The sequence below is a fragment of the Eutrigla gurnardus genome (genome assembly GCF_963514095.1).
Source record: "Eutrigla gurnardus genome assembly, chromosome: 15".
Lineage (NCBI taxonomy): Eukaryota > Metazoa > Chordata > Actinopteri > Perciformes > Triglidae > Eutrigla > Eutrigla gurnardus.
The window spans coordinates 8,903,731-8,964,678 of record NC_139938.1 but is presented as its reverse complement, the minus strand read 5'-3'; the positions used below and the strand labels follow the sequence as shown (position 1 = coordinate 8,964,678).

Genomic DNA, 60,948 nt, shown 5'->3' with positions numbered 1-60,948 from the left:
CTTGTGCTGTTTGGATGATTCTTTCTCGTTAATCAGTTAACTGTTGCTCCCTGCTGTCCTCTCTACAGATGGTGTCTGACTTTTCTCCTCGGTGTTTTCACAGACAACCAGGCGGTTAGAGATCTCTCACCGCCCCGCAGCGCCGCGACACCAAACTGCTCATCAACGAGAACAGCACGGGGCCAGAAACCCGCAGAATAAACACCGCACGTTACACGCGCCTTTCCTTCATTCGGGTTCATCAGAGCGGCTGGAAGCCCGTTCAGGACGCGCAGCATTTATATGCCACGTTCATATGATATAAAGTAACATATGCTGTATTGTAAATACCAACAAAGAAATGTTCTATCTGGAAAAATACTGAAATATCATGCTTTTAAGTTAAAAAAAAACCCCACCTGTAACACACTTTAAAATATATTCTACTAAAGTTAACGTTCTATAAATGTATTATAGGATAATACACTTTAAGTGAAAGTTAAGTTAAGTTACAAAAGTATATTTATGTCAATTTTAATGTAAATATATTTTTTGAAAATGTGTTCAGAATAATTACTGTAACACAGAATTAATTAATTATTGAAAAAAATAAAAAAGTATAATTGAGCATACTATAAACAAAATAAGAATATATTATTGTTATATAGACACTCAGTAAATGTTTGATGAGTCATAACATCAACAAAGCACAATTTAATTTCATTAAGCAAACGTATACACACACGACCATGTATTTAAGTGTACTAGGCCTATACTAATTCCATTTTAGCACATCATAAAACTAAATACACTTCAAATTGTGATTTTCCAAAATCCCAATTCAACAAATACACTTAGTACAAAATTAGTTGTTTGAAAATAGCAAACTTCAAGTGAACTAATCATGAACACACTTGAAGTATTTTGGTAAAATGTGCTGCAAGCACACTTAAGTTATATTTGACGTACTTAGTATATTTATTTTTCACCAGGGTGGACTAAGATGTAAAACCTCACCCTGCTGAAGAAGACTGCAGCCATTAACAGCTGGTGTGAGGGCCCCCTTCTGCTGGTCCTTCACTGGGGATAAACAAAGCTCAGGGGCCACGCGATGCCCCACTGAGAGCGCAAAAGGCACAAATGGGTCTGATGATGGTCCCAGTAACTGGTTTAAGATAACTGCTGTCTGCTAATGAAGAGGTCTCTGTGTGGACACACATATGCTACAATAGATTTAATATGGGAATTAGGCTCCTAATTACAACTCTATTAAATACATATACTCAAAAAAATAAATATGAAATAAACCGTGAAATCAATAAGGGAGACAATAAATGTGTAAATAAATGTAAATGTACTAACACAATATAATTCAATTAATTAATTAAATTTTATCTGATTAATAAATATTTTTTTCAAAGGACTTTTATATAATATAATATAAATAATATATCTAGAAACAAAATTGTGTCTTTTGATAGAAGGAAACCTCTAAAAAAACTAGTTTACAAGAAGTTGGTGAAGAAATCTTTTTCAGACAAGCTTTGGTAGCAGCATCACAAACTGTTGTTGTACTTGGAGGAGTTCCTTAAAATTCTAACCTTATAATTCGCAAAAACGGGAAAAAATGGCCTAAAATGGCCCAAAATGGCTGATATACTGTAGCTCTCCCGAGTGGTTCATATTAATAAAACTTTCAGGACATGTTCCAGGGAGATATGTCAACATATCCTCCAAGTTTCATGATGATTAGGTAAAAGGTTATGGAGTTATGTGTATTGATTTCTAGAGTCCCGCCCCTTTTGATGTTCATTGGCTAATAACTTCTGAATGCAACGATATTTCACAAAGCCTTTGATATTTATTGATCAGCTTGGTCTAGTGATGATCCACAGAAATTTTGGTGAGAATCAGATCTACGGTTTAGGAGAAGTTATCAAAAACATATTTTTCACAAAATTCAAAATTTCGTGAGGCTTTAGTAGTCCCAATTGCAATTTTGTAGAGCACACTCACCTGCACATGTGTTCCAAATTTCATGTCAATTGGAGTTACTGTGTGCGGGGCGTGGCCTTAAAGGTGCTAGGTGGCGCTAGTGAGCAAGTTTTTTGTGGCCGATTACGAGACCTCTAAAATGTCACAATTTTCGCTAGTCTCCATGTGCACACCAATTCTTTTTAGCTAATTTTAAAGTGAAGGTCCAACAGGAGAGAAGAAACAACAGCATTTCAATAGGGCTTCGCAGCCCAACGTTGTATGAACCTTCTATGAACCTGTCTGGTACTTTATTTTTGTATTCAGTCACAGGTCATGACCACTCCATCCGAACCAAATTGGACAGCAGCAGCAGCTCTTTTCACAAAAGTCTGCCCATCCATCCAGATGCTAGTGAGGCCTGGAAAAACAAGGATTCGCACACTTGTTTACACCTCCTCATCTGTGTGAGACTGTGTGTCAACCCCCACTGTTTTCACATTAGCTCCCAGAGCCAGGAATGCTGCTAATTAGTGACCAACTGCTCTTTTGTCTTTTCAGCAATATGAGCCTTTATCTTAGTTAAATACAGAGATCACAGTTCATGTATGAACGAAAGAGAGGGCCAGGGTCAAGATATTCTAAGTGAGGGCACCAAAGAAACCCAGAAGTTTTTCTTATTATATTCAAATTGATTTAAGTTAAAATTCAGTTTTCAGAAATATAAAATTGGCAGAGTTGAACGAACTGCATTACATAAAAAAAAGGCTGTAATACATTGCTACAAAAGCTGGAGGCAAAACTGTAATGTAAATAAATAAAAATGTGGAAGTTGAATTTGATTAATCCATTGGACAATAACTACATGGAATACACCTTTAGAAAGGAGTATTGCGGTGGAACAAACCTGTAATACTGTATGTCGAAAGTGATATTTGAGAGGTCCATCATTAACACCAAGTCCATCCATAGTTTACTGTTAACAAACAGTAAGATTTAGGAGTTTTTATCTTGGAAATAATCCTCATCCTGAGTTTCCTCTTATGAAGGAGTTACCTTATGAAACACTTGTTTCATCCATAGTTTACTTTTAACATGCATTGAGAGTACGGAGCTTTTATTTTGAAAAAAAAAACCCTCATCTGCTTCCTTTTAAGAAACAGAAGAAACAAATCTAATGGTAAACATTTCTGTTTGACTGGGCTTTTTAAGATAGGGAAACAGGTTTGATGTTGTTTTACAGTTCTCATCCCCTGTCTTAATTTATTAATCTTATGGACTTCTTGACTGTATTACCATTATTTTAGCTTCCTTCCATCACTGGTCTGGAGGAGCCTCCGTCCCCAAAGACAGATTATAATGGATATTACACACACACACACACACACACACACACACACACACACACACACACACACACACACACACACACACACACACACACGCACACACACGCACACACACACACACAACATTGCCTAACTTCATGGACGAAACTGAAAACACACTGTGAAAGGGTTAAAGTTCTAAGACGAAACACAGACTCCCGGACTGGACAAGGTAGCCCCGCCCTAAAGCACACCCTACTTTGAGGTCTATTTGACTCTAAATGGGACCATCATTTAGAAAATGGCAATTTTCTCATAGACGTCCATGTAGCCAGAAGAGAGAATGCAAGTTTAAGGCACTTTAGTCTTGGCTTCACTTTTCAGAACCAGGGGTTACTGCCTGGTCAGTCCTGAGTGAGTTATGTTAGAGGAGAAATGAGAGATCTGGACGCCTCAGTACTTCTGCCATGTTTAAGTGTATCGTCTGCTGGAACAAAGTCTTGGCAGCAGAAAATAGTTGTCTTTCATCTCCTCTACAGTCCAGGTAGGCTGCACTTCCTCTGACCTGCTAATTATATTTGCTGTTCCTCTGTGTTGGTTCCACATCAGTGAAAATGCAGAAAATGGAATGCAGCCTTCACGCCAAACACATGCTGTGTATAGATAGGTAGGGAGGATGTGCTTCTAACTGTATAATCAGTCTGGCCAATACACTCACGTGCACCACCTATAACGTAACTGTATCTCAACAGGAAAATCTGGGTGAGGCTGTTTTCATTCATTCATTCAAAAAAAAAAAATCCCCAAATGTAACTGTAGCCTACAGGAAGCTCAGGAGTAGTACCAGCCAGGCAGCTGTCAACATTTCTTGCTAAATTATCTACTTCAGTGTACCGCTAGCAATAATGCCTGCCTGCCTGCTTGCCTGCCTGCCTACCAACCTACCTACCTACCTACCCTAACCCTAACAAAAAAAGCACACAAACTGTAATCATATGGGTTTATTCTTCTCATTCATGATCTTCTGTATTTTCAAAATATATATCCAAAGTAGTCTAAGTTTAAAAAGTTGTTTTTCTTAATAAAATACTGTAGACGGTAGTTTGATCAAGTTTAAAGTTTTTTCATATTGTCCTATAGTTGCAGTGAATGGGAAAATCTTCAAAACTTCTTCAACCTTCTCCAGTTTGAAATTCTACTTCTTATGCAGATTTGTATCCATGGACTTTTCATGTAATTTAAAGAGATTTTATGAAAACCTAGGTCAGATTATTTTATGTAGAAAAGCAATGGAGCTTGTAATCTCCCCCACTGTGGTTGAAGGCAGTTGAGGTTGCTCAGTTACTACTGAACTCTACCACTGAAGCTTTCCTGGACAACTCTTCCCACCCACTCTATAACATAGTGGGCATTGTGAGGAGTCATTTCAGTGACAGACTCATTTACCCAGAGGAACGCCACAAGAGGTCATTCCTGCTTGTTGCCATCAAACTATATAACTCCTCCTGCTAAACTGCGGCCACCCTGGTTCATTACTGGACTGTATAGTTAAGTACTTACCTACGAGCAATTATCCTGCCAACTATAACATGTCAACTGGACTGTATAACAATCTACTTACTTAGATGCAAAGAGACGACCAGTATAACTGGCAACTTTACTTATGTGCAATAATACAATAGGCTGCAGTATAACTGTCTGACAGTATACATGTCAAATTTAATTTGTGCACAATAATACAAATTTACAATTGTGAGCAAGTTTTATCAAGTGCAGTAACCTCCTCTGTCACATGTGCTATATCCCATTGGTCTATGCTGCTAAATTAATCTATGTTCTTTAATTAATCACAACTAAACCACATAGTGTTTATAACTTACATACGTTACATGATGTCATTATTTTAGACTGCATGCTTATTTTACTTTACTTATGTGTATAGGCCCGTTATCTAATGAGTTGTGTTGTGTTTCCTATGTGTACATGGGAAAACAGTGATCCACGCTAGTGCCATTATTAGGCGGTAGCACCAGTGGATTGCTACTAGGTGTCAGTGTTGCTACATGAGCAGTGTTTGCGACAGGACAGTCACAGGACAACATTTAACTCCGGTGGTTGGGACGATGCAAGCACGTTGAAATGTACACAGATGCATCAAATAACTCAGTTAACTAAGTTGCTATTTAATTCACAATTCCAGACTCTATGATTAAAATCTGCAAAGAGTCAGTGGAGTGTAAACTGGTGAGATACTGGTCATTTTGTTGGCTTTACAATGTGTTAGACAAAGAGACCATTGATAGCAGTAACATGCTCTGATCCAGGTCTCCGTTCAGTCATTCCGACAGCAGACCAGATCTTTTAATGGAGATACAGAAACATGATATACAATTTAAATTATGTGATTAGATGTAATACTTTAATGGACAACAGCACACAGTTGGTATGTAATCATAATGATCTCCTTGAGAGGGAAACATTTCTTTCAGTATCTTAGTAGAACAAATTTGATAGAGAGAAACATGTATTTATTTCAAATGTTTATTTCTTCAATCATTTCTTTATTATCAGAATTAGGGAATAATAATCAGAATCCTGATCCACATGGCATGCACGGGCTATAATTAGTGACTATAGTCATTGAGTCGCCCCCTGGTGGACAGGAGAGAGAACGACAGTTTAAAGCTCCTTACATTTGGCTTCACTCCTCAGAACCGAAGGTTGCCGTCTGACTCCAGACCGGCTGGTGGCGGTAATGCACCATAACGTTCTTTACTAGCCGCCATAATCCCCCTGAAGAAGAAGCAGGAGGCGGAGACCGCTGGCCCAGGATGCCGGCGTGTTGGCGGACGTCGGCATGGTCTCTGGTTGTCGTGGAGTTTCTATGCAGGAGCAAGGTGGCATCTCGTTCACTCCGTGGTCCCCTTCTCCGAACACCATTTAACCGCATAACGAACCCGTTTGCTCCCAGATTCGTCCAGGACTCCAGAAAAACCATCATGTCGTCCACTGCGATGTCCAAGAGGCTGGTTTGGGTGGACCTGGAGGCAAGTCATGGGGCTGAAGCCGGGTTGTGTCTGTGCAGTTGGGTTTTTAAGTTGGCTTATGACAGATGCAGACCGGAGGATGCCGCTGGTTCCCAGTGTAGCCTGTAACGTGAAGGACTAACATGTTAACGTTATATGTAACTGTAACTAAGGTTAACGGCAACGACGTGTTTGTGAATGAAGTCTGTAACTTTTTGGCTAACTACTTGTATGCTAACGCTACGTGACGATGTAAAACCGGCCGGATAAATTAGACAGCTTGACGTCAGAACACTGCATAAACGTAGTAACGAACCTTCCATCCATCGTCTACCGCTTATCCTGTATTCAGGGGCCCGGGGGGGGCTGGAGTCGATCCCAGCTGACATTGGGCGAAGGCAGGGTACACCCTGGACAGGACGCCAGTCTATAACAGGGCTGAAATTGATAGAGACAGGCAATTTAGAGTCATCAATGAACCTATCCCCATCCTGCATGTCTTTGGACTGTGGGAGGAAGCTGGAGAACCCGGAGAGAACCCACGCTTACACGGGGAGAACATGCAAACTGTAACAGTGCTATCCACACATACACCACCGTGCAGCCCCGTAGTAATGAACCACGTATCTTTAATTGACTGTAGCTGAGGCGACGTCACGTTAATGATAACAACTAGTCATGCGTACACACTCATACTGAAATATTATGAGAGACATGACAGATAGCGAGTGTATTGTTTCTAATGCTGTTTATACTGACATTTATTTCACAGTCAACCATCTAATGTTTCCATGCATGCAACACATGGTAGATGCATGCGTATTTACACAAATTTGTTTAACAATTATTCTGGGCGTCTACCTGTGACTCCTCCAATCTGTCTAAGAAGGAAATAAGAATCGACGTGCTGCTGCTGTGTTAGAGATCTATTTCTGTTTTTTTAGATGACAGGCCTGGACATCGAGAAGGACCGGATTATTGAAATGGCGTGCATCATCACAGACGCTGACCTGAACGTTTTGGCTGAGGTAATACAAACGTAAACGCAGTCCGACTGCTGCTTCTCTTTGACTGTCATGTTCATTCTAATTAAACCAGCTGTTCTCGGTCGGCAGGGGCCCAACTTGATAATTAACCAGCCAAACGAACTGCTGGACGGGATGTCAGAGTGGTGTAAAGAGCATCATGGGAAGGTAAGCGGTCTTTGTGGTCAAGGGCGTGGGAGAAAAACAGAGGATCACTGGCAACAAGCATTTTCTATCCGTCCATCCATCTTCTCTGCCAGTTTCTGTTTGAGGCACATGGGCTGGACTGTTGAATGCCATTTAAGACAATAATAAATTAACGAAATGTTTAGTGATGTGTAACTGTGTCTCAGTCAGGACTGACCCAGGCTGTACGGGACAGTAAAATCACCCTGGAACAAGCAGAGTATGAGTTCCTGTCCTTCGTCAGACAGCACACACCCCCTGGACAGTGTCCTCTTGCTGGTGAGTCACATGGTTTATCATTTATGAACAATTATTTTCCTAACAGATCACAGTTACAGAGATCAGACGAGGGATGGGATGTATTAAGATTTCATCGCAGCTCGAGATAAAAACAATAAGTTGATCGTGGTGAATTTTCATTCTCTGGATAATCGTGAATGTCGTCACACAGTGCTATAATGTAGACTGATCTGTCATGTGACTTGTCATGTGACTTGTCTTCCTGTAGGAAACTCTGTGCATGCTGACAAGAAGTTCCTGGACAAGTACATGCCTCAGTTTGTGTACCACCTTCACTATAGAATCGTTGATGTCAGCACCATTAAGGAGCTTTGCAGGTTCGTGTTTCTCTGGACTTTTCTTGTTCTCAAATCAAAGACTGTCTTGTGACCGTATAATACGCTAAATGTGTTTGATTTTCTTCTATAATTGCTTTCAGACGGTGGTTTCTGGAGGAATACAAAATGGCGCCTCAGAAGAAAGCGGCCCACAGGTAAAGAGTAAAAACACATCATGTAACTGAGGTTTACCGTTTGTAGTTTTGGCCGTTGTTGCTGTCGGTTATGAAGACGCTGTACTCACCGAAGTAACAGCTGAGATCTCTCAACATCAACAGATTATGTAAACCCATTCCTTTGTTGGTCATTTTGAAAGTGAACTTGACTCGCCAGATGGTTTGTGACAGAAACTGTAAAGGGAGGCACCTTAAAAAAATACTCTACTGATCCGAAATGGTAGTTGAAGCTTAGTTTTAAGATTCAGACGCATAATACATGGTTTTTGTCCTCCAGAGCCTTGGATGACATCCAGGAGAGCATCAAGGAGCTGCAGTACTACAGAGCCAATGTCTTCAAGACCTCAACGGACGACAAGAAGCACAAGATCGTAGAAAATGGAGGCAGCAACAACAGCTAGCACGTACGAGTGTCGTGTTGCTGCGTCCCTTATGTGATCATCTTCACTGGTTTTAGTTTCAGTTCTTTTGACCCTTCGTTTCAGTATCGTTCAGAAGTTAAATGTAGAGGTTTCATCAAAGGGAGCAAGATTCTTGTAACAGTTTAGTCAAAAGAAACTTATTTTTCTAAGTTTGAAAGAAAAAAAAGTGACCCTGCAGTTTTGTATTTATTTAACTTAAGTCTGGGATTTACTTTAATTTTCCTTTTGTTTTTAAAGTGAAACCAAATAAACTCTGATCCCTGAGGAAACCGTCGCCTTTATCAACACCACACATACCACATGGAACAGAGCAGCCAATCAAATGCTCACACATGGAAAATGTAACACTGAAGTGATCACAGACTGTAAATTACCATTGGTCGTAGTCACGGTAACACCTTCAGTTCCACCTGGGCTGTTTAAAAAGGACATGTTGAGGCAGCTGGGTTGTGGCTCGCCATCTTCACTGATCATTTTATCCTTTGGTTTATGTTCTCCACGCGCTGCGAGTGAGTATAGAAAGAAACTACATGGATAATCTACTACAAATGACATAAAGGAAGTCATTCCAATAAACAATACATATCCATCCCACGCTTTAACTCTCCTCACCTCTCACTGCTGTTCTCAGAGTTTTAATTCCCCTGATTCACCTCCTACGTGATCCGACTTCAACATCCATCCACTACATTTATTAGAAATAGTGTCACTGCTGCTTGGGACTGTTTTTTAGATTACACATTTATTCTACAGGTGGCTGTTGTGGCTAGACAGAGCGTGCACACGCACAAACACGTTTATAATACACACACAGTTAATAATACACATATACATACATGTACAGAAGGCTGATTTATTTAATTGTTATGCCTACCTAATAACAAATATTAAAGGTGTATTGTGCTTCAGTAGCACTCCTTATGCTGTTTTAGGAAGATCGTGTCCAAGATCAATATTTCCAAAGTCCTATTTAATATGTGCCATAATGTGAACTCATTCTGTCTAAAGTATATTTTTGAATGTTTGGTTTTCTCCTAACTGCTACTTATTTATATTTGAATGTGTTTGGCCTCTTGTTGCACTCTGCTGCTGTAATACTGTAAATGAGGGTGATCTGTCAGGGAGACTGGCCAACCTTCAACGCTGCTGCAGTGTTTGTCACCTTCCACTGTAAATCTTCAGCCTACAATATCAGGATGAGGCTGAATTCATTCAACTATAGGCCTGTGGAATTTATTAGAGCCCCAATTTCTCAGTCAAACGATTAAATCAGCTGACATCCTCGGAGAATATGATGGCTGATATGCGCAGATATAAAACAAGAATCTTTTAAGAATCTTGCATTGTAAGTGCTGCTAGAATGTTGTGTCATTACATAGTTTGGCCAGCAGAGAGAACATAAAATACAAAGGTGAATGATGAAATACACAAACGGCAAGATTAAATTAACAAGAAATTTAAAAATAAAATCTGCATATATATTTTATATGAATAAAATATAAATATCGGCCGCTATATCAATATTAGAGTTATTTTCTCCATAATAACAGAATCCGTCCCAAAATTCCCATATGGGGCGGGCTAATATAGTGTATAGTCATCTTGTCGATATACCAGGTCTGTGTATCATCATCAGAGTGAGTTCAGGGTCAGTAAACATATTTTAAGTAAACTTTAGTTTGACTTTTAAAAAAAAGATGTGGTCAAGTCAATTTGATGTAAACACCTCCAAATCACAACAGAAGATATCTCATGACACGTAGACATGTAGAGCAGCTCTAGACTGGACTCGTTCAGCAAGTCACACCTGCTAACTGGAACAATCTGGTAGAAAGTAGATCAACTTGCACTCCTTTAATGTCTTTATTTATTTCTCTGTATGTGCATGGTTGTGTGTGTGGTGTGTGTAGGCATCTGTGCAAGCTTGCATGCATACGTGTGTGTGTGTGTGTGTGTGTGTGTGTGTGTGTGTGTGTGTGTGCTTGTGCTTGTACAGTTTACAGCCAACTGAACAATGACATGGTTCAAATCAGGCTGGAACAAGAACAAGGAAAGAAACACAAGGAATCAAATCACAAGCACAACATCGAGAGTGTGAGATTCATGTCGTCAGATATAAAGTGGGGGAGGGTTGACCTTTGACATCCCAATACAAATTACACATCAATTTGATTCAGTCAGTCAACTGTGTGGGATGATTCTAGCCAGCCAGAGGGAATCCATTAAGACCCAAGTTAAAATGTCATCACAGCGATGCCTGTGGCTTCATATTCCCCCAGATTTAAAAATACCCGGTGTTTGACAATGTATGAGATTACTTCTTAACATGGGAAAAGCTATTTAAACTTTAAGTTCTACACGGTGAAGTGACATAGAAGTAAAAAACAGAATACAGCAACATTATAGGACTGATTTAAGTACATACACCCAGAGTTTGATCATGTATATTTTGTATATAATAGTCATAAGTTAATAAATACACAGACTCTCACAATGTGACTATTTAACCCCAGACCACCCCTCCACCTTCAGGAATCCCACCCCCACCCTTCCCTTTCAGTTCATGACGGTGTAGTTTGATTGACATGCAGGACCACGGGACAGCGCGCACTCTATGACTTCACATCCTGCTTCTTTTTCTGGAATTTCCTGAACTGCGACTGGATGGCGACGGCGGCCTTCTCCGTCTCCGGGTTGTCCATGTCGATGTCGAAGTCCTCGGGGAGGTTGTTCTTGTTCTTCTCATCTGTGAAACGGGGGGAGACGGTGGCACAATTGTTGTGTGTCAGAAGGTTTAATTCATCTCCAGGAGTGAGATCCATCAACCTGTTCATACTTGAACTCCATCCATCCATTAGGTATCTCTAGATGGTCTTTTGGTCCAAGAGAAAGGGCTTTGAGGATGAAGACTGACTGTTCAGATCCCTGCCTCTGCTAAAGGTATAACAAAGAGAAAGAGCTTTTCTATGGGAACCATCCAGGACTGTGTTCCACCTAATGACTAACGTGGGGCTACTTCTAAATCATATTTTGTAATGAGAATTCGTCCGTCTATACTTCTTCCTTAATTTCGATCCTTGTCAAGGTCTCTGTTCTAACATCACCTCAATTATTGAGAAAGAGTTTATTAAAAAAATAATAAAACATGCAGTAAAAATAGGTTGTACGGGCAGTTTTTCACATCAGATGTAAATGTCATTCGATAAAAGGACAGCACAGAAGCCCACATATCAACAAAGAAGGCTGCCTGCTGGTCTTTTATGACAGAAGACAGACTCTTCAAATCATCATCATTTATAAATAGCAACAGACTCAAACTTCTTTGTTAATATTCATACTGTGAATCTCATCCTGTGTGGAGAGTGAAGCGTGCCTTATTGAAATGAGAGGAAAGAGAAAAGCTGCTATTTTAACCATCCACTACATCATTATCATATACAGCACATGCCACATCCTCGGTGCTGAAGTGCTGAACTAGTGAGTTTACGAGTGAAGGGGCTCAGTCTGGTTTATTCGAGCCACCTGGTTACCATGCAGTTCACTGCTCCATGCATGACCTGCTGTGCAACGTGTGCGGCGTAGCATAAAAATGTCCAAATGGCCTACTTACGTTTGGATGGAAGCTTTTGTTGACCTTGAGGTCCTTGGATGACAAAACAACAAATTCATATTTCATGATTGGAGAAGCCACACAACCTCTATCTGTTCTTCTCGCACAAATGTTCCTTCCCTAAAACTACACCGGCTGCCCTTTGCACCACGTCTCTGTAATGTATTGTGCTGCTGCATGAATGGATGAAATTGCCACGATGAATCATGGAGTTATTTCCATAAAAGGTTTTGAAAGGTCACGTTCAAATTGGAGACTACCTCAGGGAATATGGACAATGATTGATGACGGCCCGCTCTAAAGAATAGTGAGCAACCAAACCACGAAAAGGTGACCTGCAAAGTCAAGCAACGGCTGTGAAAACTGAAGCACAGGTTAGACTCCAATCTATTAATAAACAATGGAAAAGGAAGGCATTTATTTCCTCAAACGGTGAGCGTCTATAGGTAAAGGGTAAATTATTGATCTTCATACAGACATGATGCCCTTTCAGTCCGTCCCAGCAGGTCATGACAACGAACCAGTTGACATAAAAAAAAGCATCTTACTATTAATAGACTCGTGAAGTGATATTAAGAGAATCTTCATAATATCTGTGATGAATATTGTTTCTGGCACTTCTATTCTCTTTCTCTTAGTAATGAATTAAAATACATATATGCACAAAAACTCCATAGAAAAACAGATAATGTCCTGAAAGAAAATTAACAATACCTTTTCCGTTTATTCTGATTCTGGTGTGAAGCTGTGAAGCAAAGTTAGCTCCATAATTCAAGGTCAAATTCACAGCTCAGTGTCAAAGTCATCTTAGTAGCTAACTGTATTGGTAGCAACGGTAGCAACACCGTGGTAGCGGCCTGTAGCCCCGCCCTAATGGATCACCTGCTTTATGGTCTATTTCACTCTGAATGGACCATAATTTACTAAATGAACATCATGCTGGATTGAAGAAGACTTGAAACTAGAGATTTAGACCATAACCTTCTTTGCGCAATCAGAGGAGTCACCCCCTGATGGCCAGTAGAGAGAATGCAACATACTTTAGATTGAAGCAATAAAACTTGGATAGGTTTCATAAGAAACATCATGGTTTGGCTGAAAGTTCTGCACAAAAGTACTTGCTAATGTGTGTTATTTGTGATATGTCAAGAGCAAACGTAATCCATGAAAAATGACATTTCCCTCGAAACGTAATTCACTGGGCAGTTTGTTTTACAAGAACATCATTTTTATGTGACCAGGATGTATGAATTATATTTTTTATTTGATAAAATCGACTATGCAAAATGACATTGTAAAGTTTTTAAATAATGAGTACAATTTTGAAGAACAGTATTTGTAAAAGAAGAAATCCAGGGCAGTGTTACTGCCATTGGCTGCCATCTTGAGAGGAAACCAAAAGAAATGACAATAGCTATACGGATCCATGGCAGCCTCTGCTAAATGTCTTGCCAAGTGACCTAATCCATAAGAGGAAGGACTGGAGGAATGCTGACATTTATGTGGATTCGCCTGTACACAATAGTAATTGAGATGCGTTTAACATCTTTCGTGACATTCATCGTTTCTCTTTCTTTTCCCCTCTCTCTTATTTTTTCAGGCCACTGATGCTTGATTTTGTGATAATGTGTTGAAAATTGTCCAAATGAATATGATATAAATGCCAGAAATGATTTGTTTTCGGTAGCTTTCCAAACTGTACATTTATGAGAGTGAATAAGTCTTCGGGAACCTTCCTAAGTCAAATACAATGGGGGGGAAAGGAGAAAGTGTGAAAGTGTGGAAATTAATGCAATTCACGCCTCTATCAAATTCAATTAACTGCCTAAAATCCCTCCCAATCCCGGCCTTTCCCTGCAGACTGAGCCTGAGCTGCAGTGCACTTCATCATCCGAGAAGTTGGGACAGAAATCCATTTCAACACGGGGTTCTTACAGTGTTATCAGCGGCTCCAGAGAGAGAAGAGAGATGACACATGGTCTCCAGCTACCCAAGGCTGCTTTATGAGCTGAATGGGACTGTGAAGCCATTTAGCAGTGAATGGGCTGCTATTAACCTGCGGCATCCATTGTGTTGGGAGAAAGTTCACTTCAAGTAGAAGTGGAGGAGGCTGCATTTCAGTGATTTCTCTGTGGATTGTATCACATGCTGCCACAAAAGTAGATGTGGAGACAACAAAAAGCACTTAGAATATATACACTATCTTCTTGCATGGTTGAGAGACTGTATATAAGAGGTGGTCGTAGTCATTGTGACATCACCCGTTGGTTTGTGGAGTTCAGCATTTTGGCCGTCGCCATTTTGGATGTTGTTGGTCTCCATTATGAAAGTATTCCAACCGCTGAAGGAAGTGACCATATTTGGACTGTGGAGGAGCGACGGGTGGATCTGACGAACACATGCAACAGAACGGCACCCCGAGCAGCACTTAATTACTTACTGGATCTGGATTCATCTGGATTCTGGTGTGAAGCTGCTAACAAAGTTAGCTTCATAATTCAAGGTCAACTTTATAGCTAAGTGTTAAAAATATCTTCATTCATTAGAAACAGGTCTTTGTTCTTGAATACTCCCAATTTTTCCAGAAGTACATTTCTGTTCTTAACATCCTTCAAAGAACCACAAGGCTAGTTTTACCGTTCAGAACGCAAGGAACCTGAATTACATTATTATTCCAACAACACCATGGCCCAGTTTGAATTACTCGAAAAAGCTAGACAACTTGTTTCGTGGTAGAGAAGCAAAGAAAAAAAAGACACAGGATACAAAAATACATTCAAACAAATGTATTATCCTTTTTTATGGCATGAGACATTAGAGATTAGAGATTTATGATAATCTCATTTCACATTATTTGATTGTTTTTCACTAAAAATGATGTGTCTCATCAGTGTGTAAAAAAATCAAAGTGATTCCAGTATGTTTACGTGCCATTTTTTTTAGTTTAAGCATATTTTGATGGTTAATAGGATAAGATTGTTTTATAATACACAATTATTTTAGCCAGAATAATCGCACGTGAAATTTCGTATCACCCCTTGCTGAGTCCTGTCTGGTCATTGCATCTGACCAATCATTAGGTTGTACAGTTTATTGTATTCACACTTGTGGTTTGAGAGGTTTTGTATTTTATTGATGAAAATTGAAGATCTAGATGCTGTCTGAAAACAGAACATTAGTAACACTCCATATTTCTGTATACTTATTCCTGACTCGGCATGATGCTCATAAAATACCTTGGCCAACAGATGGTTTGCTGTTTCCAGTCGTTGCTCCAGATGCTTGTCTCTGCAAAGAAAACAAAGAAACAGCTTCTGTCAATATGGAGATACTTTTTCCTATTACATTTTATGTTTTATATTTTATTCCACAAAACGCTCATTTGCAGGAAGCTCAACATTTCTAAGATCAAAGACATTCTTATGTTCCCCACGGAGAGAGTATCGTGGGAAGTCATCCTCAACCTAAACCCAGTCAGCATGTTGTAGGCATCAACTGTATATAGGAAGTGGATGTAGTCATGGCAACGTGACCCATTGGTTTGTACACGGTTTTAAGGCCTTGAGTTCAGCCTTTTGGCCGTTGCCATCTTGGGATTTTTGCAACCAGTGAAGGAAGTGAGGTGATATTTGGACTGTGGAGGAGCGACTGGTGGATCTGACGAACAAAAGCGGCAGAGCAGCAACCTTACTGGATCTGGATCCATCTGGATTCTGGTGTGAAGCTGCTAACAAAGTTAGCTTCATAATTCAAGGTCAACTTTAAGTGTTGAAGTCATCTTAGCAGCTAACTACATTGGTAGAGTGAAAGCAACGTGTCAATCATAAGCTAGCCGCGCCCTAAAGCATCCCCTGCTTTATGATCTATTTTACTTTAAATTGCCCCCTGATGGCCAGTAGAGAGACTGCAAAGTCCACGCTCCCTCTGCCTGCTTTAAAGGAGTCATCACCTGGTTTTATACGTATCCAGCCCCCCTTGGATCGCTTTGGATCAATTCGTAAAACTTATTAGAAAAAAAAAAAAAAATTTTAATCAAACATTGAGCTTGTTCTGACCCTTTTTCGTACCGCGATTTTATCACGCGAGATTACGCGCGAGGTTTTGACTGGTCCGGATGTGCATTGTATAATATGTAATGAGGCGCGCGTTGATTCGCCGCAGGAAGGACAGAGCCGGGGGGGCTTGCCTGCATGCAGACTCCAAAACATAATGGCGGCGCTTCGGCGATTTCAGGTAGCGGACGGGGCGGGGTTGGGTGGTGAAAGAGGGGTGGGCTTATGCAAGTAGCCGCCACGGTGACGTCACCGAAGGCGCAGAATCAAAATCTCGTGCTTTAGGAATGCACACCCTTGTGTGCTATTCCTGTTCGGAAAAAGAGCAGAAGCGAAAAAACGGCGCCACTTTCAAACTCCAGCCTTTCAGGCAAGTTTCAACTGAGGTCAAACACAGATATGCATGTTTTAACAAGAGAAATTGCGATTTCCTGGTGATGACTCCTTTAACAGATGCAGAATGTTCTCCCGTCACCGATGCTGCTCTGCAACATCACAAGATGTACGACAGTTTCCCAATTCCTCACTTAACATCCAGTTTTTTCCCCCCAGATCAATTTGTTATCAATGCCAGAGCATACAGATGAGTGTGGGTGTGATTTGATTTAGAGTTTGTTGTATTTCACTAATTCATCTTCCTGGCAAAGACTCCATCTCGCCAAGCTCAACCTGAATTATTAATCCATTGAACTTCAAATGCCGAAGCAGTTTTGATGTATGTGACTCAAGTGGGAACAAAGCAAAAATCAATCTGGGATAAGAAGGCCTTCATCTTCCTCCTGTGTCCTTGTGTGCCATCACAAGAGCCAACGGAAGAGGAACTAGTTTGACCATCTGTTTCTCCGTTTACACACAGAACTCAAAGTGAGTCAAAGCCGCTGGGATTCCCACGCTGACTCCATCCACTTGATTGTGCTCTGGTACTTGGCGGTGCTACACCGTGATGGCATCATACATCACACCTCCACCCACCAGGACACACGCCAGCACCCAGGCGTCCGGGAGCAGGGGAACAATAACGTCTGAGTGATTGTCTCGGCGTAGTTGAAAGACTCGGCGCAATAATGAGAAATGAAGACAAATGTCCGAGGCTGAAATCAATATTCAGCTGCAACTTTTTGATGCTTTGTGCTGCGCATTTTTGTTTTTCACATCCTTTTTGTTTCTCCTGCTGTAGCTTTTAGCTTCAACTAGCAAATGGACCACGAGCAGGTACGCTCATCCCAGTTCAAAGACGTCTTTCATATTAGGACACATTTTTTGTAGATTTCTGAAGGAGGCTAAATCTCCACGATCACACAGTGGAAGTGCGTGTGCTATTTGTGTCTGGCGTTGCTGATAAAAGTATCCTATTTTTGTCTCTAACAGTCTCGCTATCAGCCAAGACAACAATAATGTGACCATATTCTTACGTAAACTGAGAAATGTAGTATTTTGCTGCTCTTCCTTTCTTCCCGAAACAGAACCTATCATCTTTACTATGACCCCCCCTCCCCCTCCCCTCTCTCTTTAGACTCTCCGTTTCTCTCTTTCTGCCTGGATACAGTCGGAGCTTACATAACAGCTCCAGTCCTAATGTGCAATGGGAAAACTCTCCCCACATTAGCACATTTTCCCTCCGCTATTGCCTCTTTCTGCACAGTCGCTCGTCTCAGTGGAGGTTCCACCACCAGCGCTGCTCTAATGTGCCTCATAAACATGGAGAGGAAACGGTAAGAAAGGTCTATTTACATAGAAATTCATATGAGGATTTTCAGAAACAAGCAAGTGAATTCCAAATGAGATGTTTGCCACGGCCCATCGAGGCCTCTGCTCAAGCTTGGCTGCTTGATTCCCATCACTATTGTCGCTCTGTTTGCCAGCAGCATTTTTAACGAAGGACTCAAAAGCTCAATAGTATTTTGGAACGGGAGAAGAGAAATTAGTAGTTGAGCAGGTGCAGCCGTGTTCTCCTGTAGGATATCACATGCTGATGATGTTTCTTCTTACCAAATACAGCCTCTCTGTTTGAGCTTCACCATATTTGAGGTATTCCCTCCCTGCCAGGAAGGTTTTTCTTCATACCTTCTTCAAAAAATAAGAATATCTCATAGGGGTGTGAATTTTTGGCTTCACAGCAATTCGATTCACGATACAGTAGTTGGTGATTCGATTCAAGGACGATTTTTTCTTTTTGTAACGATTCGATTCGATTCTGTAAACCACGATTCGATTCAGTAACTTGTAACCAAAATTCTATATCCATGAAATAAACATGCAATAATGTGAGTGAGACTATCTGTATTCTTCTGAAAGGTGAAAAATAACATATTTATTCTAGAAAAAATTAGTCCTGCATAATATTTTATGCTGAATACAAAAATGTAATTAAACATTGCTCAGTTATTTTAAAAATGTTTCAATAGACTACATGCTAGCAGGGGAGAGAGTGTCTTAAACATATTAAAACATTAATCATAAGTAAGAATCACGATTCATCCGATTAAATGCATTTATATCGATTATTGGTGAAGCCAAAACGATTCATTCTATTTATTTATTTTAGCAGATCGATTTAGTAGAATCTATAGGACTGACTATCGATTCATCGATTAATCGAATGAATCGTTACACCCCTAATATCTCACTGTAAGTGAATACACATTACACAGTGGCTCTATCTTTACCTTTAAGGCATGTTTTTGTATCTTATATAAGTTTTTAGATTAATTTAAGTTAAAAGCTTGACACTGTATGAAATGTGACCTTTCGAATATAACTTCAAAAATAAGTTTAAACATAACTTTAAGTTTAAGAAGTTTGGTGCATTATAAAATAATCAGCATAAACACAAGAACAGATTTAAATAGGTGGAATACTGTCTTTGAGCAAGACGGTTGCTATTTGTGTGAAATTGTCATAATTAGCATATCAATTCTTGAGTTGTGGCCAAAAACAGCTTGGACGAGCAGCACACTGAAGAATCAAAATCAGCATTGAAAGTCGTGGCCATATGGATGGTGATGCGTTCACTTACTGATGGTGTCTGTCTGTCCTGAGAGCTCTCTTTGTACTGAGAGTAAAAAATAGGGCCTGAGGCAAAAAATACATCATAAATATGTATTTAGACTATCATTTATTTAAACAGGGAGACCTTATGATTTATGATCTCTCATTTAACATTGTTTGATCTTTGATGTGGCTATAATAATAATAATAATAATAATAAAAAAAACAGTATGTAGTAGCCAGTATGTGCCATTTTAAGTGAGTTTTTAAGCATATTTTTAGTCATTTGGCCATGATAATGTGGTCATGCCACATCAGTCCTGTGGATTTTTAAGTGTCACAATACTGACATGCACACTCAAGTGAATATAGCAGTGATGTGGCTGCACTTTAGGAAACGATCAAACTACATGGCCAGTGACTACGATGATTCTAATCAGTAAAGTGTTTCTTAATTTACTTTAAATCAAAATCTATATACTATTAACCCCCAGTTCTTTTGTTGGAAGCCAAAGGATAAACCGGAGAACTCTTCAGTTCACAGATATAGTATTTATTCAGGTCACAGTTAAAGTATGGCAGCGCTGGGCTCGGAATGGCAGAGCTCCCACAGGATCTTGGTTGGACTCGCACGCAACCGAGTCTCACTGGTCAGTTATCTCTGATGTTAAAACATGTATGGGAGTTGTCCTTGTGGTGTGTATCTATTATAGCAAACCTAACTGACAGAGGGCCTTGAAGATTCAATGGGTTCCTGCTTATCAGGTTAATGTCACACTGTTAATGAACACAACCAGTGATGTATATGAGTTCAGTGAAAAAGTACAAATCTAAGGTGAACAAAGTAAATTATATAACAATATGTACATAAATACAAGTATCCAATCAAATGTGAAGTGAGGATCTCCTATCATACAAAACCACCCTTGACCATTAGCTTGTAGCAATCTTGTCGAATTTATTCATTTCAAATTGTCTTCCTCCTCCTGATGTGACGGGGTTGGTGGAGACCAGACTCTAAAGGACGGACTGCACTTGTTAGAAAACCATATTCCCAGAAAACACAAGAAGAGAAATCCATCTCGAAAAGTGTTCAGTGAAGAAGCTCAACATGCCAACGACTCAAACGGGCAGATTACTGTCAAAAAGCTTTGTCGAACATCCAGTACAAACTCTTTGCATGAGTAAGAACAGAGCCGTCAGCCGAGAGAATGATTCAGACTGATGCATGAGAGCATCAGCTGTCATCGTATCACATCTGAACTCCTCTCTCTATGTGGCCGTCCACTTTTCATTATTAACTCTCACACCCGTCAGCTGTGACCTCGACTTCCTCACATCTATGTCTCACGCGTCATACGGAAGCTGGCAAGGGACACCACGCTGAGAGGCCTGCCATCATGATGATTTGCAAAAGAGCAGGTGTCACAGAGGCTGTGGTATATAATTAGAAAGATGGAAGATAAGAAGAAGAAAAGAAGAAGAAGAAGAAGAAGAAGAAGAAGAAGAAGAAGAAGAAGAAGAAGAAGAAGAAGGGAAGACAGTTTATGGCGCTGTTAGAAATACCACAATTAGAAATGCTTTGTAAAGTGCTTTACAAAATATTTTAAAAAGCAGATGGAATCAACTAATCAATCAAACTATCCTTAAAACAGAGTTTTGGATGGTGATTTGAAAGATGAGACTTGTTCAGGCTAAGCCTCTCAGGCAGCTCACTCTGCGCTCTGATGGCATGGGATTCTTTAAAGGTCCCATATTATGAAAAACACGTATTCTCTGGTCTCTACACCTATCAACTGGTCCTCCCTGAGCCTGCCAACAAAGTCAAATCTGCAGGATCGGGCCACAGCAGTGATGTTGGGGGTGCAGGATAGTTGGTCATCAAGGATTATACCCAGGCTCCTCGCAGTTGACGGAGGCAATACTGTGAAGTCCTTGACAGTGACCGACAGGTCCATGCGAGGGCAGTCTTCCCCCGGGATGAAGAGGAGTTCGGTCTTTGTTGCATTTCAATCAGAAGTTAGGGTTAATACAGTGTTACTTGGACTGCCATCGGTGCAGAGTGCATCCATACTAATGAATTATATACAGCTGTCAGATTGTTTGTCCGTCTCAGTAAATGCTCAAACACGACTCCGCAGAGGTGTATCAGGGCAGTTTCCATCACGGCATCCTTGCGTGATGCTCATGTGTTTCTAAAATGCTACATTGGCATGAAGGGTTGGCGTGAACATGGAGGGCATTGGTGAAATAAATAAATTACCTTCCCACTGTGTGGGGGGGCTATTTTTGGTTCTTATGGCAGCTCGGACTCCCCAGAGAGACTCCATGCTGCACTCAGGATCTATTAACAATTTAACGAGGAGACAGCAAAACTAGGTCACAGACAGCTCATCCCAGCACCACCACAACTCCTTCACAACTTCCCCACCAGCAGACTGGAACAAGCATGACAGCATTAGAGAGACTCTCCTGAGGAACGATCGACTGAACAAGTAAAATTATGCCACTATGGTGGACTATACACTTTACACTGACTGACCTGCTAAAACCGGCAAGTAACACCTTCTGGAGATGAGCAGCAGTGTATCTTTCTTTGATGATGTAACACACTGTAGAAAACACAACGTCACAGTGAGATATTTACAGCGAAGGTACAACCAAGTTTAAAATAGAATGCTTTAATAAATGATCCAAAGCTCTTGTTCAAACAAGACTACAGCTCCTTTCCCACTGGACAAAAAAATATTACTGACAGCCACTACTATCTGGCTTTCAACTTCAGTGAGGAAGTTTACAAGTCACTCTGTCACAACCTCTGGTCCTGAAAGTGAAGCCAATGCTGAAGTGCCTTAAACTTGCATTCTCTCGACGACCAGACAGGAACATCTGGTACCAAAAAACAAAGCCAACGTGGTAGTGCCAAACATCAGAGCAATAACTCTAATGGCCACTTGAGGCTCCAAAAGTGAGTCAATGCAAATGGTTTTGGTCTCAATATTTTCCTTGTACATGAGAACTGTATACAGGGCATGACTTTTTATATAATTCATCTGTTTGAAGAATATTAAAGGCATACTTCACCGGCGGAAGCATGCATCTGTATTGAAAGTGGGTCATATATGTAGTTAAATAAATTTCAAATTTGGTGCCTTCTTGACCGAGAAATGGCAAACAGTGACATTTTGGCACATGTGGATGGAAGACAACAACTTTCAGCAAGTGAAGTCCCACCCACTGATCTGTAAAGGCGGGCTTACACCGGACCGAAAATCGGCGTCCTTGAGAGAGTCGGCGTCCGTGACATGAGTCTCCTTGGTGTGGTCGCTCGAATCGGCCCACGTCGGCGTTCATTTCAGCCGATTCAAATGTGTAATCCGCCATTCGAGTCGGTCATTCTTTTACCATTCTGATTGGTGGAGGCTAGCAGCTTGACTAGCGAATCAGTGAAGCCCGGAAGTGACGATGGTAAACATACCATATAACCAGTGGAATCGAAGAAGGTGGTCTAGAGAGGACCGCCTACTTCCGGTTTTCGTGTTTTTTGGCCCACAATACAGATTAGCGCCGCCTGTTGTTTTGGAGACATTACATCTCGCGCAAGCGCGGAACGTATGGCGTCGGCTGTAATTCCGTAGGTGTGAACCGCCCATGTCGTTGTTCGAGTCGGCCATATTAAGTAGCCGACGCCGAATTTACCGACGCGAGTCGGGCAGTTCTTCCGGTGTGTACACAGCTTAACAGGTCTGTAGCCTCAGTGGGTCCCACCCCCTATAGGCTAGTTGGAAACATGAGGAATTAGTGTTGTAGATTCACCCTCTAACCAAAGCAGCCTCCGATTACACAAAATTATGATATTTGTGACATCAGAGGCTCTTTTTCAGAATAGAAATCTGGAGATCTCCCATCTCTGGCAAAAATGAGGGAATGATGCATGACCATTCACAAATACTAACGATAAAAAGCTTAATGCAAATGGGTGAAGTATTCCTTTAAGGCTTAAAGTTAGGCACAAATGAGGTTTGGCGTTTTTGAGTGCCAGGTGGGTGCAGTGTTGTAAAATCCCATCTATACTGTATTACAAACTAATTTGGCATCAGATAAGCTTTTAAACACATTTATCTGTTGTTCCTGGATAGTTGGCTGTCTCACACAAGCACTAATCAACAGTCAAGCCCCTGTGGGATGTCTTGAAATTATATTTTCATCACAGCCAGAAAATATATAACTATTCATCAGTATGTGACTTGTCTAAATACTAACGGATTACCGAGGTGTACCATTAATTCTGGCAAATGCTGCCTGTGTGAAATTAAGTTGTCAAGTTTATACATTATGCAAATCTCACTGTTAGTTGAGAAAACTGCCACGTCAAGTCAATGCAACTCTACTTTCTCCAACTGTCCAAAGTTTGTACCAATGCCGAGGAAAAAAATTGCTTCCAAATGAGCGATAGACTTGATGACTTTGAGCTTCTTTTCAATGTTCTGCTGTCTGAATCCAAGACCATCATAAGTTTCCAGCTCATTAACTCTCCGCAATGCGGGCAAAACATTCATCATGCATTAATGTCAATGATATAGAAAACAATGAAAACCAATTACAATTTATCCCAGCACTTCAGGAAAATGTGTGAACCATAAGTTGGTATCATATTGTTAAATGTTGTTCCCAGTAAACGATGAAAGAGGATGTTTATGTGACAGCAGGATAATAGAACTTCATGCATTGAGACTGCTGTTTTAGACAGAAAAGTTAGAATATGAAAGCTGGCTGACTTCCTTATTCATCTTTATCTGATGCTGACACATTCAATAATTAAAGTGAGTCACTTACACCCCAGACTCCAGTCTAATTGGTAGTATTAATCTTGAAGACAGCTTTCTAGTGGAAGAAATAGGTAAAAAGCAGTGACTACTGGGTGGATAATTAAAATGAAGCCCAAGTGACTGATAAAGTTAGCTTAAACATGGTCAATGTCTTCCTAAGACCTCTAGCACAAAATGGCTAATATTTAGATATCGTAGTTATGCTCATATACTATACTGTTTATCGGAATTGGATGTAGTCATGGTTTGTGGACTGTTTGACTCTAAATGGACCATAATATATGAAATGAACATCATGCTGTATTGAAGAAGACTTGGAACTAGAGATTGAGACCATAAACTCATGGTTACAATGTTGAGATAATAAATCAAGGTAGAAGTAGGGTCATTTTCTCATAGACTTCCATGCAATCAGACTTCTTTCTACAACCAGAGTAGTACCAGAGGAGTAGCTCCCTGATGGCCAGTAGAGAGTGCATGTTAAGGCACTTCAGCTTGGCTTTATTTTTCAGAACTGGAGGTTACTGCCTGTGTTAGACTGGGCCTGAAAAGTGAAGGCAATGCAGAAGTACCTTAAACTTGCATTCTTTCTAATAGTCAGCAGGGGGCGACTCCTATTGAAGCTTAAAGAAGTCTGATTGTATAGTCTGTTTAGTCTTTTACAGTTCATTCAAAGAGTTTATGGTCTCAATCTCTAGTTTCATGTCTTCTTCAATCCAGCATGATGTTTAGTAAATTATGGTCCATTTAGAGTCAAACAAACAAAAACCAAGATGGCGACAGCCAAAATAACAAACTGTGAATACACCCACTTTTTATATAGTCTTTCACAAATGTGGTCGTTGCCTTACGTATTATTTAAGTAACCACAATGAATATCCTTAACAAACTCACCTTATCAAAGTACTTGATGATGAAGGAAATATTAACAAAATTGGCACTTTATATATCCGATTTATATTCAATGGGGTTTGTAACAGTTTAGGAAGGAACGGAAACATGATGTAATCCCGCTGACAGGGGTGTCATGGTAGAAAACACTATGTGTGTCATTCTGGAGGGCAGCCATATTTTGTCATTTAACAGGGACAATGTTTCTGAAAATAGTTCTTGCTGAATGCTGCACCACAAAGAAAGTTCCACTCACTTTAAAAGTGTTGGTGTGAAGGAAGAAATCAAAAAGACATGAAAGCCATGCAGGAACATGATACAAACCACAGGGGATTAGTGGGATCTGCAGAAACGTCTTTCACTCACCTACATGTGTACAATAGCATCATTACAGAAGAAGGAAGGTACAGTTTGTCTTCCAGCTGGAGCTATTCAAGTGGAACTAATGGTAGAGCAGCATGGTTTTCCCATAGAACATTAGCATGCATTAGGCAGAGCATGGCCCACCCAGCAGCATACATCAAAACCCAGACTGTTACTTATCTCTCTGTCAAAAAAAGCACTGTGAGAGCATAATTAAAAGGGACGGTTAACTCACATTTGTCCTGCTCTGCTACACAAAATAACTATCTAAGTAATTTATTTAATCTATGTTGACAGGAATCCCCTGGTCCATCCTGGTCCAAAAGCACCTTGTGGAATGTAGAAACTGTAGCTGCTCACAGCTGGAGGGCAGCGTGATGAACGACGGGGTGGCGTGGTAAACCAACCCGGTCACAACAAATGCCTGGCTCTCATGCCAAAAAATGAACCATAAGGAGGTTTTCAGGTACGCTGGATCGTGTGTTGTTTCCGTTTCTGCTCTAATTAGCGGCTCATTTAAGTGTGACTTTATTGTTCGTGTCATTTACAGGCAACCAAAGCATGAGGAGACAGGTGGAGCAGTGAGTTGAAGCCTGGGCCAGTGGAGGACACAGTTTTCTTACTAGTAGAGTTCGTGGAGTATGTCCATAGATAGTTTAGGGATTCAATTTACAGTCATTATTTCATCCTCATTTCATACTGACATACAAGACATATACAGTATATGGATAATGTATTGCAGGTTTATGTGTTCACATTTTTCTTGTATACCTTTAAGGTGACGATGTAATATTGCAAATGGAATCAAGTGGCCTCAGGTGTATTATAAGGCAGCTTGTGCATTTTTACAGCTTTCCCTCTGTGAGAATATGTGCAATTCCTCTGAGAAATGTGTGACATTTTAACAGGCTGCAAGGTGCTTTACAAAAGCTGATGTTAAAGCACTGATCCCATTTTGGCAATTTAAAGTGTAATCTGCTTCGTTGTCTCTTGTGTTGACCATTCATATCCCACTCCTTGGTCACTAATGTTTGCTGTTTTCCCTGCAAAGCCCGGCAGAAACCAGGATTACCCTGTAGGCCAAAATCTGATAACCGTTTAGATGGATTACAGATTATTTCAATGTTATGTTATGTCTGTTCATTGTTTATAGCGGGATTAGGGTCAGTCTAGATGCCTCAAAACAAATCAAAGAGAATTGCAGATTAAAACGTGAATTTATTTCGGGTCACTAAATGACAAAATAATCAACATGCCTCAAATTATATTTTAACATTTCCTTCAGAGTTGCAGAGGCCTTTTCTTTCTTATCGAACCACTTTGGTCCCGATGGCAATCACTTTGTCAGTCTTCAGTCAGCAAAAGGCAGTTCTGAGGAAAATCATCCCCAACCACTTTTCCCCATCTCAGCATCCGTCCATTTTACATAGATCAGCAACTCTTAACACTCTTATCTCATTAATTTAATAAAAAGGACTCTAGTCCACTTTGCCTGATGAAACAAATGACTTTGCCAAGTAACCACCATAGCCACCGCTCTCACTGTTATTACAGTATGTGGTAAGTGAACATAGCAAGAGACCACTTAAATGCTGACGCATTGATTGAAGGACAGGTCGCCTACGGCTGCAGACACACTTGATTATTGTATTTTCATACAGAGGACTAGCAATCCACTCGAGAAAGATGTTGGCATTGTACGTTTCTGTAAAACAAAGGATTTGTTGAATGTCAATGTTTCTGAACTGAAAATATTCATAAATAAAATTGTATGAATAGATTCTTATCAGCCTGCAGAAAGGCACAAAGCCAGGTGGTTGATGTTGTGTAATGATTGGGTAGATTTTAGCAAAACAAACGACCTGCTTAAGGTTAAAAAAAAGACCATGGTTTGTGTTATAGTAGTAACGCAACAACGTAACGCAACAACGTAACGCAACAACGTAACGCACCAACGTAACGCAATAACGTAACGCGACAACGTAACGCGACAACGTAACGCGACAACGTAACGCGACAACACAACATAAAACATCAATTTTGCGTCAAAGTAATATGACAATGTAACAGTGCAACGTAACAATGTAACCTAACAACGCAACGATGTAACAACGCAACGATGTAACAAGGCAACGATGTAACAACGCAACGATGTAACCGCAAATATAAATAAATAAACAAGCATCAAGTTAACGTTTATTTTTGGTTTCACAATTGAGACGAAGTGCGGTCTCCTGGGTGAAATTCCTTTGATTGTGTGATGCATCCCTCTTATATACCACATGATTTTTCAATAATAATTATTATAATATTTTTCTGTGCTGAGACTAAGGAATGTAAGACATACTCTAATCTAACCCTTTTCTGAATTCAATGTAAAATCACCAACCTATAAGTCAGAACTGTAATACACATGCATCTCAGAAAGCTCTATAGTGGCTCCTACAGGTGCTGTTCACAAACCATGTGACCAAAGTGGTTTGACTACGACTGGACGACAGTGACGTCCTCACGGTCCGCTGATGGGGAACATTGTTTTTAACTAACTTCAGTTGTTGTTGAGGAATATTTTGCAGGAGATTTTTGTTGAGAAGCTCACATGGTAACGAGGGAAGGAACAATTAAATTTAGTTTGCTGAACATCTGAAAAATGTATGCAGCATATCTTGGCAAACACACACAGTTGGCTGGAGCTTCTCCACCGAGTGCCATCTAATTAAAGTTGTGTTGAACAACCTGAGGCTTGAACGAAGCCTCCAGATGATCATGTGAGCCACACAACAGAAGGCACCACTGACAGCATGAATATTCAAATCAAAGCAGTTAAAAGATGCTCATTTAACAAACAGCATCGCAAATCAAGGCTTCTGCTTATGGTTTAGGTGTCATAAGAACACGAGTATGATTACAAATTATCTGCTGTAAATCACGGTCAGCATAAGGTGGGGAACTGGGTTGATTTGGGGAAATAGCCACACAAGAATGTGAGGCTGTTTGTGCTGAAACCCAGTACTCCACTCCACAGCCTTGTTAATGTCGCTTTCCTTGTTGTCATAATTTGCCAGATAGTGCAGCCTGGAAAAGCTGAATTGTTCATCACTATGGTGACAGAGCACCCATTTAAGCTACTGTCACCACAGGAACCTGGGAGTGCTTGATGTGTTGGACACAGCTAAAGATGAATCAGCTGCAGCACTACCACCACCAGAGACTTGGTTACCACCTCATTATCCTTCGCATCATAACAGCACATTTGACAATAATATTGATTAAAACTGCAAATGTCTTAAAATGTGTATCTCTCTAGCTGTGAAGCAGCTTGAGTGGATTGTTGTAATGAAACGTTTGAGCTTTTATAGAAGTAATTTTAAATAATATACAGAGATGATTTTATCATGACAAAAGGGCTAAATTATTCCTCAGGCTTTGAATGGCAAGTGGTAATTTCTCTCTTTTGTGTAGAAAATGCTCCAAACTGGACACACTGATAATATAATGATTAAACAGATATGTACGTCTCCTCTGCTGCTGGTGAGAATGCCAGTTATGCTGGTTAGGCAGTCGTGCAAGGTGGAGGTAGACAGAGCCTGCAATTGATTTGTATTTAATTATTCATTCAGAGCAACGTCTTCTTGGCTTTGGCTCTTTGTAAGCAAATGAATCCATCACTGACATGACATGCAACTGGATTTCCTGAGTTTCATGTGTAATGTCTTATTTATGAGACTTCACTCGGTACAGCAGTACACCAGAGGGGAGGAGAGAAGTCAATGTCATGACGGTCGTGTGTGTGTGTGTGTGTGTGTGTGTTTGTGTGTGAGACAGTGTACAAAAAGACCTCACAAGTCTGCACTCAAAGATTCATGAGGACTGAAGTGGCAGCTGGTGTTCATTGCATTTGACAAACAACATGTTTTACTTTATTTCATACTGAGGAGTGGAGATGGGACGGTATGCATTTTATCGTGATAAATAACACTCACAATAAATTGATTGTGGTGGATTTCCATCATCAGGATAATCGTGAATATTGTCACAAGTGACTTTAAAAAGCTGTCTAGCTTGCTATCATAGTAGAGAAATGAAAAATAGAGCCTGATTAAAAAAATACAGGAGGCAAAATTACTTTTTTTTTAATGCATCCTTGATTTATGCAGGGAGACTTTATGATTTATGATCCTCTGATTTAAGATTATTTGATTTTTTTCACTAAAAAGACATTCACAAAAACAAGATTCTCTGTGACGCAATACAAATATTTGGTTCCTAACAGAATGTAAAGTGATACCAGGATGTTTTAGTGCCACATTAAGAGTTTAACGCATATTTTGATGATTAGCAGGATATATCGTGAATCGCAATTATTTTGGCAGGATGATCCTGAGATGTTTCTAGATAATGAAGCTCCAACATGCTGCAGCTGTGGAGACACACCAGGACTGGGCACCATCCAACACACACAGCAGGAGACACATTAAAAGCCAACTATATGTGTGCTGTGCTTTTAGCCAGACCAGTTGCTCAGCCTGAACAAACTGATGAAGTCTAATTGGAGCCGCTGCTCACTCGTGGACACTGTGAGAATGTTTTATTTCTCTGGGTTCGCAGCGAGTCTGGAATAATTCAGTAACTATAGGATGCGTTTGTTGCCTGTGAATCATCTTTAACAGACGGTTCCTGCTGGGCTTTCTGGCGTTCTCGTCTCCACTAATGATCAGAAACTTGCCCCCCCTTTGTCGTCCACACACGGGTTGCAAAGGCTCAGTCTCATGAAATGATGCATAAACTAACCGCCGTCATTACTGCCTCTGCTTCCTCTGACATGTGCTCATGCTGGGGTGAGCTTTACTTTGAAATTCCAGAGTTAAACCATGTTTAAGGAAGTATTTTATGGCATTCTTAAATGAATAAATATGACTACTAAATTCATCTTGAAATAAATACATGTAGGGAAAATATGTCAATGAATGTAAATACACATGTATGTATTAACAGTCTCGTGGACACACACACACACACACACACACACACACACACACACACACACACACACACACTTGACTGTCAATTTTAAATTTGGCTCTCACATCTGCAGCCTCCCTAAAAATGTCACAGTGCCTAATTAATGTTGGCAAGTCAGCAGGTGCAGCTGCACATCACAGCCACGGTCATAAAGAAAAGCAACGACTGACTCGAGACCAGTGGTTAACTGTGAACTGTGCACCATGTGCAGTAAAATAATACTGTTAAACAAAGTGTTGATCCGGTGGTTTGACCGTACATTAACAGGCTGCATTCAAAGACAACACACAGACGTGCATAATCAAAGAAAAAGCGATGCAAAGTTCAGGTTTTTGAACGCAACACTGTACTTGAGATCCGTTAACTTCACAGCAGGCGCAGAAAAGGCGGCGTGAACACGAAGCAGCCCACTAAGAAGCACTTACCTCGCTCATGGCTGCGCCGTGTGTGTTGTCGGTGTGTGTTCCGTGATGTGCACCGGCCGGCTGAGGCTCCAGTACAGACGCTCCGCTCACGCGCTCGCTTTTATAACCGCACCGCGCCGCGCCGCGCCGCGCCGCTCAGCGCGTCTCCATGAAACCAATAGGCGCCCACGGATCTCTACGCGCCGGACCTCCCATCACATGTCCAATAATCTGCCACTTGTTTGGCGTCTTTTCAGTTTGTGTTGGCAGAAAGGGATGATAGACATGGATTTTGAACACATTGGCCGCTGGGTGTGAAATATTCTCTCTCACATGTTTTAAATAGCTGAAGCCATTAATAACCTTTGTTTGGAGCACCACAGGCTGCACATCTCTGTTCAGATGGCCCACTATACAGTAGCCTCCAAATGAGTCATGTTGCCGTTTCTGGACATCTGCATGCAAACCCCCCCACACTGACCTGTTTCTGAATGTATTCATCCTCACTTCAATGCATGTTTAAACCAGTGAATCATCACCGATTTTGGAACAAATTGATCTAAATTAAGCAAAAATATAAACAAGAAAATATCTCTGTATTGCAACATGAAATCATCCCATAAAGATGGAGGGACAAACGAAGCCTTGGTATGATCATTAAAGAGTACTAGTCAAGTGATGGGGAAGGAGATAAGAGCAGGGATTTAAAAACAAAGAATAATCCCAGTGCTGGTATCTACTATGTGTGTTATGATTTAGCAGAGCGAGTTCGGACCCCAGAGCAGAGACTGACACAAGTCCAGGTCTGGAGTCTTTATGGACGGTGGAATGAGATGAGTGATTGCAGGTGTGCCTTGACATCGACCGGTACTGGCAACAACCACGCCTACAGCCAGAGCAGCCCTGCCACACACACCGTGCAACCCACAACACAAGTAACACAATACACAAACCAACCCGAGTGACAAAAACACTGAACCGTAACAATGTGGAGGCCACCAAGACATCTGTGATCGCTGCCCATAAAAATATGGGCCAATGTACCATTTTAATGTCAACACATTGAATTATGGGAACAAGAACCTCCACTAGCCACGAAAACTATATTCATTTGGGGATTTGGAGGAAAATAAAGCATAATACTTATCTAAAATGACTTGTTTTCAGACTCGAAGATGCGTTTGATAGTGTCATTTCTGTGTCTTTGAATGGTATTGACCATATGTGAATGTACATACATTTGTATTATAGTTTCAAAATAAGTACATTTACGTAATTTTCTGCTTTAGGGTTGAAGAAATATCGGAATAATTGATTGAAATAGGTACTGGTACTTTCTGCCAGCTCTCATGACATCTGGGCAGGTGTTTGTCACAAGGATGAAAGAAAGATTCTGACAAGAGGAAGAAGAAATCACATCATCATCAGACTAACATCTGTAGCATGGCTTTCACCCGTAGAGTAAGTGGACGAAGTCATGGTGATGTTGAGTTCGGCATTTTGGCCGTCGCCATCTTGGAATTTATGAAAAGGTAAAGGAAGTGATCATATTTGGACTGCGGAGGAACGAGGAGCTTTATGGTCTGTTTGAATGAACATCATGCTGGATTGAAGAAGACTTGAAACTAGTGATTGAGACCATAAACTCATGTTTACAATGTTTACAGAGATAATAAATCAAGAGAGAAGTAGGGTCATTTTCTCAGAGACTTCCATGCAATCAGACTTATTTTTGTAACCAGAGGAGTCGGTGACACCACACACAAAGCTTCGATGTTTAAGTCCTGGAGTAGCAACGTCCACTCTACTATGACTATTGATTTGAAGGGAATGAATACTGAGGCAATCAGTTATTTCATGTTTTAAAACTGTACTTTGTTTGGATGCATTTCATTGTTATTTTTTTTCATTTTTGACATTAAATCATATGACTGGTGCTGTTTTATCTCTTTATTAGTATTATTATCTGCAAATCCAATTAAAGACGTCTCCAGAGGACTCCTTACTCTCAAGAGAATAAAAATGCTGAGCTGTTTCAGAGTCAACAACACATCCCCAGGGGAACAGTACATTCATATTTTTCATCGTTTTTAGACCACAGTAGAGTTCTGGTGCACAGAGGAATACGCAATATCAGACTGGAGCTACACAAACAAAACTCACTGTTGCTTTTTGTGTTACATTATACCAATAAAATGCATATAAGGGACGTGAAAACCACAGTATAGTGAGATTATATTTTGTGGAAACCATTGCAGATCTCTTTAATTGCTTTTATTGATTTAGGACACACACATCTTTCCACACATGTGGAAAGATGTGTGTGTCATTAATCAGGCTGAGTTTGGCGAACCCTAAATCTGCCACATTTTAATCTCAGCATTCGGCTGCTTAGAGATCCAACAGAGACGGTGTCCCTCAGGATCTGTGTTCAGGGCCTAATTGATCACCAGTCTCTCTGAGCATTGATTTATTTGGATTGCCTGTAGACACAGAATCTCATCTGTTACTTGAATTAAACGTTCAGTCTTGAGCACTTAACATCATTATAATAGAACTTAATGAATAAGTTACGGCCATTTATCAGTTTTTCACATGATCCATGTCATACAGAAAACCCCTCATATTATTCTCAATATGTCATTCATTTTCATAGATAAGAATATAAAAGATGGTCAAGGATGTCATCAGTCAGGCCTGTAGGCAAATAAAGAACATTTATTTTGATAGTGAGTGAGTTTTCAATGTGTTGGCCTATTCATTATCACATTAATTTTGAGGCAACAAACAAGACCTTGCAGTAGCTGTGCAGTTTTTTTCTGCTTCTATTGGCAGGAAATCGTCGGCGTTGTGTTACACCGACCGGGGAGATGACGCTGTTCTACACATGTATTTCATCAACCTAGTTACTGCACAAATGCTCGCTTACTTTCTAGAAATATATGAAAACAAACACATTTTCACATGAATCTGCATATTCACCCGGGAGGCGTACAGAGTGAGTTGAAGAACGTATCTGCGTTTGCAAGGATTAAATCTGCAAACTCTTTCTAAACTCTAAATCTGCAGCTTCCATGCACTGAAGACAAATTGACAATCTGACAAAGTGGGCACTCAGCTGTGCTTTAGCTTTGCAAGCCAAGTTTATCCATTACAAGATGCATGGCAAGTACCCCCCTCTATCTCTCTCTTATCTCCCCCCCTGTCTGTCAACCAGCGTCTCTCTGGCTCTTATAAAGTTGCTGAGGCATTTATAGAATAATAGCTGCTACCTCTAGACCTGCTATTTTTGGTATAGTTTCTCTGTAGAAGCATATTTTTTGAAAAAGGGACCTTTTTATGACAGTTTTGATTAGTGCATCATGCCGAGTTAGAAAATGTCTAAATCAGTCCTATTAGCACTGCTATTGTGATAAATCAACATAAAAAGTGTATTTAAAGGATAGCTGTTTCTTTGTAACCATTACACACACAAACAATGATCTTTTTTTTCCACCTGTGCTGATCTCATTTAGTTAATCTTGAATCTCCACACTTCATTTATGCTAGATATCTACATTATGTAGTAATCAGGCAGCAGCCTCTGGTTTTGAGAAGTGAAGCCAATGCTGAAGAGCCTTAAACCTGCACTTTCTCGGCTGGCCACTATATACGTCTCCATTAATTGTCAAGCAAATTTTGAGCAAACTTTTGAAATGTTGGAAAAAAATGAATTTGCAAACGTGTTTGGGCACAGTACGGATTGTCTAGTGTGAGTAAGCCCTAACACTAAGCTTTAAAGTTTACCTTGAATTATGGAAGCTCCTCCACAGTACAAATACAGTCACTTCTGTTCACTGGTTGCAAAAACTCAAAGATGGCGATGGCCAAAATGCCAAACTTGAGGCTTTAAAACTGTTGACCAGAAACCAACAGATGACGTGACAATGACTGAGTCCATTCTCATATCCAGTCTATGTTAGTGATGCATGACTATTGTCGACATATTGTCAATGCTGCAATGGAATCCATGCTCCCTGAGGCAAATCCTTGAGCAGCCAAGAAAGTACAAACATCTCCATAGCAACCTTAATCAAACAGCATTCCATTTCCTGGGAATCAATGCAGCACAGTGGGATTGATGACTGAAAAATAAAAACTCTGAACACTTTGTGTTGAATGGTTAGCAGCTAATTTTAAAGGTGCAACTGCTACAAGAGCAATAATTCACAAGTTAAGCCAGTCTGCTCAACATGCAGCACTTTATTTTGCGTTATATTGTGACAGGCTGTGGCTTATGCCAGCAGGAGGCGTGCATGCCAACCCGACTCCCCGCACAGAGCCAATTTGATGATTGAAGTCTGCTTTGGGAGATTAATTTGTAGACATTCCTTATGTAATGATAAAACTGCTTAGGGAAGGGCCTTGAACGCCAGCACGACTTGACAGGCCACACTATATATGGCTTATCCATACTCATTACCACAGCCCTATTCATTCATTTTATTAGTTCATTCATTAACTCTTTAAGCCGCTGCCGGCCGACTGCTTAAGTAACTATAATTAGAAGAGCCAAGAGAGCGTTGTTGGGTTTTTTTTTCTCCCAAAACAAGATGCTGTAAATAATATGATGTAAATGAGCCAAAATAAGTGACTACTACTGCTTTCGACTCACAGACAACCTCATCAGCTTAATATCAAACAATGTTATTCTTGTCGTAGATAGAATAAAAGATAAGAGGGTGTTCATGCCATTTATCCCATGTAAAATGTGTTAAACGGAAGTGAACTCTATGGGATTTCAAATATCGAAACATAAAAAGAGCAGGTAATTGGATTGTAGCGTTGGGTTTCCCAGAATTGAAGGCTTCTTACTACAGGCTGTAAGAGTAGAGCCTCACTCCCGGTCAAGACAAACATCCTCAGCACGTCAGGCTGACACAGCAGCACTTTACTATCCACCACTCCACTCATTGGTCATGCACAGAGACCGGATATGTCTGCAGAACTGATTGTAAGTCCCTGTGTCCATCGTTTTCCGGCCACATATCCAGGTCTGGGTTGCTGTGTAGCAGTGAAAATGGTCTGTGTCTATGATCAATCTAAATATATTAACAATGAGCTGTGCACTGTATGTGAAAGAGGTTGCTCATAGTGAGAGTTACTTGACAAATCTGCACTTCCCCTCAGCCTGTGAAGCGCTTCAGCACATTTTAGCTCATTGTTTTGGTTTTCTGGAGCTAAATTTGATTCCTTTTTAATAGCATTGTAGCTAAATGCAGTAGGCTTATAGGGAAGCGTACAGAAGCGTAGGGCAGTCACTTCAGAGAAAAAAATCTGCTCTGTCGTTGAATTAAAGAGATAATTATCTCGTAAATTCAGAAAAACAAAGCTAAGCACTTCCGTAGCAGGCAGGTGTTTTGGAAAAAAGCTGATAAATTGATCGTATACTGCTCAGCACCAGCAGAAAGATAGTAAGATAGTTATCTAAAAAGCCAAGTTTTTCTCAGGAGTTGGTTGAGACCACAGAGCTAAAAGAGAGTGAATCTTGGACATTCATCCAGCGGCCAGAAACTCCGAACACATTCGATAGTTTCTCTGGCTAATGTTAACAGGTGATGTATTGCCAATTCCCTCACCTGCCTTAACTCGCATATGAAATTAAGTGACATCACATTCTTAACCCATAGGGTTTAATATGATGTCGGTCCACCCTTTGCAGCTATAACAGCTTCAACTCTTCTGGGAAGGGTTTCCACAAGGTTTAGGAGTGTGTTTATGGGAATTTTTTACCATTCTTCCTGAAGCGTATTTGTGAGGTCACACACTGATGTTGATGGGAAGGCCTGGCTCTCAGTCTCCACTCTAATTTATCCCAAAGGTGTTCTATCGGGTTGAAATCAGGACTCTGTGCAGGCCAGTCAAGTTCATCCACACCAAACTCTCTCCTCCATGTCTTTATGGACCTTGCTTTGTGCACTGGTGCACAGTCATGTTGGAACAGGAAGGGGTCATCCCCAAACTGTTCCACAAAGTTGGGAGCATGGAATTGTCCAACATCTCTTGGTATGCTGAAGCATTCAGAGTTCCTTTCACTGGAACTAAGGGGCCAAGCCCAGCTCCTGTAAAACAACCCCACACCATAATCCCCCTCTACCAAACTTTACACGTGGCACAATGCAGTCGGACAAGTACCATTCTCCTGGCAACCACCAAACCCAGACTCCATCTGATTGCCAGATGGAGAAGCGTGATTCGTCACTCCAGAGAATGCGTCTCCACTGCTCTAGAGTCCAGTGGTGATGTGCTTTACACCACTGCATCCAATGCTTTGCATTGAACTTGCTGATGTATGGCTCTCTATGCACTGTTCTTGAGCTAATCTGAAGGCCACATGAAGTTTGGAGGTCTGTAGTGATTCACTCTGCAGAAAGTTGGCGACCTCTGCACACTATACGCCTCAGCATCTGCTGACCCCGCTCCGTCATTTTACGGTCTACCACTTCTTGGCTGAGTTGCTGTCGTTTCCAATCACTTCCACTTTGTTCTAATCCCACTGACAGTTGACTGTGGAATATTTAGGAGTGAGGAAATTTCACGACTGGACTTGTTGCACAGGTGGCATCCTATCACAGTACCACGCTGGAATTCACTGAGCTCCTGAGAACAACCCATTCTTTCACAGATGTTTTTAGAAACAGTCTGCATGCCTAGGTGCTTGCTTTTATACACCTGTGACCATGGAAGTGATTGGAATACCTGATTTCAATTATTTGGATGGGTGAGTGAATACTTGGCAATATACTGTATGTCAATGTTGTGTTTACAGCCAGGTTCTGCTGCCCCCAAGTGGCCAACAAAGCAGTTAATGCAGGTTTAAGCTGTAATAGTATAATAATAATAATAAAATATAATAATCTATATTGATTCGGGACACATTTTAAGTCCATCAAATTGTTTCTGTTAGTTTGTCTATATACGTTATCATGCTTACGCAATTAAATAACTTCTCATGAGAGAAATCATAATGAAATCAAACTGATTCTCATTTAGTTGACGACCTTTTAGGATCCATCCATGAACATTCAAGACAGATGTCCTTTTCCAGTGCAGGAAGCTTTCCAGGAACGCAGAAAGTTCATGAATCTGCTGATTCAAACATAAGCCTCAAGACTTCTACTTCTTGTGTCGGCTGAAGGAATCTCTCACAAACTTATGAATCTTTGAAAAAGATCACATTAAATCCAATCCCCAGTCAACCAATTCAATCAAACACCTAATTAACTGGCCTGATGATGTGGAACTCTGCCATTACACATTGAACATCATGTTATCACCTCAAAAAGCTCAACGAGGGTGAATTTCCTCCCTGCCGGTACATCTTGGCCAAAAGCTACATTTGTTTGTGCAGCTTCATTTGTTTCCTCGCCAAGAAAAAGTCATTGGAGTTCAGCTGGCTCAGCAGTGTAGAAACCATGCCGACCAGTTAGACAACTGAATGAATTGATCTGACCTACTGATGTCATTAGAGAGCAGAGAACAGAATGCATTTCCATAGATACACTTGCAGTCAGTAGCTCCTTTCACACAGAACTTCTGCACTACTGTCGAAAAGAAGATCCGCCGGCTTTGCCTTTTCTCACTCAACTTAACAACGGCTGCATAATGCCATCCCAATGTGTGATTTCAGGAAGCACGCTGGCATCACAGGAGCCACAGGCATGTGGCGTTTAATACAACAGCGTCTAGTTTGACGAAACACATTAGCGTCAGGCAGCGACTTGCATCCTAAACAACAATGGCAGATGAACTGGACCCTCTACTCAGAGCGTAAGGAGCTCCCGTACCAGTTATCTCCCTTATTCGATACCATCAGGGGCGTTTCTATGGGGTCTGGGGGCCCTAGTTTGGCCTAACACCAAAATCCTTAATGTACAGTCATTAAAGGAAAACACCACCGCATTTCCATACTGAACTATGTTCTGCTCTGATGTTAGACGAGGTGATACATACCTCCCTCTCCTCTGTGCGTGCACTCAATGGCTCTTGCGCGGACTCCGCGCAGCGCTAATTTGCTAGCATGTAGCTTGTCCTTAGGATCCAAAGGGGGGTGAAGTTAGAAGCGACCAAGCACTTCCACGTTGTCCCTATTTAAATACGGTTACGTGAGTAGTTACACGACCCAAGTTTGGTTACACAAAATGAAACATGCCAATTTTTCTAAGCAGATAACAAGGATAACTAGATAGTATGGCGGAATAACAACTGGAAGCACTTCGACGTCGGCGCAGTAATATCATCACTCAAAACATGACGGGACTATATACCTTCTGCTTGTTTTCACAACCCTGTACGATGCATGTTATAACCATGATGTTTGATTGTTCACAAACTATCTTACTACAACCTGATGCTTCCTCAACTGTGCACAAACTACTACAGCTGGTGCAGGCGACGGCGTGCAGGTCACGTAGGTTCTATTGACGGAAGTAAGAGGGGGAGCGGAGTGATGATATTACTGCGCCGACGTCGAAGTGCTTCCAGTTGTTATTCCGCCATACTATATAGTTATCCTTGTTATCCGCTTAGAAAAATTAGCATGTTTCATTTTGTGTAACCAAACTTGGGTTGTGTAACTACTCACGTAACCGTATTTAAATAGGGACAACGTGGAAGTGCTTGGTCGCTTCTAACTTCACCCCCCTTTGGATCCTAAGGAATATACTGGGACAAGCTACATGCTAGCAAATTAGCGCTGCGCGGAGTGCGCGCAAGAGCCATTGAGTGCACGCACAGAGGAGAGGGAGGTATGTATCACCTCGTCTAACATCAGAGCAGAACATAGTTCAGTATGGAAATGCGGTGGTGTTTTCCTTTAACAAGATCCTAGTTTATGTTAGCGCCATCCTAGCATCTGAAGTATCTGGTCAGTTCAACGGTCAGTTGAACAATAAGACATTCTATTTGGGACTTAACTATACCCAGATGTTGCATGAGGGAAGGTGTAAGGAATGTTTAGGTTTAGGAGGAAGATGAGAAGAGGCCCAGTTGTAAATTAAGCTTAGCAGTCTGATGAGGCCCTGAGACATAAATTAGTGATGTCTCTCTTGGGTGTACCTTACACACTAGCTAGAGGAAGTAAAGCCCATATAAGCAAGTAACTAAGTATCATGTTTATGATATGTAATGTTTATTGTACACTGTAAGACTTGTGATCACAAATTCAAAGAGATAGTTAAAATATCTCCTGTTCATGCATTAATAATAGTTAGATTGCGCTAGTCTCACTGTGAGCTAGCTAGCTGTTGTTCGAATTGAATAAACAACTCACACATTTTTCTGCTGCTGGGACCAATTAAAACCCTGGTACGGTTAATTTAATCAATGTAATCGATTTACTTACTATTGTCTCATTTTTTATTTTCCTCCTCCTCTTGCCTATACGCTTTTGTTTTGGACTGCCAGAATGGTGCGCTTCATGGTGTCAGATTGCCGAAGGTCATTTCAAAGCTTTTGGCAACATGTTACGTTGGTGTCATGGGGATCCTCGGGGGGTTTTCATTGACATTTTCTGTACATGGCGATCATAGAATTGAAAGGGTTTCTCCCAATATTGTCATTGCTAAGTAGCTAAGTAGCTAAGCAACCAGCCATCTGTCTTCCAGGAGCTGTGTCCACTCGCTTCCTGGCGATCTGCAACATCATAACAACTTTGGTTGTCATTTTCTTTTGAACCAGTTAAAGAACAAGCACTTTTTACCCTGTGATGGTTCTCTTGATCTATTTGATCTGATCTTCATTGCAAAACAACAAACTGGTTGAATCACCATCAGGTCAGTTGTGTGTGTAATTCCTCTTCTTAGTCTCAGTAGGACTGTGTGGCAGAAATCTGGGTTTCAAAAGAGGTTTGAACTAAGGCGATTTAGAAAATCCTGCTGTGTCCACTGAAGCATGATGACAAGGAAATACCACATTATATTTCCATTTAAACAGTTTAGGATTGAATTAAATGTGCTGAAGAGGTAAAAAGAAGTGCAATGGATTATATTTTCAATATCTGTATGTGTAGGCAGACGTACTGTGCATACAGAGTGTAAAGATGCCAAATAAAAAAATTCCACCAGAATTCAGAGCATTAATCTCGCAGCCAACAACATTTGTTATGTGGAGATGTAGTGGAGTAATGTTGACCTGAAGTCACTCTCCATCTGTGCTATTTGATTTTTTTTTTTTTACAAATATTACTCATATATTCAAATAGATAAATGTTTTGCAGTAGTGTGCGTCTCCCACCACAGCCATGCCAACATAAATAGAAATATTTTTAGGGCACCATGTTCAGGTCTGGAGTCCCTGCTGGAGCAGCACTCGGCCTACATGAACATCTCCAGCCCTTGAGTGGCCTATAACAAGGCCATTTATGCCGTCGCTCATTCCCTCCACAACCTGCTCCTCTGTGAACCGGGTGGCGGCCCGTTCCAAAACAACTCCTGTGCCCAAAGCAGCAACATCCAGCCCTGGCAGGTATGTTTCATTTTTAATGCCTGGTTTCAGGCCAAGGACCCCCAAGGCCTATAGAGACCCGGTGGAGGGACCCCCAAGGCCTATAGAGACCTAGTGGAGGGACTCCCAAGGCCTATAGAGAAACAAACAGGAAGATTTATATTTGATTAATATAGGTTGTATTCATGATATGGTGTATATGGCTAATTTTTGGAAGAAAAAAGTTTGTGAAGAAATCATTTCGGGGACCCCCTGCAGTAACTCTGTGGACCCACTAGGGGTCCCGGACCTGATGTTGAAGATCTCTGGTTTCAAGTTTTTAATACAATGTATTTGTTTTAAAGCTCCAGCACTACCTCCAGGAAGTGACGTTTAACATGGCCGGGGAGGAGGTGAACTTCGACTTGAAGGGCGACCCCATACCTTATTAAGATATCCTCAACTGGCAGCGCGGCGCCAGCGGCTACATTGAGCGTGGGTTTGTTAGACGGCCGGAGAGGAGCTGGTGATCCAGGAGGACGGGATAATGTGGGCGGGGCATCGGAGTGAGGCAAGCTGCTCCCAATGGGCGCGTTTCGGATCGCATGCATTTGCGCCGATGCATGCACGAGACTTGAGAGGATCCGCCGGAACTCGTCATAAACACGCCAAGTTCCAGGTGCACTTCACGGACCTTTTTTTTTTTTTTTTTAATTTAAACTTTATTAATAATTGTATACATAACAAAAACTATCGCGCCAGGGGAAACTTCACGGACTTTGCTGGCTTTCTTCGTCGCTGACGAACTCGAGCCGAGGCATTTGAAGTCCCGTTGTTGACGGAGGCTGAGGAATTTTCTCACGTGGGAAATACCACGTGATAATTCTAACCAACTAGGGCAACGTTGAGGGGAGTGTCTTATGTCCGCACTTATTTCAGACCATCTGCAGAGAAAAGCATGCGAACTAAGGGAGGTACCTGGAGATACCGCAAGTTTTTAAAGTCATGTGACATGTCGCAAAGGGAAGTTAATAGGCTTGTTCGGGATGGTCTTGGCTTGACTTGACTTGACTTATCACGCCGACGAGAGCTGCAGGTGTCTGAGGGGGCGGGCTCTAAAAGAGACGGCAGCCAAACGCCGTCAAGTCGGACAACAAAGTCAACGTGACTATGGTGCTCAAGAGGCAACATGTGGAAGGGCTTTTTTTCCCAGTATATTTGTATTATCATTCTATGTTTGTATTAACCAGACCTCACATATAATAGGCCTACTCACAGCACAATGCACGGAACTTAAAATCAAGCCATGAGATCAATGCGACCAAAATAAAAAGTATCATTTCACCACAAGGTGGCCGCCGAGTGCGGACCTGAACACACGTCATTGAACTTTTAACCAATGAGAACCATTCCACTGTTACAGAGGTGTGGACAAGCCGGTTGCAGCCACCGTAGACCGCGCTGCCAAGCGCTGCAAGAAGCGGCTCTTAAAAACTTGTTCCCGCGATGTTTTGGGTCACGTGATATGGTCGCGACCCTGTGACGTCTTTGCAGTCGGCTGCTAAGTCGGACACAATTCTAGCCATCATGCATCGCTTTCAACCCACAATACATCACGTTAGGTAGCGCGCTGCAGGCGGCTACATCAAGTCGAACTCGCCTATCACCAGCATTTGTGACGTTTTTTTCCCAGAATGCCTTGTTTTGCGAGGCAAATGCATGCGCATGCTTGATTCGAAACAAGCCTAATGTTTTACCTTCATCAGATGCCAACTGTTGAAGTTCTGTAGGTTGAGGTGGAGGTGAGTCAGGTGGGGGGGCGGAGCGAGCTGGATCTGTGTGAGTTCCTTTTCCTTTCATACAGGAAACGGTACAAAGACAACAGGAGCTTTATTTTTGCAGCCAAAGAAAATTGCATTGATTTTATTTTCAGGGTTCATACGGGTGCTGGAAATCATTGAAAACACTTGAATTTTAATGTGGTGTTTTCAAGGTTTGAAAAGTGCTTGGATTTAGAATAAAGTGCTTGAAATGTGTGTTCTATGTGATGACATATATGATAGAACAGAGAAAAGAAGATCTTCATATTTGAGGAACTGAAAACAGCATTTTCTGACATTTCTGCATGAAAAAGGACTTTTGATGAACAGATGATGAAAATAGTTGGTGATTATATTTGTGTGGATCTGTTAGTGGAATTAGTTTTCCTTTCATTTGTCCTTCTGTAAAAAGCTGTCTCCAAACATCATGTTGGTTATTTATAGGACAATAACATATCATTTCATATGATGAACAAGTGCAATAAGTAGACTGAATACTGAGGAGTGGATTGATACAAATTACAATTTACCACAGCTGGAAGGTGCCGGAAAAGCATGGAAATGCACCTTGAAATGCTTGGAGGGTGGTTGAATTTGACTCTGGAAAAGGTGTAGGAACCCTACATTTAGTTAAATACGTTAATAGATAATGGAGCTACTATAAAACATATTGAATAGAAACCAAACCTTCTTAAACAGCTTCTGGACAATAACAGTCCTTAGCTGATCACCTCCACTGTTTTCTTGTTTTAAAACGATTTGAAGATCATATGTGGGTGATCTCTGCAGACTCCTTTCACCCTGCAGAGGTGAGGCCGTTCTCTGCTCCCGTAGGTGCCGGTGTCTTTCTGCAGTGCCGGCTGTCTTCCAGGCTCCAGGAAGGCTGTCCGTTGTGGGGAGCCTGTCTGCTGCTTTGACTGTGTACCATGTGACAGCGGCAAGATCAGCAATCAGACAAGTGAGCCGCAAAACAGACATTTAAACACACTTAAAGTGTAAGAAATACTCAACAAATATCTTATTTCTTCCTCTTAGTCCAACAGCGACCGAACGGCCTGCATCCCCAAGAAGGTGGAGTTCCTGTCTTCGCCGTCTTCTTCCACCACAGGAACACGGCCATCGTCCGCATCAACAACTTGGAGCTCAGCTTCTTCACACTGTTGGCCCTGACGCTGTACTTCCTCTGTTGCCTGGTGTTCGTCGGCGAGCCCACGGCCTTGTCCTGGATGCTGCGCCACACCGCCTTCAGCATCACCTTCTCGCTGTGCATCTCCTGCATCCTGGGGTAGATGCTGGTGGTGCTGGCCGCCTTCGCCCCCACCCGGCCCGGCGCCAACCTCATGAAGTGGCTGAGGCCCAAGCAGCGGTGGGTCATCATCTTGGCCAGCACCCTGATCCAGGTGGTCATCTGCGCCGCCTGGATCAGGGTGCCCGTCCAGAAACACCCGCTACGAAAGCTCCAAGACCATCCTGGAGTGCAGCGTGGGCTCCAGCCTCACCTTCTAGTGCATCCTGGGATACATCGGCCTGCAGGCGTGCCTGTGCTTCGTGCTGGCGTTTCTAGCCCGGAAGTTGCTGGGCAACTTCAACAAGGCCAAGTTCATCACCTTCAGCATGCTGATCTACTGCAATGTGTGGCTCGCCTTCATCCCGGCGTACGTCAGCACGCCGGGGAAGTACGCCGACGCCGTGGAGTCCTTCGCCATCCTGGCCTCCAGCTTCGGCCTGCTGTTCTGCCTGTTTACTCTCAAATGTTACATTATTCTCCTGAAGCCAGAGAAGAATACAAAACAGCATCTGATGGGGAAAGAAAAGAAGTAACGTGCTGGAAGTTAGAGATTTATATTCAATCAGTCATTGATTTAGATATAATTTATTTCACGTTTTTATTTTATTGCAACTGTTGTACAAGAACATATGGTAGGAATAATTGCAAAGAACATGACGGTAATGTATATTTTGAAGAAATAAATATATTCAGTGGTGACTTTGGAGTTTGGCTGAGCTTTAGTTACAATTGAACACACTAGGAAACCAATACTAATCAATTAAATTGATTCAACTGTATTTGAGAATGTTGAAAGATTAAATAAAAAGTTCTGTTTGATGATTTGATGCTGCTGTTTAAATGTTTGGAGATAAACACTGATTTCCATAATTAAATAAATGGGTGTTTAGATGATGATCTGTGGATGGAAGTATGGAGTATGTTGGAGATATAAAGTAGCTGATGAAGGATTTAGAGAAATCAAAATAAATAAGACATCAAGAGTTTCCTGCTGCTGAGCTCCTGTCACCTTTTGAAGCACATCATTAGTATTTAAGGTCATGAGAAGTTAATTGAATATAATATTAAATATATAGAGAGCGTTTGACACTAAAATGGAAAACAAAACTAAACAAGATTTCTTTAGATGTGAGAGACTATTAGAAACATGACTATAGATCAATATAATGTAGAGAAGGGGGCTTTTAGATAGATGGACACACTTTGTTGGATGGGTTTTTAAGTCCCGCCCACTGGGAAGCAGCTCATCCATTCACAGCCTTGCAGGAAGTGACTTATACCAGGAAGTAAAAATTCTAATTTCATAGAGGCCCACATGCTCGACAGGTGAAGTTCACTATTTAACTTACAATAGTGTGTAATCAAAAGTTAAAGTGAAGTGACAGAGATTGAAGGTTTGATCTGGTCTTCAGGTCTCTGGTGGACCTTGAGGGGGGACAGAGTTAAGTACCTGGACCTTTAGTTTGTGGCTACAAACATTTAGAACTAGTCGTTAATTGGAGTTAATTTATTTTCTATGGATTTAAATGGTCTTTCTTTGATTGGAATGACGCTGTGACTTACTAAACTGCCAGAATGTAGCTTAAAGATCATATTAATATTATTAAGTATTAAGAGTTTTAGTGAATGGTGTTGGTGGTTTTTGCTGGAACAGGATGGGCCTTGTAGCTTCAGTGTCATTTAGGGGTCCATGTTTGTTTTACACTCATTTTATCAGACTTACTTTGTTATTATGATATTATGATAAAGAAGATTAACCTTTCTATTTAGAAAATGCATATAACGTGCTGTTTTAGACCTGAGGAGGATTTCTACTCTACTCTACTTATTTATTTATTAATTATTAATTAATTAATGTATTTATTATAGCTTCATGGGCACCATGTCGATGTCATGCTCCATTCCCACAGCTAGGGTTAACACAGTCTACTGAGAAATACACATTAAGTTTTATTTTGTTAAATCGTAATTCTGGTTTTATAGGTAACATTAAAATGGAAGGTGACTGATTGGCCTCCATGCCGAGATCTTCACAAGGTAAGTGTCCTGTTTTTATTTTAATAGTGTGTTCTTGGTTGGCTGCCGAGCCTTCACCATCATGGCCGCCGTGCCATACTGTTTATTTTAACTGTTTTTTTAGTTGGTCCCGTAGAGGGCCAGCCTTCCACGTGTCTCTCTGGCTGAGTTAGTAAGTACCGGTAAGTCAGTGATCGTAGTTGCACCTTCGGTCCGTCTAGTGAACTACGTCACCAAGCTGCGTTGCTAACGAAGCTGCGTTCACGGTCGTCTGGGGGAATCGGAGTAGCAGAAACGGTCACGTTGGAGACTCGAGCCGGACACACGGACGTCACCGCTGCAGAGTTTGTGATGTGAAACGTGAAGCTGGAGACGTCGACGCGTCCAGAACACGCAGAATACGGAGGAACGACAAGCTGAAGAGTTTATCACCGTTTATCAGTCTGAAAGCTAAATCCACCACAGCAGCTGTAGCTAGCGTTAGCACGCCTGCAGTTAGCCTCTAAACAATCTAACTTCACCCCTAAGTACGTAATAATAATGAATTTAGTTACATAGCACCTTTTAAAAACAGCAGTTTACAAAGTGCCTTTTATGGCAGAATATAAATATGGTCAGATAAACAAATACAACAAATGCATTAGAAGAGATAAAGGTAAAAAAGACAATAAAATATAAATCTTTTTTTAAATAAATATTTAGTTTCTCTCCAAATAACTATTGAATATATAGTATATTGAACTATTGTAATCAAAAAAGTGTAATGAGTGGTTTTGATTTTAGAGAAACAATGTAATGACAATAAATGCATAATCAGATTATGTTTTATCAATATCACTGATATGACAAGAGTCAATTAAAAATTAATTGTATTCTTCACGCCAATATCCAATCCACTTTATTTATATGGCACGATTTTAACAAATGCAAGGTTTTCCAAAGTGCTGCACAGCAAGATAAAACACAAATATGGATGAAGTACACAGTAAAAAAGATAAAAGTAATAAAATGAATAATAATAAAATCATAATCAACACCTATGGTCTCAGAAGCCAAAGAAAAGAGGTAGTTTTAAGAGTTTTAATATATAAAAACATCACTGACATGGCCGCCGTAGTCTACATAAGGTGTCATAAGTGTCTTTATTTATTTTAAGTTTGTTGGCCCGCTGAGCCCACCGATCAATCACTGTATATCGATCCACCTCTCTCTTTCATGGCCGCCGTGCCAGGCTGTTCTATAATAACTTTTTGTTTCCAGGAAAAAGGTAAGTGGTCTTTTATTTTTATATCCAACATGGCCGCCGTGCCATTTCAACATGGCCGCCGTGCCAGTTTCTTTCCAACATGGCCGCCGTGCCAGATTGTTCTATCCTAGTTTTGGTGTAATAACTTTTTATTTCCAGGGAAAAGGTGAGTGGTCTTTCATTTTAATATCCAACATGGCTGCCGTGCCATTTCAACATGGCTGCCGTGCCATTTCAACATGGCTGCCGTGCCAGTTTCTTTCCAACATGGCCGGCGTGCCATTTCAACATGCAGCCGTGTCTGCATATGTATCGCGTTGATTGTGCCGTATGTGTATATTTATCGGTAATCAAGTTATATCATCACATACATACACAGAACATTTATCAAGCTGAATTTCAAGTAAATAAAATGTCCATACATTATTTAACTAAAATCTTAATTCTGACCAGTCAGAAGTTTCGAGGACGAATAAATTCTAGGTACAAAATAAAAACTACCTCAATGTATATTTTCCTTTTTGTGTAGATTCAAACTGATTTTAATATTTGTGAAACAAACCCATGAATCAACAATAAAACATTCTGGATATATATCGTCAGTTCACACTAGAAGATAAAGGTCTGTTTTTGTCCGGGGATCACACTGATGGTCCTAGAGGGACCAGCAGGACCTGCTGGGGGTCTGGGACTGTGAAGTCCTGCATGGTGCTGGTCTAGAGTTGGACTCTCTTCAGACTGTAGAGACCGGTGCTGCTGCCCGACTGTGTGAAGATGATTTCCACACAGTTCAACAGTGAAACGCTGCTCTGCTTCTCGTAGGACTCTGAACATCCACATCATCTCCACGGCGGGGAGCTCCTCGGACCGCCTTCTCCACGCCGTCCTCGTCTTCTGAGCCCCCATCTACGACTGTTGGGGGGCATCCTCTTCAGTAACGATGACTCGGCGTTCTCGGAGTGGATTTCTTTCCTTTTGGTTGTCTGACGTTGCAGCGCTGCAGGAACACAAACATCAGCAGGTGAGCTGCTGCAGGCTGCTTCTCCTCCTGCTCTGCTGCGAGAGGCCAGCCCAACTCCACGAGGCTGGACCTCTATTCCAGCCACACCATTGGTTCATCACGGTGCTGCTCTCATTGTCATTGGCTGATCGGGTTGTCTGTCAGAACATGCAAGGAATGAGTTCAATCAACGTTCTATCAACCGCATCTCACATTTCTAATCGGAAAAAGTTTTATCGCGATGATTTATCACAACCGGTTTATCGCCCGACCCTACATTAAAATATTAGCCTGCACATATGTATAGATTACGTAGGTATTTATCTTCTCGTATCAGCTTTTCTCAGTATTGGTGTAATAACTTTTAATTTCCAGGTAAATCTACGTAAGGTAAGTGCACTTTTATCTTAATAGTTTGTTATTTTGGCAGCCGTGTCTGCCTATGTATCGCATTGATTGACCAATGTATCTCTGTATATTTATATCCAATTACATCACAAACACAATAATAAATACATTTGTGCATTTTTTAAAACAGTAAATAGCTCAAGAATTAAAGCAGTAATAGTGTGGATACATTTAGTTTACAAAAAACTATTGAAACCTGTTTAAATGAGTAGTTAGGTGAAGATTAAAGACAATAAATTCATAATAGAATATAGATCTCAAATGTAATGACGGTCTAATGTGGCCGCCGTGCCTCTTTAAATCTACAAACGTTCTGTTCTATCAATGTTGCAATAACTTTTTGTTTTCAGATTAATCTACATAAGGTAAGTGAACTTTTATGTTAATAGTTTATTTTTTTGGCAGCCGTGTCTGCCTTGTTGTGAATTAAATACCGCTTTCATGGCCTCTATGCCATATGTGTATATTTATCTAAAAATCAACTTATATCATCACATACACCATCATAAACTATACAGTAAATTTCTTAGGTACAATACAAGCAACAGTAAACCGTAAATAGATACATCATCACATTTTTGTGCATTTTTTTTAAAGTAAATTGTTGAAGCAACAATCCTGTAGATTTAGTTTACATAACATTATTGAAACAAACATAATCAGAATCAGTTTAAATGAGTAAGTAATGTGATTTAGGGAAACATTTAAAGACGTACGTAATGATCAGAATAAGTGATGACAGGAGCATAAATTAATAAATCTTTCTATCCATAACTCGAACATCTTCATCAAGGTAAGTGTCGTAATTGAATTGTTTGTTATTGTGGCAGCCGTGTCTGCCTATTTATTTTAATGCATTTACACAACTCCAGAATTCAAACAATAATACTGTAGATACATTTATTTACAAAAAAGAAATGTATCTAGAATTGATATTTAGAATAGAACTGATATCGTTATGGCGGTGATAGAGGACTTTAAAAATTCTATCGATCCGTCACTCAAACATCTCCATCGTGATCTACAAAAGGTAGGTGTCGTTTTTTTATCGGCCGCCGTGCCATGACTCTCTTTCCAACATGGCCGCCGCGCCATTCACAGCTTTCCAAAATGGCCGCCGCGCCATTCACAGCTTTCCAAAATGGCCGCCGTGTCATTCACAGCTTTCCAACATGGCCGCCGTGCCAATTTACAGCTTTCCGACATGGCTGCCGTGCCAATTACAGATTTCCAACATGGCCGCCGTGCCACTTTACAGCTTTCCAATATGGCCGCCGCACCAATTAAAGATTTCTAACATGGCCGCCGTGCCATATTTGGGTCTATCTCAAATAAAGTTTTAGAATCTATACATAATAAACACTAAAATGAATGATAATAATAATACATTTGATTAATTATTTAAAATGAATAGCTCCAGAATTGAATCAACAATAAGTGCTGAATTTAGAGAAATTAAATGGATAGATTTAATTTACAAAAAAGAATTGATAGTCGGAATACATTTTTTTTATATTTTAATATTTGATGAATATATTTTTTTATTTAATAAAAATACACTGATCATTGTTTAATTTAATCTCAAAATTATAATTAATTATTAATTAATAATTAACATAATAAATACATTTGGTGATAGTTGGGCAATTAAACGTTTGTGTTTAATTATTGTGATATCACTTTTTCCAATTAGAAATGTGAGATGCGGTCGATAGAACGTTGATTGAACTCATTCCTTGCGTGTTCTGACAGACAACCCGATCAGCCAATGACAATGAGAGCAGCACCGTGATGAACCAATGGTGTGGCTGGAATAGAGGTCCAACCTCGTGGAGTTGGGCTGGCCTCTCGCAGCAGAGCAGGAGGAGAAGCAGCCGACAGCAGCTCACCTGCTGATGTTTGTGTTCCTGCAGCGCTGCAACGTCAGACAACCTGAAGGAAAGAAATCCACTCTGAGAACGCTGAGTTATCGTTACTGAAGATGACGCCCCCCAACAGACGCAGATAGGGGCTCAGAAGACGAGGACGGCGTGGAGAAGGCGGTCTGAGGAGCTCGCCGGCGTGGAGATGATGTGGATGTTCAGAGTCCTACGAGAAGCAGAGCAACGTTTCACTGTTGAACTGTGTGGAAATCATGTTCACACAGTCGGCCAGCAGCACCGGTCTCTACAGTCTGAAGAGAGTCCAACTCTAGACCAGCACCATGCAGGACTTCATAGTCCCAGACCCCCAGCAGGTCCTGCTGGTCCCTCTAGGACCACCAGTCTGATCCCTGGACGAAAACAGACCTTTATGTCCTCATTCTGCAGAAGTAATAATTAACATAATCAGAATTAATGTCGATGAGTATTTATGCCATGTCGCGAGACAATACGTAATGATCAGAATATATTAATACATTTAACACATACATGAATTTTTTTACGTAACTCCAGAATTCAAGCACTTAGGTACATTTATTTTACAAATTATTGAGACTATGAACATAATTTGACAGTTCGGATTCAGAGAAAAATTAACAAATGCATAATGAGAAAGGTGATATCAGTATGACAGTGATAGATGACAGGATTAATTACAAATTCTATAGATCCTTCACTTCTCCACACAAATCAACACTCAGAATGAATGTCGGCATGTATGCCATGAGACAATAAAAACATAATTATCAGAATATAGCTGATATTAGTATGACAGTGATGGATGACTTTAAAAATTATATCGATCCATCACTCCACCATTAACAAAAAAATATTTAAACGATGAACAGAATGCGTTTAAACGAGTAGTTGTTAATTAGGGAAAAATGTAAGAAAACAAATATGTAATGATCAGAATATAGGTGATATCAGTATGACAGGAGCATAAATTAATAAATCGATCGATCAATAACTCGAACATCTCCAACGAGGTCTATAAGGTAAGTGTCGTATTTATTTTAATAGTTGCCGTGAATTAATAGTTAGTGAATTTCTATGTGGATCCACAATTCAAGCAACAATAAATATTGACGATGGATATATTTTATCTATTTATTTTTTTATATAATATAATAAATCTAAATATTAAAATTAATTTAATACAAATATATAAAAATAAATTAAATAAGTCTAAATATTATATTAATTATATTTTATTAATAAAGAAAAAAACACAATGCACAAATCATAAATACATAATGAATAAAGGATAAAGGTGATTGATGAATTAACTCGACATGGTTCAGCTACATTTCAGTAAAATATTACAAATTTACTTACAATAAAACTAATGTATTTGTACCTTTTTAAGATGTTTGGTTTGAAAGATAAATAATTATACAAAGTACTCATTATATGGTAGTTCATTCACTAGTCAGTGTTTTAAACGGTTTATACAAAGTTAAAGATACAAGCCCATAAAGTTGAAAGTATTTCCTGTTTTTTTTTCTTCAGGTGTTGGCTAATGCTAGTAAAAATGCTAAACCAACCAAAACAGTTACCGTAGTAAACGATCATCTCCAATCACAACGTATCTAACGAGCCAATTAATCACATTAACATGTGAATGAAGTTTGTGATCCTTCACTTATAGTTTTGCTGTCTATTAGGTGTGAAGTTAGATTGTTTAGACGCTGGCTGCAGGCGTGCTAACGCTAGCTGCAGCTGCTGTGGTGGATTCAGCTTTCAGACTGATATACGGTGATAAACTCTTCAGCTTGTCGTTCCTCCGTATTCTGTGTGTTCTGGACACGTCGACGTCTCCAGCTTCACGTTTCACATCACAAACTCTGCAGCGGTAACGTCCGTGTGTCCGGCTCGAGTCTCCAACGCGACCGTTTCTGCTACTCCGATTCCCTCAGACGACCGTGAACGCAGCTTCGTTAGCAACGCAGCTTGGTGACGTAGTTCACTAGACGGACCGATGGTGCAACTACGATCACTGACTTACTTACTAACTCAGCCAGAGAGACACGTTAATGGCTGGCCCTCTACGGGACAAACAAACAAAAAAAATAGCTTTCTTTCATGACTGTTGTGCTGGACTGTTCTATCTCTGTATTGGTGCAGTAACTTTTTATTTCCAGGTAGCTCTACATAAGGTAAGTGTCCTTTTTATTTTAAGTTTGTTTTTTTGGCCTATTTATCACATTGCTGATTTATCTTTACGACCACCATGCCACATGTGTATCTTTATCTCAAATCAAGTTATATCATCATACACCATGATAAACAATGCAACATTTGATTCATGTCTTAGTTGCATAGCTGCAGAATTCAAGCAACAATAAATACTGCGGATTCATAAATGAAGTTTACAGAGTAGAAGAAGTATTGAAACAATGAACAGAATCAGAATAAGCTTCAATGAGTCCTTAAAGTGTTCTTTTGTTTTTTGTTTTTTTCTATTTTATTTTATTGTTGCATTAGATATTTAGCTCATATTCAAATTTGGATATTTCAGAAAGATATTGGAGCTATAGATAAATTATACTGTTAATTATACGAGATAATGTAATTAAGGGGCAGGACGAGATGAGCTGTGCGTATGATGTATATCATGTCATGTCAATATTGTAATTAATATCGAGGAAAACAAACATTTGAAAATCAAAACAAATACATGATCAGCATTAGTGATATCAGTATGGCAATGATATAGATCTGGTTTTTATCTTGTGCCTTTACTACTAGCTTGTGTCAGTATTGGTGCAATAACTTTTTCTTTTTTTTTCCAGGTATATCTACATAACTTGTTAATTTTAGTTTTCTTCATTGGCCGCCGAGCCTTCTTATTTATCAGATCGTTTAAAAAATTAAATAAAGTTTTAATGTTGCATAGTAGTCGATCGAATGATGAAGATTCTTAGGTACCGATCTATAGACTGTAACTTAATAGAGGGTTCAAATAAATTTGCTAGAACTATTTTTCAATGCATCAAATGACACCATATGTCCAGTATAAAATAATAATAATAATATAACATGCCGATTATTGTTGACACCTGTTTAAGTTATGTATATCAAGTGGACAAGTTAAAGCTTCTATATGTATCTTTTTTTTTTAGACTTATATTTTTTTATTCTTTTGTTATACAATACAAATAAAAAATGGCTTCCAAGTATAAAGCAAATTGAAGAGGCTGCCAGATGACCCAGCAGCAACAGCAACAACGCTTCTATATGTATCTTCACATCCTCCGTGCCTTTTAATATCAGCTTGTGTCAATATTGGTGCAATAACTTTTTTTTTCAGGTAGAACTACACACGGTGGGTATCCTTTTTATTTGAATTGTCTATCAATGAATCAATACAGCTCAATCATGGCCTTGGTCATCTCTCAATTTAGTTTTATTATCACATATTTATAATCATACTCATTACAACATGCAGTGAGAATTCTTAGGTGCTAATGTCCAGAATGCAACCCAACAATAAACCGATAAATAAATACATTTGTTTTACAGAAATTTATCAGACAATGAACCATTTTATCAGAATGATTTTCAATGAGTAGTTTGTTTCACTTTAACTTTTTGTTTGTTTCAGATCTACCAAAGGTATGTATACTTTTAAGTCTGTTTTTTGGGGGGGTGTCTGCTCACTTTATTTCCTTCTATCTCTCATCATCTCTTGTCTATCATTTAAATCTCTCTATCATTATCCGTCTACATTCTTTGTCAATCATGCCATGTCTATCTCAAAGCAAATTAAGTATTGTCCCATTCATGGTCTAAAACTGGGAAAGCCACTGACACATTTAAATCCAAATTCTTAATTATTCCTGACTTGTTGGAAATTAGTCAAATAAACGTTATGTCAACAGTAGTTGTTAAGAGCAGATAAAATCATTTGCTGGAGAAGAGAGAGAGAGACTCGGGTTTAGTTGCTGCTTGTTGAGTCTCAAAGTCAGCTCAGCCAATTGTGATTTCTGGGTTCAAAATACAGTTGGACAGATCATTTCAGAGTCTTGAGATCCCAGATGGGTGTCAATGAATAAGGCTTCTCTCTCTGGTCACCAAAGGAAGTAGGGGAGAGGGAAACTTTTGCCAGACCCTACAGGAGGTGGCTCAGATGTCTGACCAAAAAATGTTTCTACAACATAATCCCATATCTTGATGATCTGGACGCAGTTCGATCCTCATCTATGAATGATTTCATACGTGCAAACCTTGAGTTCCTACAACGGACAGCATCGCAGCCAGGACTCAGCATACTAAATAATCATCCTTTCCACACTCTTGCGTGATGGGTTTAGACGGTTTGAAATTATAGGTGGATCCTTGGTCTTGAGGGTAAGTTTAACAAAGGCTTCTAAACAAAGGTCATGGAGAATTTACTCTCCCTTTCATTTTCGATTCACAAGATGCTTCCATTCCTTTGAAACCAAGTTCAGAGGAATTCACTTTTAACCTAGCAGGTAAGTTGTTCTCCTAACAAACTAATGACTTTGTCAAGCAGTAAGTAACAAGGTGTAAGTTAAAGGTTTGGGATCTGTGATGACGATAAAGGTGTTGCTGCACAGATGGCCCTGACATTTTTCAGTTATGGACCATTTCAGAATTCCAGTTTATCTGGATCCACTGCAGGACAAACCTGCTTGCGTGGTTTGGAGCATCACATCCAGGACTCGGTGTGCTAGACCAGTCATCCTTTCCCACACTCTTGCAGGATGGTTTTAGATGGTTTGAAGCTACAGGTGGACCCTTGATCTTGAGGGTAAGTTCAACAAAGTACCTCCTGGAAGAATTTACTCTGTTCCAGAAATACCCTTTCATTTTGAATCTCAAGATGCTTCCATTCCTTTGAAACCAAGTTCAGAGGAATTAACTTTTAACCTAGCAGGTAAGTTGTTCTCCTAACAAACTAGAGACTTTGCAGATGACGGCGTCATCTCTGCACGTCTCAATGTGCTGGCTTTTCTCCCCAGGAAACCATGTCTTCCTACAGCAATCCTGGAGGCCTTTTGGATAGACCATCGGGATTCTGTTGTGCAAACAGTTTCTTTTGTCAGACATTCGAGCCATCTTCTGCACAGGGCTCTTCCTTTGGGATGACCAGAGAGAAGCCTCATCTCTTGACACCCAACTGGGAACTCCAGACTCCAATGGGATTGGTCGAACTGTACTTTGAATCCAGAAATTGCAATAGGCTGAGCTGACTCTGAGTCTCAACAAATAGCAACTCAGACTCTGGACACTCTCTCTCTCTTCTCCTGGGCTCACAATATGATGATTAAAATGAGGTTTAATCCCCAGTGACTCTCACACTGATTCCAAGGGCCTTTGTGTCGCTCCAAAATTACCTTGTTTCTGTTCTGTTTTCTGCATTCACCTTATACTGCACTGTGTGAATTTAACTTTTTTCCCATTTATCAACTCACAAAACTTTCATTTTTAAGGGTGAGTAAGTGTGGGTACTTTTTTTTCCGTGGTGTGTGGTTTGCATAAGGCATGCTTCTATTTCCTGCGATTGTCCCGACTTGAGCTGTAATTGGTAAGTCTCCTGTCTCATGTTACATTTTCTAAAGCCTGAGGTGCAGAAGTCCAGTTCTCCCTCATTTGCAACATTTAAATTACAATAGACTGTAAGAGACTTATGGAATTTGACAGCTTATGGAATTTGACAGCCCCAAACACTGCCTTCCCTAATTAAATAGTATGAACAAGAATAAAAAACAACATTCGGCATGATCCTTGTTCTATAAATACATACAGGCTAATAGGAATACAATTGGTAATATTTGATTGCTGATTTTGGTCAATTGTCACTAAAATGATCCACCAGACATAAATAATAATTGCTCTTGGTGGGATATTGAAGGCATACAATATGGTGTATTTTATTTTGTGAGTGTCAACATTATGTATGCTTAAAATAATGAAGTGCCAAAGTTCTTAACAGGCTGAAAACATTTGAACATTTTTTTAAAATAACCTCCAAAATCGAGTAGTCGGATATTTACATATCAATCTCCAAGACGTTTTACTCCTACATGAGATGATTAAATGACTTTGACCTTAACTTGGCTGGATTGAACAAATTACTCTCCCTCATTGGATGGATCATAACCCTAAAAATGTATATTCTGCCAAAGTTGAATTCTATTTCAAATAACTCCAGTTACCCCTCCATCAGAGTGATTCATTAATTAAGCCACTTCATTATATTGGAAACGGAAAGAAACTCAAACTATGCCTTCAGTACAGCTATCCAGTAAGGCTGCAAAGTTGATTTTATTTAATATCTGCTCAGTTACAATATGTAAGATATTTGACAACAGACACGAACCAGGGACATTTTGAAATATTTTTAATGAGCGTGCCAAGGTTTTAATTTAAAATATTTTGAGAATTTTAGTTAGCTTCATAATTCAAGGTAAATTAATGTGTTAAAGTAATCTTAGTAGCTAATTGCATTGGTAGCATGTTAGCCAAGCCCTAAAGCATATCCTGCTTTGTCTATTTTACTCTAATGGGACCATAATCTACAAAAGGGACATCAATCTAAGTATTTTCATAATTTCGTATTAATGTGTGTGCTTCTGTTTGCTTGGTAATCAATTAAAAATAACACCAACAACAAGTAAGAAGTTCATGTGAGATATTTTCCAGTCATGCCTTTCTTAATGTTTCTCTGAGGCTGCATTAAAATTATGTAAGATTTGGGCACAAAGATGCATAACAATCCAAAACTGGAGGCTAATATAGCGAATATTTCCACAGCCACGGTGAACTTCCCAGGAGAGCTGACATATGCCGGGATGAAAGAGATCCACACGGCCCAGCAGATCAGCATGCTGAAAGTGATGAGCTCCGCCTCGTTGAAGGTATCCGGCAGCTTGCGTCCAAGGAACGCCAGGAGGAGGCAGACGAAGGCCAGCAGACCGATGTAGCCCAGGACCAGATAAAATCCAGGAGGCCATGGCTCCTTACACTCCACAACAATCTATGTATGTCCAACAATACATGAATATGGATCAATCAATACGTATTGCACAATTTGCAAACGGGGGACTAACGACCAGCCAAACGGTACAAATCACAACTTGAATGAAGGTGAAAGACAAGGTGGTCATTCTCTGCTGCGGACTGAACACTTCATGACGTCACGACCCGGGAGCGTGGCCTTGAAGGCCATCAGCACCACAATGGTTTTCCCCAGGATCAGGACATGCAGAGGACGAAGGTGACGCTGAACGCCGTGTGTTGCAGCATGCAGGACCAGTCGGAGGGCCGGCCGATGAAGGTCAGAGAGCACAGGAGGCACAGAGTCGGGGAGAAGAGCAGCAGGAAGCTCAGCTCCGAGTTGTTGGCCCGGACGATCGGCCACGTCCTGTGGCGATAAAACATGACCGCCGAACCATCGAACCACGAACCATCATTGTGGTTGAAGATCATGCTCTTATAATTCTTTAATATAATTTCAAGCCGTATATCAATTGGCTCAGAAAACAATATATTTGGCTGCTGTACTTTGTTGACAATAGTTTTTTCTCCAGAAATAAAAAAAGGTTTTACCCAAATTAATAGAGAGGGGAGGGAAAGGCCAGAAATACTCAGATGTCTGTTTAGTTACAGTAACAGCTGCTCTGCACTCTTACCGCTACAGCTGATAACGTGGCCCTGGGCTCGTTGGAGATGAGCTGCTCCTCGTCTGGAAAGTAGAGGAGATCAGGCGGCAGCAGCAGGATGTCGGACTGTTTCCAACAGCAGTTAAAGAATTTACCAGAATACAGAGAAATAGCTTCATCCTGTTAAATGCAAGTAGGACACAAAATTAACCAACAGGCTACATTGTGTGGCGATTGTCTGTGATCTAGCCAGGTCCGGCTCATCTCCAACAAGCAGCTGCTAGCCTGTTAGCTGCTAGCACGTTAGCTGCTAGCACCGTCTCCATGTCGACAGCGGTGTGAAGGCAATAGATATGCCCTGAGTTCTGTAGCTTACTCAGTGCCTTTAATAAATTACAAACATACATTTTGTGATGGGCTGACAATTTATGAATGTGAAATGTGCTTCATGGTGACTATTTCAAACTATTTGAAATGGTTTATTGGTTAAATGTATTATTTCATCACGTCCAAAAAATAGGCCACCAAGCAGAGAAGCATGAAATTATAATAAAGCATTAAGAACAAAGGAAGCTTAAAATGGTCCATTTTATATATATATATATATTTTTTTTTTACTTAATAACTCAATCACACAGCAATAAAAAAATATGGGGTTTAATAAAAAAAACTGTCAAAACCATTCAACAAAAATATATGCTCCGGTGCAGCCTCAATGCTCTGCTTGTTAAATAACATTATATACATATTTCCCACAATTTGGAAAGTTTACATTCTGAAAATACAGCTAAATACGTGTCCTGCATATATCTCCTCAGCCTCGACACTGCCGCAGGACACCATCATCGTCTGTGCAAATCCAGTCCTCCTTCCCACCTTTCTCCAGTGTTCAGAGACCAAACCAGGAAGGCTTGGAGGTGCTGTGGAAGTTTGTTCCTAAACATCTGCAGAATGTTTCTGTCTTCACACAATGGTGACATGTCTGTGTTTCTTGACGCTTGGTTCAGTGTTGACAGCATTATCGTAGACATTTCCCGTGTGGGTGCTGTTCACAACATCAGGCATCTAAAAACCAGAAGCAACACAAATGTGATGTTAATTATGGTTCTAGACCTGCAGTTTAACCATGTGGACTCATTTGACCGGCCTTCCCCTCCCAAGTTAATATAGAACATACTATATGGCTCCACTGAAAACGCAATCATCAGAATGACGAGGCTGTAATTGCGCATTTGAATAATATACTGCGTTTGATTATGAGGTTCCTCATTCATTACTGAAATTGAATGATCATGCAATTAACAGTTAACAATATGTAGGCTACTGTTCCATGGCTGAATGATCCCTCTAAAAATGATTAGCATATTAATAATTAAAGATAACTTGCATGGCAGGTAACTTCTTCATTACATTTGTAAGTGCCATGCAAAGTGATATAAATGTGATATCATCACACGTTTCCATCAGACATATTGAAGCATACAGCAGCTCATAGAGGAATGATCCTTTTTTCATGTGAAGGCCTGCATGCATGTTTGACTTTGCATGTGTGAACACTATATGCCCACTTGTTTACCACTGAACATTTACCTGAGAAAAGCCGCTGTCGGTAAGTTCACTGGGAGTGACACCTGTGAGCACAGACGAGAGACGAGTTTTGACTTCGCTGTGTCACATGTAGATAATGGCTTGGTACAGCATGGAAACATGTTGTTCATTTAAAGTGAGTGATTAGATGCACTTATCAGTCTTACTTGTTTGACCCTCCAGCACATATCCTGCGTTGACTTGACCCTGGTTGTGTCCGGCTGCATTCACACCACTGATCTGGCTCTGTGTCCCCACTCTTCTGCTACACACAAACATGGAGGGTTTTATGAAGTAACACGCAGATATGTAGAGGTCGATTCAAGACGTTGTGAAATATTTAAATATTTAGCTTTTACCTCATTTCATCCTGGTAGTTGGACTCTAGAGAGAACAGTCAGATAGATAATTAGTTCACGTGAATGTGGTATTTGTGATGATCTGCTGTGGACTCTACATCAGTGGTTTGATTTCATTTGTGCTTTGAGTGGTGAGGTGTCTTGTTGGACAGATATGAGGCGGTTCTTACGTTTTTCTTTCCTGCGTTTGCAGCAGAAGATGATGAGTAGGATGAGCAAAGTCAGCAGAGCAACACCTCCGATGGACGCGACCACAGCTATGAGCACGGTCCAATCAGGAGGCTTGGGAACTGTTGCAGGAAGGTTAGCCAGCAATAA

At 40.5% G+C, this 60,948-nt stretch overlaps 3 protein-coding genes and 1 pseudogene across 7 annotated transcripts in view; 2 read left to right on the top strand and 2 right to left on the bottom strand.

The window, feature by feature from the left end:
- The first annotated feature begins 6,080 nt into the window (after positions 1-6,080).
- On the top strand, positions 6,081-9,043 carry smfn (small fragment nuclease). Its single transcript, XM_084028999.1, has 7 exons — positions 6,081-6,328; positions 7,252-7,335; positions 7,423-7,500; positions 7,686-7,797; positions 8,027-8,135; positions 8,237-8,290; positions 8,589-9,043. Exons 1-7 carry the CDS (start codon positions 6,113-6,115, stop codon positions 8,710-8,712), a joined length of 777 nt encoding a protein of 258 aa, XP_083885125.1. The 5' UTR covers positions 6,081-6,112; the 3' UTR covers positions 8,713-9,043.
- Positions 9,044-10,861: 1,818 nt separating this feature from the next.
- Positions 10,862-31,039, bottom strand: pcp4a (Purkinje cell protein 4a). Of its 2 annotated transcripts, XM_084028559.1 has the most exons (4): positions 30,914-31,039; positions 15,580-15,631; positions 12,344-12,376; positions 10,862-11,479 (listed from the first exon to the last, which is right to left on the bottom strand). In XM_084028559.1, exons 1-4 carry the CDS (start codon positions 30,920-30,922, stop codon positions 11,346-11,348), a joined length of 228 nt encoding a protein of 75 aa, XP_083884685.1. In that variant the 5' UTR covers positions 30,923-31,039; the 3' UTR covers positions 10,862-11,345. The 2 variants fall into 2 exon arrangements, with proteins under 2 accessions (XP_083884685.1, XP_083884686.1); XM_084028560.1 differs by lacking the exon at positions 12,344-12,376 and having other exon boundaries at positions 30,914-31,036.
- A 10,712-nt stretch (positions 31,040-41,751) lies between these two features.
- On the top strand, positions 41,752-44,994 carry LOC311025304 (extracellular calcium-sensing receptor pseudogene; annotated as a pseudogene). The gene is made up of 3 exons: positions 41,752-41,766; positions 44,008-44,166; positions 44,209-44,994. The product of its transcript is annotated as an extracellular calcium-sensing receptor pseudogene (transcript).
- Positions 44,995-59,414: 14,420 nt separating this feature from the next.
- The window catches only part of igsf5a (immunoglobulin superfamily, member 5a), a 6,442-nt gene continuing 4,908 nt past the window's right edge, over positions 59,415-60,948 (bottom strand). For 2 of the 3 annotated variants that reach the window (XM_084028849.1, XM_084028851.1), the window contains 5 exons: positions 60,801-60,920; positions 60,631-60,655; positions 60,439-60,536; positions 60,275-60,315; positions 59,415-59,749 (listed from right to left, as the gene is read on the bottom strand). In XM_084028849.1, coding sequence (XP_083884975.1) covers positions 59,648-59,749; positions 60,275-60,315; positions 60,439-60,536; positions 60,631-60,655; positions 60,801-60,920 — 386 coding nt within the window. In that variant the 3' untranslated portion in view covers positions 59,415-59,647. The remainder of the gene's footprint in view (positions 59,750-60,274; positions 60,316-60,438; positions 60,537-60,630; positions 60,656-60,800; positions 60,921-60,948) is intronic. The other variant, XM_084028850.1, reaches the window with a different exon arrangement.

What these genes read in the sequence shown, in the direction of transcription:
- smfn (XM_084028999.1), top strand. Translation starts at nt 6,113, where the DNA reads ATGCCGGCGTGTTGGCGGACGTCGGCATGGTCTCTGGTTGTCGTGGAG. An exon ending in ACCTGAACGTTTTGGCTGAG is followed by an intron (nt 7,336 to 7,422) that starts GTAATACAAACG and finishes CTCGGTCGGCAG; the next exon opens with GGGCCCAACTTGATAATTAA. An exon ending in TGGACAGTGTCCTCTTGCTG is followed by an intron (nt 7,798 to 8,026) that starts GTGAGTCACATG and finishes GTCTTCCTGTAG; the next exon opens with GAAACTCTGTGCATGCTGAC.
- pcp4a (XM_084028559.1), bottom strand. An exon ending in CAAACCATCTGTTGGCCAAG is followed by an intron (nt 12,377 to 15,579) that starts GTATTTTATGAG and finishes TTGTCATCCAAG; the next exon opens with GACCTCAAGGTCAACAAAAG. An exon ending in ACAAAAGCTTCCATCCAAAC is followed by an intron (nt 11,480 to 12,343) that starts GTAAGTAGGCCA and finishes CCCGTTTCACAG; the next exon opens with ATGAGAAGAACAAGAACAAC.